This window comes from Hevea brasiliensis, chromosome 3 (assembly GCF_030052815.1).
Source record: "Hevea brasiliensis isolate MT/VB/25A 57/8 chromosome 3, ASM3005281v1, whole genome shotgun sequence".
Lineage (NCBI taxonomy): Eukaryota > Viridiplantae > Streptophyta > Magnoliopsida > Malpighiales > Euphorbiaceae > Hevea > Hevea brasiliensis.
In genome coordinates, this window is record NC_079495.1 from 86,090,649 (window position 1) to 86,162,737 (window position 72,089).

General features: G+C 35.4%; 1 protein-coding gene across 3 annotated transcripts; it reads left to right on the plus strand.

Moving 5' to 3' along the window:
* The first annotated feature begins 1,169 nt into the window (after window positions 1-1,169).
* On the plus strand, window positions 1,170-8,074 carry LOC110636582 (uncharacterized). 3 transcript variants are annotated; one of them, XM_021786356.2, is made up of 8 exons: window positions 1,170-1,442; window positions 1,528-1,621; window positions 1,750-1,869; window positions 1,965-2,013; window positions 2,175-2,274; window positions 2,400-2,461; window positions 2,632-2,690; window positions 7,184-7,496. In XM_021786356.2, exons 1-8 carry the CDS (start codon window positions 1,291-1,293, stop codon window positions 7,274-7,276), a joined length of 729 nt encoding a protein of 242 aa, XP_021642048.1. In that variant the 5' UTR covers window positions 1,170-1,290; the 3' UTR covers window positions 7,277-7,496. The 3 variants fall into 3 exon arrangements, with proteins under 3 accessions (XP_021642048.1, XP_021642047.1, XP_021642046.1); XM_021786355.2 differs by having other exon boundaries at window positions 7,057-7,199; XM_021786354.2 differs by lacking the exon at window positions 7,184-7,496 and adding an exon at window positions 7,649-8,074 and having other exon boundaries at window positions 1,172-1,442.
* The last annotated feature ends 64,015 nt before the right edge of the window (window positions 8,075-72,089 follow it).

Here is a 72,089-nt window from a genome sequence, read left to right on the forward strand (position 1 = left end):
GTCCTTTGACTCCAAATTGACGAGGATAGGGAGCAACAAGTTGGATTGTTGCGGGCACCCGATCCGAATGAATTTTAATAAAATGAATTTGGGTAGTATATAATTGGGTTTGAGACGGGTTCGAATTTGAAAAATTAATACCACGATGAGTTTAAGTTTTAAATTTTACATATTCATATCCGTTATCTGAATTACTTTATATAAATACTTAGTTAAATATAAAATATATATTTTTGATAATAATATTTATAAATTTTTATATATTTTATTTTAAATAAAATGAAATTTAAATATTTTTTAGAATTATTAAATTTTAAAAAATAAATTATTAATTAAATATTTTTTATTTAAATTATTAATTAAAATATATAAAATTAAATGAGTTAAATTTTTTTTATATAATAATAATTAAGTTTAGAATAAATTCAAATAATTGAATAAATTTTAATGAGGCAAATTGAGATAGTTTGAATATTGATAATATTCTTCGGGTAGGGTAATTTTTGGTGCCCTTCCATCCCCGGACAAGGTGCTTGTTTGTCAAGCTCGAATGGATGAACTAAACTTAAGTACTAATTTGCTCAATGATTTAAAAAGTACTTATTTAGTATTAATATTAAAATAATAATTGGAAAGATTATTTTTTAAAATATATTAATAACAATATTAAAAAATAATTTTAAATTAAATTTAATATATTTTAATAAAAAATATTAAAATAATAAATTAATTTTTTTAAACTTTTTTTAACAACATTCAGTAATGGTGCTATATATTATATTTAGTGTTTGAATAGATTTTAATAATTGTTTCAAAATTTATCTAATTATAATATATAATTTTTTAATTTTAAAATATAATATAAAATATCATTGATTTTCATATTTTATATAATAGAATCTCTTTAATATTAAATTATTAATTTTTTAATTAAATATTAATATAGATAATTTTAATATAGAGTTTAGCTAATATTTTTTTTTCTCTAAAATTATATACAAATTAAATTATTTTTCTCTCTAAAAATAAAATAAATTTGTATGTATAAAAAAATAATTTTATATTTTATAAAAAAAATATTAATAAAATATTATGTGAGAATATATTTACATAGTTTTTAACCGAAAAATCAACGGTTGATGGTGAAAAAAATTTTATATAAAATTTAAAAAATTTTTCTATAATGTTTTGGCCGTCCTAAACGCAGTGAAACAGGCACAAAGTCTTTTTGCATTGGCCTAATCAAAACGAGCGAGGGAACTCTGACGGAGACGACGAGAATTTGCAGCCATGGCAGAAGATCTGGTGCTGGATACGGCGATAAGAGACTGGGTACTGATCCCTCTATCCGTAGTTATGGTTCTTATCGGCGTACTCCGCTACTTCGTCTCCAAGCTCATGCGCTCGTATCAAGTTCCCGATGCCAAGATCGTCAAAGAAGGGTGAATCCTGAACCCTAAACCCTAATCTCTCGGTCTATTCATCTATACATTTATGTCTGCTTATTTATTTTTTCGTATATTTCAGCCAAGTAATTGTCAGGGCTCGGAATTTGCGCTCTGGCGCTAATTTTATACCTTCTAAGGCATTTCGTGCTCGTAGGGTTTATTTCAGCAACGAGGTTTGTCTTATTTTGCTTCATCAAGATAAAGCTGCTGAAGGGTTTTGTTTGTTTTTAAAGTATCCAAATTGGCAAATTTAGCAGCTAAAAATATTGAGTATGATGGTTTAATATTTGGATTTTGGTAGGAAAATGGATTGTTATTTGTTCCGAAAGGCCAGGCACAAAATGCACAAGCACAAATGTTCTCTGATCCAAATATGGCCATGGATATGATGAAGAAAAACCTTTCTATGATTATACCTCAGGTATTAATAATTATATAGCATAACATTGTTTTCTGGTCTAATTGTTGATATAGATTATTATAATTGTGAATTGTAATCGTTTTCCTGCTGGCTAGACTCTTACTTTTGCTTGGGTCAACTTTTTCTTCTCTGGATTTGTTGCAGGTATGTTTCTTTGTCATTGTGTTAATATCTGGATTAGCACCCATTCTCTATGCTAGCTTGTCAATCTTAATTACTCACCATGTTGGTCTTCCCACTTTGATGATGTTCTTCTTTTGCATCTTGTTGCAACCATTTTAATGATCTTCTTTTGTTCCTTCCAGCTAAGATACCCTTTCCTCTGACTCAGAGGTTCAGGTCAATGTTGCAAAATGGGATTGACTTGAGCACTGTTGATGTTAGTTATGTCAGTAGTCGCTCATGGTATTTCTCTACGTTTATAAGCAAGAATCTATATTTTGCAACAAATGGTCAAAAAAGTATTTTCCTCATATTTTTGGCCGTTAACTGAATTAACTCTTTCTGACTCTGCTAATTTCTTTTTCCAGGTATTTCCTTAATTTGTTTGGATTAAGGGGTTTATTTAGTCTCATTCTTGGTGAAGAAAATGGTTGGTATTGGTTAATAGACATTGTGCTTGCATTGTATGCTATGATTAAATTGCTGTTTTCCTAATTCCTGCTTGCAAAATCATTCTCACTAGGCCTGTTCTTTAGCGATTTTCTTGCCTTGGATTTTTTTTGAATTATGTTAGATATTAAATTATAATGTTTAATGCAGCTATGGATGACACACAACGCATGATGCAAATGAGTGGGTTCGGCTTCGATCCAACAAAGGTACAAAATTGAGTGCTTCCCTATTGAGTATTTTGGTCATGTTTAAATTGTCAAATTTGAATTAATCATATTTTTACATTCTTCTTTAAGATTTATTTATTTTATTTATTTTACTATTATTGTGTTTGCTTTAAATAGTTTTCTTGAACAAATAGTTATCATTTGAGGCGCATTGATTGTAATTGTTGTTTTCAAACTAATATTAAAGAAGCTGTCTGAATTGGCTTTCCTATATAAGCTTCTTCCACCATTTGGTCCTGGTTGTAACTGATACTGACTTCAATCAAAGCATGATTGGCTGCGTTGACTAATGGTCTAACTAGTTACCTAATATGTCAGACCTATAGGCAAGGTTTTATACCTGTGTTGGTCTTTGAATTACTATGAGGAGGGGGCCATGAGTTAGAGATTCAACTAGGATTGAACTAGGGTTGACTGAAATTGAATTAAATAAATAATAAATATTTTATAAAATGTATTATAGTTTGTGTAATTTATTAAAAATACAAGTAAATCAAATATTTTAAAATTAATGAACTTTTTAAGCAAGTCATTGGAATAAAGTGGAATTTCAATATAATAAAATATTGCATTTAATTGCTATCATATTCTGTATGGAGAAAGTCCATCTTACATTTAAAAAAAAAAATTCTATCCATAATATTAAAGAATAAATATCATCTGTTGTAAAAAAGAAACTTTCTTCCCAAATATATAATAAAATGTTTGATATCAATGCCAAAATTAAAATATCCATCGACAAGCATCTTACTTCATAATAAAATCTTTTATCTTTTCCTTAATTTTGATGGAGATTTTTTTTCTTAAAATTTCACTAATGTGCATTCACACTCAACAATTTTGTTGCAGAAAACAATTCCTTGAAAGTTGAAATGTCTATCATATGTCCAACATGTATAAAGTTGTGCTAGACTGTGTGTCCAAAATGTTCTTTTCTTTTTGTTGGACATGGTTTGGTGTGTATGATGTGTGTTGGAGGTGTGCCAAGCATGTGCATGTGTTTAGAATGTTGATTCCATTGCACACTTGTTGGTGCTTCATAGCCTTAGGGCAGCAGACCTAGGTTGTGAGAGCGGGAAAAACATAACCTCTACAACTAGAACATTATAGTTTTGTTACTAAGTAATTGATAACCTTGGAAAAGAAAAGAAGAAAAAGCCAACTTGATGAATTCATTAAATTAAATTGAATGTTTAGAGTGCTATCATTGATGTGTTGAATAGTTAATGCAGAACTTGTTGGATTTGAAGTGGGTAACAGTGCTTGCTGTCAGGAAGTTTTAGATGGGCAATGATATGGGCAAAAATAGCCTACCTATGAAAGAATGACACATGTAACCATGTAGCAACCTCTAAGGATGTCTCAATGTCCCACTCAAGTGTTCATAAGACTAACCGACATGTCTATTAAAGATAGGGAGTTGGAGATTGGAAGATGAATATAGAGGGAGCATACCCTAATGACCAATCCAACACTTAGGGAATTCTATACTAAACAAGTATGGTGTTGATGACCGATCTTGCATCCATCTTGTACTAGGATCAAGGTTGTGAAAAGTATAAGGCGTCCTCAAAGCGATATATCCCCATTGCTTAAAGTGCAAAGTGCAAAAAAGTGCTTGCTTCATTGAAGGAAGCACTAAATTATGAAAACAATTAACTAATAATATAATACTCAACTCAACTCAACTCAATTCAACTAAGCCTTTATCCCAAGAATTTGGGGTCGGCTATATGGATTCTCTTTCTCCATTCTAAACGATTTTGGGTTAATAATATAATATGCAAATAAAATACGATATATAAAATTTAAATTCTTAAGAAATTATCAAACATCTAGAAGTTTTTAATATTCAATTTTATAGTCTCAACTTAGAGATCTTCACTAGATTTCCCATCAAAGTTCTCAACACTTTCATAAAATAAGATCCATTTACATCAAAATTTTCATCCAAATCAGTCTAAACATCTTCCAATGTTGGTCTTGAAGTTGAGGCTCTTTGCCTTTTTTTTTTTTTGGTGCGCATTTCTGCTCTTTTTAGCACAAAAATCCCTTACTTCACTAAATGCACTTTGCTTAGCATATGTAAAACTGCTTTCTTATTTGTTGCTGCGCTTTGGCGCTTTTGAGTGCACCGACTAGGATACAATATTGACGAGTCATTAATGGAGGATTTGATGTTTAGTGTAAAGACGTGGTCCTAATAAATTCTTAATAAATAAAGTGTGCATAGTGCACGTGAGGGAGGACATCATTACTGCACCACTTGACATAAAACCACCTTACAATATTCTCAGTAGTGATAGGGGAATCAAATGACTCGGAGCGTGTTGCCTTCGTGGATCAAACATAAATAATAAGTAGCCTCATACAACATATGTGGTTGGTCAACAACTGCCATCAATTTGAAAGCTACATCTGCCCTAGTCACCAATAAAAGAATGATATACTCTAGTAAGGATATCTTAATCTTTCTAATCTCGAATCTCTCAATTGCTTACTTCCTATTCTGGTCCTTTGGAACCCTAGCTTTCTCACAAGTCACTGACTTAAGCATTTGAGGTTCATCAGCAGGGAACACTTTACCTCCCTGTAACCCTTTTCTGTGACCACACTGCAGGTACCACATGGCAAACATCTAGTGCTTTTTCAACCCTTGTTATTTGGCACCGTCTGTGGGAAACACTAATATGTTTTCCCTTCTTTCTGATAACCTGAAACTATTATTTTCCCAAAACAACTATGTTCAAACTCACTGAACGCCATGGAAAAGGTCATGCGACCCCCATCCATTATTCTCACTCTCTAAACACCTCAGAAGACTACAAAACAAGGAGACCATGCAGATCCTGATCGCTCCAATGAGCTCCAAAATATGGTTGTTTCAGCTGTTATAAATACATTTGCCTTCAAAAAGCAATACAAGATTAGATGCAACAGCAACTGGAGCCTTTGAAAGCACATATGGACAATCTACAATAAGATGCACATAACATCTTCACAGCAAGAACCCTCGTACTCAAGGGGGTGGACGAGACATCCCCAAAAAGAATGATTGCAAGATAAAAACTCAACTCAACTCAACTAAGCCTTTATCTCAAAAATTTGGGTCGGCTATATGGATTCTCTTTCTCCACTCCAAATGATTGCAAGATAACATTCCAGAAAACGGTGGAAGACTAGTTGCTCAATAGAGAGGCCCTGCACAGAGACCACTCCCCTTCTCATTCTCCGCAATTGAGATTACTTGCAGAAAGTCAAAGAGGGGCCCCAAAAACACCCGTCGCCCCAACTGGTGGAAATACTCTAAAGGGCGAGGAGTTTATGGGGAGCTGTTGGTAGCTAGGATAAAAGTGGTGAGGGAGATGTGGGTATTCAACAAGGATCTTTGGGAATTATTGGTTCGTCATTAATTTATTTGATAACTTGCTTTTAGGTTTAGATACTCTCTTTAATTAGGAGTTTTATTCTCAATTTTTGGTAACCATTTAGAAAAGGAAGTATAAAAGAATCAAATAAGAATTAAATTTACCACAATGTAGCAATAGGAAAATCATTTCTAATTTTATCTTGCATGTTGTGAAAGATATACAAAATTTATATTTGGCATTGGGGGGGCAGCCAATACATAATCTGAGAATTTTTTAGTATATCATATATCTAAAACTTAAAAAAAATTCTTTTTTTTATTGGGTGGTTTGTTGGGGGGGGGTGTGGGGCAGGAGGCGGCGCGTGGCAGTAACCTCCATTTTTGCTTGAAAAGCCCCAGCCCTGGTAAGGAGCATGAGACTGGGTATGAGGTATATCCAACTCTTGATGTTGCTTGCATGAATTCAAGCCCATTAGTTAATAGGTTACGGCATTCAAGAAGAATGCAACTAAAAGAAAAAAAGGAACATTTTCATTGAAACAATAAATGATCTAAGACATTCAAGATTGCGGTTAGTAAAATGGCAAATTCTTAATATGATATTCACCTCTCCCCTGTAATTAACTTTGACTGTCAGTTGCTTTGCTCTCATGTTCACATTTTTATTGAAACAATAAAGGACTAGTTAGTAAAATGGCAATTTCACAATGTGATATTCACTTCTGCTCTCTATCTAATTTTGCACTGTATTTGTTGCTCTGCTCGCATATACGCAAACACTTGTATACACACCCTGTATATCTCTGCTACTGAGTAATATAGTTCAACACCCACTTTTGGTTCCAACTAATGTCTATTGAATGAAATAATGAGGCATATTTCCTTGTCTAGCTGGTAAAGGGACTGATATTGGTATTGACATTATTTGACAATAATCCTTATGGATGAATAGCCATTGCACTTTATGCATAATAGGTCCCAGCACTTGAATTTTCTTCCTCACCCTCTCTATCTCGCTTGATGCTGCTTCAACCCTCAAGGCATTGCTGCATTGGCTGGCCGCCTCTGTGATGCATTGCTCATTCTCTTCTTTCCCATGCAGTACCTGTCATGCTACTTTAAAGTAGGTTCACAAGATCATGCAAAAGGTGGGGCTTTATCATCATGCCTAGAAAACCTTCTTAACTTGCCATAATGAGACCCAACTTTTACGGAAAGGATGTCATACTTTTCTTAGATTTAGACATGATTTATGCATAATTTGATGACAGATGTCTGCCTTGTCATGAATATTTCTGATGGGACTTCAAAGGATGCTGTCCCCCAAATATTTTGTATCTTAGCTATCGTCTTATGGAAAATTTGGACTGTTTTGTATTCAAGACCAAATCTAAGTATTTTTGTTCATGTGTGAATGACCTTGCCTCTTTATTAGCATAATATACACGGCTCAAAGATGAAAATTGCCCTGGAAGAATTTTACCCTATATAACATCCCTGATGCTTCTTGATTGAATGGTGATGCGTTTGTCTTTGATCCCTAATCCTGTTTATGGATTGTTGTCAGAGCTTGAGTGCTGAGAAAGACAGTCTAGACATAGTTCAGCATGAATGGGCCCTGCCCAAATTTGAGCAGCGTGCTGAAGCAGTATTGAGAAAACTTGTGAGTTGAGCATTGGCACATATAGCAAATTCACAATTAATGGAGCATTTACATGTTGGGGTTCCCAGTTCTTTCTTTACATTCTGAATCACAAGTCTGCAGCAGCTTAAGTCGACTACAGTTTTAACAATTACAAGAGCTGGTGAATTCATCGTTGTAGTATTGAGAATGAATTCATGTTAGCCGTGACCATTGAAGAAAATATTCGCATTGCTTGTTTTAACATTTTTTTTTCTTAAATTGAATTTAGGTTTTTTGTTTTGCTAAAATTAATTTGTATGTGAAAATAGTTTATGGGAAAATGACCTAATTTCTGTTTTTGGGTGGCAATACTGAAAATTAGTTGCAATATATATATGTATATATTTTGCACTTTAAAAAATCATGAGAACTTTTTTTTTTTAAAAGAATTTTTTTGTTTAGATATGCTATATATAAAGTATGAATAACGGAATGTTTTAATGGGGAAAGAAAGTAGATGATTGAAAGGAAAAATTACTGAAATCTCTTGATTTTCCTTTTTTTTTTGTTTTTTGGTGAATAAAATCTCTTGATATTTGATGTTTGGGTAAAGAGCAATTTTTTTTTGTTCCGAAAAGATGATTCATTCAAGCCTAAGAAGGCAACTGATGCTGATACAAATAAGACTTGGGCCATAGCATTAAACAAAAAATCCTCATCCCATAAGGTTTTCGAAGTTAACTTATGAGCACAATCATTGGTTGCTCGTTTAACAAACTGGAAAACACAGTATCAAAATCAGCTACAAGAGTTTTATTGTCTAGGATAACACCTTGGATCTCTTGTGGGCATTCTCCTCCATTAAGAGCATAAATGACAATCTTAGCATCTCCTTCAATAATGATGCGGCGGAATCCCTCGCGTCTAGCTAATAGAATTGATTGTCTACATGCTAGACTTTCCAAAATAAGACGGTTGCAACTAGCAGGGATTCTTTTACAGACCCAACCAGTAGGAAGACCTTTGTAATCACGAGTAATGGCTGCTATTGCATCAAGGTTACAATAAGTTCTCCTAGCTACATCGAAATTGAGCTTAAACCCTCCTGATGGAGGAGCTAACCACAGCTGATTCTGGATGACTGGGTGCCTATGAAGGTGTTGAGTTTCTTGGGAAAGGCTAAACTCCTCAAAATGTCGCCAAGCTGCTAAGATAACTTCTTGATGAGATAGTCCTTTGTTGCGGAAGATTTGAAGATTCTTGTTCTTCCATAAATGCCACATAAGAAAGACAAACTGAGGGATCAAAGTCTCATTTTGACTGTTTTAAGATAGGAAATTTAAAATTTCTATCCAACCATCATAGAATGACCCTGTAGTAAGGAAGAGCTCAACCCAAAAGGAGACAGTATCCATACTTCAACTGCTTTGGGACAGGAAAAGAAAATATGAATTACAGTTTCAATTTCACCACAAGCTAAGCATTCTTCTGGAGCATCCTTGAACCTATTTTTCATAAGTTCATTGCAAGGAAGTCTTTCTTTGAGCACTCTCCATAAAAATATAGCTAGTTTTGGAGGGAGAGAGAGTTTCCATAATTGTTTCCAAACCATATTGTTATTCCTTGTTGAAGATGGTCCTAGTCTCACAGCTCAATGACTATTTATATGCTTTGAGTGGAAGGCTAAATGATAGCCTGATTTCACAGAGTATTCCCCATTTCGAGTATGATGCCAAACTAGCTTGTCATCTCTTTGAATAAGGCTTAGAGGAATGGCTAGAATATTAGGAATCTCTTCTTCACTGAACACTTCCCTTAGCGCCTGAATGTTCCAAGAATGCCTTTCTCTATGAATAAGTTGAGATACCCAATGAATATTAGGATTAGCATCCACTTTAATTGAAGGGGGATAAGGAAAGGAGTTAGGAATCCACTTATCTTCCTTACAGATGATAGATTGACCATCTTGGACTTGCCATCTTAAGCCTTTATTCAAAATTTCTCCCCCCCACAGGAGGCTTTTCCAACCCCAAGAAGAGTTTCCTCCGTCAGCAGCTTTAAGGAATGATGAGAAAGGAAAATATTTGCCTTTCAAAACTTAGGCTAGAAGTGAGGAAGGATCTTTCATGATTCTCCATCCTTGCTTAACTGGTAGGGCTTGATTAAAAGATATTAAATCTCTGAAACCTAAGCCCCTTTGATGCTTAGCAAGACACATGTTGCTCCAAGACACCCAATGCTGCTTCTTTTCTTCTTCTTTCTGCCTCCACTAAAAATTGGCAATCATCCTATTAATATCTTTTCAAAGCCCATAAGGAAGTTTGAAGCTCGCCATAACATACACAGGAATAGTTGTTGCCACAGATTTTATGAGGACTTCCTTTCCCCCATAGGAAAGCAATTGTTCCTTCCAACTAGCTAATTTGTGTCTAACTTTATCTATAATAGCTTCAAAGGTTTGTCTTTTGGATTTAGATGGTAGACCCAAAAATTTATCCTGACCTCCCAAATTTTGAATTTACAATGTGCAAGCAATTGATTTCCTCACATCTGATGGGGTATTTTTACTAAAGAATAACGATGATTTAGCATAGTTAATAGACTGACCACTAGCTTAAGCATATGTCATCAGGATACCTTTAATATGGGCTCCCTCCATAGTAGTTGCCTTTGAAAAGATCATCAAATCATCAGCAAAAAAAAAGTGGGTTATAGTAGAAGCATGTCGAGCAATAGAGATACCTTAGAGATTTGAGTGAGCTAGCATGTGAGAGAGACCTTCAGCACATAATAAAAAGAGTTATGGAGATAGTGGATCTCCTTGTCTAAGTCCCCGAGATGGATGAATGAGACCAACTCTATGACCATTAATTTGAAGAGTGTGGGAGACAGAGGTGATACATTTCATAACCCAGGAGATCCATTGTTCATGAAATCCAAAACATTGCATCATATGTTTGAGGTAAGTCCATTCCACACTATCATAGGCCTTACTGACATCCAGCTTGAGAGCCATTCCATACTTCCTGCCCTTCTACCTAGTTTTCAAGTGATGCATGAGCTCATGACAAATAAGGATATTATCTGAGATTAGTCTACCCTTGGTGAAAGCATTTTGCTCACTGCTCATTATAGAAGGCATAATTGGTTGTAATCTAGAAGTTAGAATCTTAGCAATGATTTTATAAAACACAGAGCATAATCCAATGGGCCTCAAGTCTTTCATAGATTTTACCTGTTGAACCTTTGGGATGAGAGTGATAAGAGTGTGGTTGAAATTGCTCGGGATATCTCCCCTTAAGAAAAATTGTTCTATAGAAGCACATAACTCATCTCCAATAGTGTTCCAATATTTTTGGAAGAATAATCTAGTGAGACCATCCATACTAGAAGCTTTGGAAGGGTGAATGGAAAATACCGCCTTTTGAATTTCCTCCCTAAGGATGGGTTTTATCAAATCATTATTCATAGCTGAAGATATACGAGGAAGGAACCCTTCTATGATTTGATTAAAATTGGATGGCTGAGATGAAGAGTATATGGTTTGGAAATATTCCACCGCAATGTCTTGAATGTCTTCTAATTTGTGTTTCCAATTGCCCACTCTATCTTGCAACCCAGAAATAAAATTTCTTCATCTTCTTTGAACCACCTTCACATGAAAAAAGGCAGTGTTCAGGTCTCCTGTCTTCAACCACTCTTGCCTAGCCTTTTGAGCCCAAGGAATCTCCTTATTCCTTAACTCTTTGATTAGATCCTTTTCGAGACTCTGAATTGATTCACCATCCCAAACAAACATATTTTGTTTTACAATGTTTATTTGGTGCTGAAGATCCTATATTTGGCTTTGGGAATTGAAATTGCATTTTCTACTCCATTCCATTATAGCATTCCTGCACTTGTTGAATTTCAGATGGATGTTATGCAAATGATATCCCACAGTGCTATCTCTCCAGGCAGCCTCAATGACCTCCCCTGCTTGCAAGGAATTTGCCCATCAAGCATTAAAAAAGAAATACCTCTTTGGCTTAATCCTACTCATATCTAATGACAGTAATGCAGGATGATGAACTAATCCACGATCTTCTAAATGTCTCACTGTGCAATTAGGATATAATAATAGCCAAGAAGAACTTGCCAAGCCACGATCAGTTCTTTCTTAAACATTATATGGATTACTACGCCTGTTGTTCCATGTCATCATTGGATAAGTAAAACCCAAATCCACAGCACCCATTCCTTGGACAAAAGTCTTAAAAAGATCCATTTATCATGAGAGTTCAGGTCCCCTTCTTTTTTTCATACAAAAATAAGAAGGCGTTAAAATCTCCTAGCAGAAGAAAAGCACCAGATATATTCATTCTATAATTTAAAATAAAATCAAATTGGGTTCTCATCACATCAATGTCATTGCTAATATAGAGCAATAAGAGATTTCATTGAGTTTAAATTTTTAAATCATAGACCCTTACATGGATGAAGAAATTGTTAGACAAAATAAAATCAACATCATAGTAGTCCTTCCATCCCACACACAGACCACCCAACATACCTCTAGGAGTTACAAAGTACACATTAGCAAAACCACATTTCCTCATTTGTTTCCTCACAATAGAATCTTTATTCTTAGTTTCTATTAAGTAGACCAAACTAGGGGAATGGAATCTACAAATTTCTTTTAGTGTGTGAATTGTCAGGGGGTTCCCCTCATCTTAACAATTCCAACTAAGAATCTTCATTGATGGGAGTGGGCCCATTTATGGCTAGCCACTTCCACCATTTGTGATTCAACAACATTAGTACAGACCTTTTTTACAACTTGTTCAGGTGATTCCTCATCTTTGTCTTGTTTACTTGGCAAGCTGCTAGTATCTTCATGTTGAGGAAGGTTGACAGTCTCAGATTCAGTAGGGATTTCTTCAATGGTCATAGTGGAATTCTTAGTTCTCGCAAGTCATTTCCACTTCGTTTTAGTGTTGATTTTTGGAGCAGTTTGATTAGCATGAATAGAGTCTTATGGGGAAGATGCATTTTGTTGTATTGGCTGCTCAAAGTGGTTGGACTGAAAGATTTGAATAATTGAGCTACTAGCTAGACTTTGGTACCCAATGACATCTAATCTTCAAGGTATAAATCAGGTTAAGGGACAAAAACTTGTGGATCCATTAAAAAGTTGTCAGATTTTCTTCTACCCTAAATGGCAAATGGACATGGTTGAAATTCTTCATTGGGCTTATGAGAAGATCCATGGTGAGAAAGGAGATTTGGGTTTAGTTTAGTATTGGGCTCCATTTCGGCCCGTGATGGAATACTAGAGGGGTTTGCTTCTATTTGTAAATCATCTTGAACATTGGAATGAGGACAGTGGTGGTTATCTTTTTGTGTATCTGGTGGAGGATTAGGTGAGGTAAGGTCATTCAGGGCAATTAATGCTCCCTTTTGCACAAGTTTAGTGAGAAACAGAAAGTTTTGAAACAAGGCATGGGTATTGACATTTTGGATACTAATGCAGGATAGATAATCTTACAGCAATTGGGGTAATTGATTTTAGGGAAATAACTCCTCTACTTTCCTATCAAAGTTAGAGTCTGGTACATTGCTCAAGGTAATCTCTTAGATGAAGGCTTTTTGAATCGATGAGTCAAGAATTGGTGATTTTCCTTTTTGGTATTGTTCTTCATTGCTAAGAATTTGGGGGAAAACCAATGGTGGTTCTGAAAATTTTAGGTGAATTAGACAAATTGTAGTTTGTGGAGATAAAAAAGGTAGAGAACCAAATGGTTGACAAGGTAATAGTTATTGAGATGTCAGGTGGTACTGGTTGAAATGGTGAGTGCTAAGGTTTTGGTATTTGGTGCGAGGATTTCCAATTCCTCAACAGTGGTATTCAAGGAAAGAAAGGATGAAAGCAAGGATTTGGTAAAGGTTGGGGATTGATAAATAGGCACCTAACCCTGATTTGACAGGGTTTGAGAATAGAGATGAGAGGGTTCCATGGCAATGTAAGGTTGTTTAGTAGAAGCTTCAAAGGGTTTAGATGAAGACGTAGTTTTGGATATATTGTGGGAAGAACTTAAAGTATCAGAATTGATGGACCGACAGGGAGAGGTAGCTTTTAAACATGGTCCAAAAGCCCATTGTGGACCCTACGCTTCTGTCATTTGTGGTCTGTCTATTTTGCATGAACTACTGAAGTGTCCCAGTTTGCCACAATTGAAACACAAATCTGGCATTCGTTCATATTTGAAAGAGACCTAGTGGATGGATCCATCCCCCTTCTTACTATAGAATCCAGTAATAAATACTTTCTCAATACTCACTATAGCTCGGATTCGAAGCACATAAGACATTCCTTAAAGTCCTTCATGCAAAGCGTCTAATTCTATGAATTGACAAATAAAATTTCCAATTGTTTTGGCATTCTATTCTGTGAGTTGATTCGAAGGTAACCCTATAATACGTATCCAGAATGGTGACTCTGTGAATACAAGTTTTTCCAACGAAACTTCAGGTGGCCAATCCCTAACAATGAGCAAATTATTGTTAATTGACCAAGATTGATTTGCAAAAACCAACTGAACATCCATCTCATGATTGAAAGAGAAGACAAAGACATTGTTCCTTTTAGCAGTAATGAAGAAGTCCTCTCTTGTGCGCTAAGATTTGGTTAGAACTTCTTTGACTGTCGTAACACTATATTTCCTTCTAGCAATTAATTTCCCAATCAAGATTCTCTCTTACAATTTTTGTCCATGAGTATCATCTATTTCCAATTATAGGATTTGGTCTTGGCATTCAAGATTTTGGGCTAGGTTACTGAGTTCCATGATTTCATTGTCAAAGTTGGGTGTGGTTGGTGAAGGTAGTAAAGATTGAGATGAAACAGAGATATGAGAAGGTGTAGATTTGCAAGGAGTTGAAACTCTCTGGAAGGTTGAGATAAAAGCTATGAAGAGAGCACACTGTTAGAGGTTCACTCCAATCCCCAAGGACCAAAAAGATGAACCTTTGTTCAGAGAAAAGGGCTAACCCCTAGGTTCGATGCACCTTTAATTTTTTTTTCAAGGTAAAGTGCATTTAGGTATTGTTATCTTAGTGCTATTATTATCAAGAGTGAGAAATTTTTTATTGCAATACACTGTCAACGCTTAGGTGATAAAAAATCTAATGATGTCAATATTTATATTGACATGTTGGCATTAAACACTGCCACCTTAGACAAGAAATTTAAAAATGATACATGTCAATGTTTTTCAACATCGTTTGACATTTTATCTGCTAACGATGCATTTAGTACAAGGTTTAAAAATCGAGAGGACCAAAGGAAACAAGGAATGATTATTTAATTTGTAACTTCTAACAGTTAATTTTCACCCATCATCCTTGAACTTTGGGGTTTGTATTGGTCTCGTCTCTCAACTTTAATTTGTATTATAAAAGATATCTAACTTTAATTTTATATCAGTTAAAATCCTTCTACCAGATTCTTGATATATACATGCTATATTGGCTTTAACACAATAATAAAAAAAAAAAAATCTCTTTCACAATCTCTTTGTGCATTTCATATGATAAACCAAAATCAATAACAAATCAAAACATGTGTTTCAATCAAGCCCAATACACACAATAATGAAAATCAACATTTATAAGAAAAAAATTAAAACCATATGCAATATAAATCATCATTCATCATAATACCCAAATAAAATATCAATAATTTCTATATTTCAATTAAACTCAAAAGTTTCAATCAAACCTATATTCATCACAATGAGTGCATGAGAGAGAACTGCCACATAATTGCATGGGATTCATCAAACCCAAATTCATAATATTAAGATTCATAAAAAAAAAAATTATAAAAAAAAAAGCAAGAACTGAAGCATCTGGATTTGCCCAAATTCAATCCATTCGCTAAATAACTGCATATTCTCTCTCATTCTCTCTCACTAAAATCCTAAGAAACAATCATTGATTTTGGTTTTCACTTTCATTTTTCATCAACTTGTGTGAAAAGTGGAGAAAGAGAGAAATAGAACAAAGAAAAGAGAGAGACTTGCTTTGCTTTCATTTGAGGACTAGTGGTGAATATGATGAGGTGGCGGCCACTCATAAGTACGAGGTGAGGCTGGTGGTCCAGAGGATGGAAGGGTGGGATCTCGTGTAGAGGGTGGAAGGGACAAGGAAAAAATTTCAAACAAATTAATGGGGAAGATTCAATGGAAGGGTTTGAAATTTTCACCGAGTTCTTTGAGGAGGATGACAAAGAGGAATTTCACTTGCAATTTCAAAACCCTTATTACCATTCTCCTTCTCGTTTGCTTAGTTTCTCTGTAGAATGACCCATCTTTGTTGTATACCATTATCTGTCTTTCTATTCTCGACTCTTGACCACTGACTCTACCCAGAGTAATGATCAAGAGAATGACACTAGAGAAAACCCACCTCAATTTAATCTCTATTTCTTTCCTTTTTAATTATCTTTTGCAATAGCTATTCAGGTTGAACTTTAATATACAAAGGTGGCGCTTTGCTTGTTGAAATTTGATTTTTATATATTTGATTGGTGGGGAACTTTTAAAATCGCATTTGGCATCGTTTTATTATTTGGTGATTGTTGTTAAATGTTTAATAAAAGTTCCTCTTGCCCATGAGGTCTTGTTGCAGTTTGTTGATGACCTGGAACTCTATGCTTTTAAGACTACTCATTATTGATATGTCTATGTGAGACTGGATAAGCTGTCCAATGAGTAAGGTTTTCTTCACTAGTAAATTAGAAGGCATGGACAAATCTTTCTTCAATTTTTCTTTTTGCAGCAATGACTATCTAAATTGTGTTTCATCCTTAAGAGATCAACTTTACAATCTTCAATGTGGGTTTGCTTCTCCTTCTCTCTTTGTCATTTTTATTAAAGATATCCTTTCTTTCATTTTTCTTTAGGCGTTGGGAGACTTACAATTAGTGAATTTCATGGATGAATATTTTGGGTTGAGTTTACAGTATTAAAAATTCTTTCTTTTTTTTTTTTTGGTTCTTTTGGGTTGCCTGCTATCAAGGCAAAACTAGATTGTGATTAAAGAATATAAATGTGAGAAGATTATTGTTTATTTCTATAGTTATTTATTATTTTTTAATCAAGTTTATTTCTACAGTTATTCATTTTTATTTTTGTTTTTTTGCTAATTTTATTTTATATTCAATTTGAGTGGATGGTAGTCTTTCATTTACCTTTATGAGGGGGCAAGAGAGAGAGGGGAAGGAAACAGTAGAAATGAGAGATAAAGAGATCATGGAGAGAGAAAATTTTGATTTTTAATTATTAAAATGCCATGTGTCAAAGAGAATTTTTTTTTTTAATTGTGTTAAAGGCAACATGGCATATACAGGTCAGCTTTTGGCCGTATTTCCCAACAGAATCCACCCAGAAAGACTTTAAATGATATAAAATTAAAGTTAGATGACTTTTGTAATACAAATTGAAGTTGAGGGATGTACTAATACAATCCTTAAAATTTAAGGACAATGGGTGAAAATTAGCCAACTTTTAACCTCTAATTAATGTTGTTTAGATGCTATAAAAGAATATGTTAACTTTTAATATCCTTAACATTAAATGTTAACATTAAGGGATTAGGTTAACAAAAACTTAACAAATGGATTAACTCCATACTTCATTAAAGTTTTTTTTTAACCTCTTGTCAAATACCATTAAATGTTACATCATTAATTATTCTTTATCCCTTAACAATTACTCTTTAAAATTTACAAGAATAACATTTGTTAACAATGTAAAACCATAAGTCTTAGCTTACAACAAAAATTTTTCCAGTCTTTAATAATAAAAATGCTAAACCACGAAGCAATTAAGTGATAAGCGTATCATATCCCATGTAACTTCCTGCAACAAACTAGATATGTTGATAAGCTCATAAATTGATAAGACTCTTATCCTTATTGTAATACACTTTGTATATATCCTTTACGTGATTATTAATATAAATGCATGTGCTCTTTCACGGTATCAGAGCCATAGGCCACAAAACCTAGCCAACAACACACAAGCCTTAGTCTCTTCCTCATATTCTTCTCAAAATTCTGCTCTCACCCACCCGAATAATATCAACCAGTTTATTTCTGTCAAACTTACATCAAACAATTATCTTATATAGAATGCTCAATTTAAACCTCTACTATATAACTATAATTTCTTTGATCACATCTCTATTTCCTTTATCCCACCATCTAAAACATTAGAAAATGGTAATGCTAATCCACTTTATAACCATGGTTTTGTAAGGATCAGTTGGTCCTCAACTGGATTTTTAATTCTGTATCTGAAAGTATTTTGCCACAAGTAAACCTCTGGAGAAGCTTGGATGAAACTCAACAACATATTTGCTTCTGGCACGCAAACCCAGGTTCAATAAATTAGAAAATAATTGAAACATCTCTCTAAGGGCAATGAATTTATTGATGATTACATGTGCCGTGCTAAGTCACTCTTTGGCCACTTGGCCACTCTAAATTGTTTTGTGCCTGAGGACATGCTTATTAATGATATCTTGGATAGACTTGGCCCTATTTTTCGTCCATTTTCAAGGGCCATTAAAGCTCAAAATACTTCCATCACATTTGATGACCTCTATGCCTTGCTCTTCAGTGAAGAAACTCATCACAAAATGGAGTCTTTGTCTATTGATTTTGTTATTTCTCCCACTACCTAGTTAACTTTTAAATCTTCTAAAAATTCTTATTGTCACTTAGGATACGGCCGTGGTGGTCATGGCAGGAGGCATTCCTCTAATACTTCCTTGCCTCATTTTTTTATGAGTCATACAACTATTTGGTATAATTGTAATGGAAATGGTCATTTGGCTAGCCAATGTCCTACTCCTAAGAAGTTGCCTGCACCGAATACTGTAAGGGCTCAACGGAAGTGGTTTGAAGGTTGGATTTCAAAATTTTCTAAGGTCTCATGCAAACATACAATATGTTTTGTGATCCTAACCAACCTTATGCACCCAAGGCATGTTAAAACATACTTTTACCATGCATGATTCTTTCATTTGCCATCAAGAATTGTTGTTTAACCATTAAACAATTTAAATCTTAACTAAAAGAGAGTTTAGAGACCTGTAACCTCAAGGGGCATAGAATCACACTTCTTGCTCCCTTTGGAAGTCTCCTGGGCTCCAATTGTAGCTCCTCTAGCTTGTCCACCACAAGCTTCACCAAGCTCCACCTTTAGCACCCCTTGCCTCTCCTTTGTGATGTGCCAACCACTCTTGTAGGGGTTTTGCTTTGGTGGGGTTCAATTGGATGTATTTGAGAGACTAGAAACACTTTCTAGTATTTTGATTCAAGAAAGAAATAAGCTTTCTTTCAAGTATCAATGGAGGAATATGAGGAAGAGGGAGAGAGAGAGGTGTCGTCCAACAAGAAGAAGGAGAGAGATGATCAAATCAAAAATTAATTATTTTATCTTCTTTTCTCCTTTTATATGTCACATAAGACAAGAGACATCAAATGGTTGCCACATGTCAAGCTCTCATTTAATCTAGCTTTTATGTGTCTTAATCTCATTATGACACCTGTCAAGCCTAGATTAAATCATCAACAATTGATCTTCCATCAATGAAAGACAAGTGGCACACATCTATAGGTGTGACGTGTCACCATCTCATGGTGCCATGTGTCACCATATGAAATTACCATAATGCCCTTGTTATATTTTGAGTTCCCAACTCAAAATTGTAATTCTCTCCCTCAAATTAATTTATATCACATATAAATCAATTAATTAATTAATCTCCATTAATTAATTTCACAATTAAATTCATATTTAAACTCTTTAAATATAAATCCAATTTATATTATACATCCAATATCAAAGATTTAGTTTCAAGTCATGCTAGGGACTTTGCAATCTTATTGCAAATTAAATCTATTTAATTAATTAATTAAACTCTTTAATTAATTAATTAATTAAATCATAATTAACTTGGTGGTTAACTTGTGTAGGTGTGTGACTTACTAGGCCCATTACTAATTGGCAATGAGAAATGATATTAACCGTTAATATCATTGGAACTCTTCTAGACTGCAAATGATTTCTCCAAATCATTTTGGGCATCTCATAGACCATGGTTAATACCTAGCATAGCATGTCATAGCTACTCAATCAGTAATAAGGAATACCTTAAATATAAATCTTTAATCATATGTCACCATGCACTAAAATCCTTCCGTATTATGTCCCAATCCCATTAAGGATCATGGTAGAGTCAAACTCCTTATCATGGAATCTTATGCACTCATTTGAAATCTTATTCTTGACATATAAGACTTTACCATCAAGAAACACCTTTCCTAATAAAGTCATCTGTCCTGGCCAGAAACTTAATCTTGTTAAGAACAGCTAAAATCTGCATAGGACTTTTAACCCTATTTACTCAAGGCTATGAATCCCCTCTTAACTGAACACCTGTCCCAACATATGATCAATCTGAGCCAACACACACCGAAATATCCATACATAGTATAGATATGTAAGTGGCATCAAACTCAAACCACCCATATAAGAGACCGTATCATCTCAGGTCTGAGGATTATAGGCATTAGTATGACACAGATAACATTTTATTAACTCGAGTAAACGCCATGTTTATGTCATCTGTACATTATAAGTTTAACCTACTTATATCATAAGTGCCCACTGTGTTTATTCCGATATCTCATATCAAATGGTATGAGACTCACCATTCCATATACATCAGTATCTCATACTGATCAATGGAGATAAACAGAGCTAACAGCTCTTTGGATATAATGTTCCCACAAAAATATCCTTTAGCTGTGAACTCTGATTTATAGCAAATGTCCCCTATATTTTGTCACTCATATTCTTATCTCATAAGAATAGAATATATAACATATTGCTAATAGACAATTTCAAATAAATATGATGTTAAACATACACAACATTTAAATGAAATGTTTATTGCCATTAAAATATTTACAATGTCATTTATAAGTTACAAGATTAGTGCATGCTCTAAGGCACACACAACTAACAAATACACCATCAAATCATCCAAAGCTTGTGTCAAATTTGGCAACTAGCAGTAATGACCCACCGCAATAATGGACTATTGATTCTAGTGCTAATTATCACATGAATGTTGATCGTGGATGTAACACCCTCACCTTAGGTAGTCCATACATTCTACTGTTTCGATGACTAACGTCTGTTCGAACAGTCAGGATGTCTGAAACTACACTTAAACTAGGGTGAGGAGACATAAATTGATTGAATAAAGACCAAGTAAAATTAAGAAAAAATAAAAGAAATGAAATGCTAATGGGTTAAAGGAGTCGAGGTCCCGGCGATGGGTAACCCTAACGGGAAGCGACTGTGAAGATAGTTGCCAACCCCAAACTCGTGGGGAAACCCTGTAAGATAAATATTGGGACTTAATTGAAAGATTTATGAGGTTTAGATGACAATAAAAATGCCAAAAAAATATAAGAAAATTTATGCTGATTGGTAAAGACAATTATAACTCAATGAACACAACGAAGGGTATTTTAGTCATTTCACCCTCAGTGTTGAATCTTGACCTAAATGTCAATCAAAATGAGAGAGAATAAAACCTTAAAAATAAATTAAAATCATGAATTTGTATTATGGAAAAGAGAAAGGAAAGAAAAAGGAAATAAAATTTAATTATGACATAAGCATCACCACATGATAAGCTAAGCATGACTTAAGTATAATGATAAAATGACATCATTAAAAAATTTACTTTAATTACATTAGGATAAATATAAATACATAGGACAAATTACATTAATTAGAAGCTCATGTTCTTCCTCCCTTAACCACTATGGCTGAACCACTTGCTTAGTGGTCTTCCACCATTTTTAACCTTACTAGCTTAATTTCCCTCCCATTTTTACACCAAAACCCATACTTGTCTTCACAAAATCTTGATTCTACACCTTGGGGAAGAAGTTGGCAGAAAAAAAGAGTAAAAATAGTGAAGTTTCTCAAGTTAAAGATTGGTCACAAATGAGGTTAGTGCAATATACAAGCCTCATTTCTTCTTTAAGTATTGTTAGCATGTTAAACTAAGTTGAAATTCCATGAAATTAAAAGAACACCATGAATAAATGGAAACCCTAAATTTTGGCAGCCATGGGAAAGATGAGAGTTTGATGATTTTGGTTGAATTAATTTGTTTAATGATAGTGATTGATGAGTATACAAGTATTAGAAGTTTCATGTTATGAGTTTGTATGAGTTGAGAAATTGGAAGTTAGGGTTTTGACTTAAATTGGGGATTTTGTGTTGTGGCTTGAAATTGACATTGTTGAGACCATTTATTGACTATTTGAAGTGTAATGAATGTGATTGAAGTTTGATAGTTGGGTGGAATTAAGATTAGAAGTGTTTAATTTTTGTACAGGGAATTCTGGACCTTGAGTCCAGTATGGTTATGTGGCCATAAGTAGAGCCACATTGCTCCAATTGGTGTGAGGCCAATTGAAGATGAAATTTAGAACATAAAGCCACATTTTTCATGTTGAGACACTGCCCAGAAACTGAACCTAACATAACCTAAAATTGGCTTGAATCCGGGTAACTACCTGCTGGACCTGGAAAAATAATCATATGAATAGTAAATGTTCAAATGGGCGTAACTCACTCTAGGAAAGTCAAAATGACTTGATTCTTGAACCAATGGAAAGGTTAGACATAGGATTATATTTTTCATGAGGAACACATGACTCCAACCCAACCAATTTACTGGACTAAATTAGGTCAATAATTCTAACCAAAATCAAAACTGACCTGAAATTCTGGACTTGGACTTACCCGATCAGTTTTGGCAAAAATATCATAACTTCGTCCACAAAACTGAAAATGTAGTGATTCCAAAGCTAAAATCTCTATAAGACCAAGTATTACAATTTTGGTGTTTTGACCAAAATCCATAACCTAATGGAACTAATAGCCACTTGACCCCAGAATAGTATTTATATCATATCTCCCATTAGGAAACTCCAATTCAGATGAGCCAAAATGTTTTAGAAACTTAAGAAATAGGGCTCTAACTTTTATTTAGGAATTTTTCTCAAATTTTGAGTATAAGAATCCTAAAATAGGAAACAAAGACATTGACCTAAACCTGAAATCCTGAAGGCATAGGGTTCATGAGTCCAGGTCAGTTAATTGGCTATCACTCACTCTACATAACTTGAAAAAATGTGAGTCTTGAACCTGAGTGACCCTAAGACATAGGGTAACAACTCATATGAAGGACATTAGGCCTAAAAATGACTGTAACATACCCAAATGGCTAGACAAATTTTGACTCCAAAATCTGCCTGGTTCTAGAAACAGAAAAGGTCAATGAACCAGTCTTGGAAAATTGACTATAACTTGAGTTCTATAACTCCAAATTGGGTTATTCAAAAAGTGAAATCAAAGTTTAAACATAAAGGAACAACTTCCATGAAGGAAGTGTGGCCAAGCAGTAGCTACATCTTAAACAATTTGCTAGGTGAAATCAAGACACCATTTTTGGACCTAAAGAAAGTTTGAGGAAATAACTTGTTATATGGTATGGAATTAACCTAAATGATCTGGTAAACATACAAGTAACATGAATATATATGTGGGACCTATATTCCCATTACAAATGGAATGAATGGTACTAATGAATAGTACTAATGAATAGTAACCATGAATAGTGCATAAAACAATGTAATAGCACTAATTTACCCAAAGTATACCTAGACTTATGTATATAGCTTGAATCAATTGGTATACTAATTAGAGACTACAGATAGCAGTACTGCCCATATGAATAATTATTGATAAACAATATCTATCTAATATAGTTGTTCTACAGGTTTTATGCCTGCCCGTTGGCCATTGTGCCTAATATGATTTTTGGGTTTATGCCTGTCTGCTGGTCTTGTGCCTGACATAATAGATGTATACATGATAAACATACGGATATCTAACTAGTATACTCCTATGTATCCAATCTTTATAATCTATCATAGGTTACTTAGGCACTGATATGAATTTAATAAGACTGAATATGAGAAATGAGCTGAAAAGATTCTAATAAATTATTTGCTCCCAAAGTTTAACAAATATGTAAATGACTTAAATTTCATGAAATTATACATGGAGTAATTATTTTTAATTATTTAGTTATTTTTACTTTAATTTATGCACCACTAAGCAATTCGCTCAGCGCGTTAGTTTACCATGCGTAGGTACTGAATACAAACAGCAGTAGTAGTAGTGCCTAGATAGGATTTTGATTAGATATGCTATAGTGTGGGCGTCACCTCAGCAGTCTATTTTTGGTAGGGACCATATATGTTTAGATTTTGTACTTTGATTATTGTACATAAGTGAGTGAAGTAATTAAAATTTGAGATTGTAAATAATTTGTAAATTATTGTATATGAATTTTATATGAGTGAAATGAATATGAGAAATTTTTGTGAGCTAACAATGATATGATATGATGCACAAAAAAATGGTATGACATATGAAATTATTTTTAACAGATGAATAGTGAAACTCGCCAAACACTAATAAAATAAAAGAGACTCTGTCCAGGTCTCCACAAAAATAATTTGTGATAAAAAAAAAAATTTTCAACACATAGAATAATACTAATGAATGGAATTTAAATTTATAATGTACACAATAAGACAAGATAGGGTGCTCCAGCACCGAATGTGGCACACCTTGCTCGGCTACACTGTAGACAGGTAAGGGGCGTCACAGCGAAAACCTCACTCACCGTTTGCCTTATCATGGCATTGATGAAATTGTACTTTGAAATGGTAAATCACTTTTGATTTCTTCTGTTGGTTCTTCTCTTTTTAGTACTAATAATAGTTTCTTTCGATTTCATAATATTTTGTGCTCTCCTTTTATTAATTGCAATCTGCTCTATGTTTATGCGTTAACTAACCAAAATTCTATGTTTGTTGGATTTTTCTCTAATTCCTTTGTCATTAAGGATATCCGCATGAAATAGATACTGTACCAAAGCCAGAATAAAAATGGTCTCTACACCATGCCACTTTATTCCATTCTTACTACTCACCGTATTGCTAATGTTGCGGAATTTGGGACATGGCATATTTGTTTGGCGCATGCCAATCATCGTATTGTTAATCATGTTCTTTCCAAAAATAATTTAACTTTTCATAAAAATGAGTCTTTCAATTTTCCTTGTAATGATTGTGATATTAGCAAGTCTCGTAAGTTATCGTATGTGGATTCTTAGTCTCTTGTTACTAGACCCTTAGAATTAATTTGCTCTGATGTTTGGGGGCCTTTTCTTATTGCTTCTGTTAATGGTTGCCATTATTATGTTCTCTTTTATGATCATTTTACCAAATACTATTGGATCTTTTTCTTGAAACACAAATCGAAAGCACTTAAAGTTTTCAGTAAATTTCATCATATTATTGAAAAATATTTTGAGTTACCAATTAAAAGATTCCAAGCTGATTGGGGAGGTGAGTTTCAAGCCTTAACTAAGCACTTGAGAGATAATGGTATTACCGTTAGTAGTAGACCTTAGAGCATATCATTTTGTATGTATCTTGTACATAATTTATTAATAAAAAGGCAATTTTACTTTTCCGTTTACATAATATATTTATGTGTAATAGAAAAGGTCCATTGATATTTTGTTAGAAATTCTATTCTTAAGTTGTTAAGAATATGAGTGACAGTATTTCTAGCACAAAGTATCATAAATTGGTTCACAATCGAGGATACTTCATAAAAGACATGACTTATACAGAAAGATTGTAATCATGTTTGTTCCCAAGGTATTTATATAAGATATAAATAAGATGGAGTGGTGAGTCTCATGCTACATAACAAACATGATAGGCACTTATACATGATAAGTAGGCAGAACCAATGACACTTATGACAAGTACATGGAGTTTACTCTTATCAACGCATTATCATATATCATATCAGTTCATATAATCTTTAGACCTGAGATAACACAGTTATCTTGTATATAGGTGGTTTGAGTTTGATACTGCTTTCATACTTGTACTGTGTATGGATATATGGGCATGTGTTGGCTCCTACTAGTTATATATGGAGATAGGTGTTGATCAAGATGGAATCCGTTACCCTAAGTAAATAGGAATAAAATCCTATGTTCATTTAATTATTCTTGATATTTTAAGTTCCTAGCCAGGACAGACAGATTTAGTCAGAAAAGAGTTTCTGACAAGAAAATCTAATTAATCAAGAACTAGAATCAAAAGAGAACATAATGTTCATAGCAAATGGGGTTTGACATTAACCATGACTTTAGCTTTGGGATTTTGTAACAGAGAGATTCTAGTGTATGGTAATAAATGATTAAAGGTTCATTTAATGTATTCCTTATTACTAATTGGGTGGCCGTGACATACTATGCTAGGTGTCAACCATGGTTTATGAGATGCCTGAAATAATTTAGAGAAATCATTTACGGTAAGAAAGAGTTCTAATGATATTAAGAATTAATATTATTTCTCATTGCCAATAAGTAATGAGCCTAGTAAGTCACACATCTATACAAGCTAATCACCATTTAAAATGTGATTTAATTGATTAATTAAAGAGTTTAATTAATTAATTAAAGAGGTTTAGTTTGCAATGAGATTGCAAAGTCCCAAGAATGACTTGATATTAAATCTAGGTTATTGGATGTATAGTATAAATTAAATTTATATTTAATTTAATTAAATATGAATTGAATTATGAGAAATTAATTAATAGAGATTAATTAATTAATTAATTAATTTATATTTGATATAAATTGATTTAAATAGGAGAAATTATAATTTTGGGTTGAGAACTGAAATTAAAAAGTAAGAGCAAATTGGTCTTTTCACATGGTGACATGTGGCACCATGAGATGATGACACATGGCACCATATGATCTTGCCACTTGTCTTCCTATGATGGAAGACTACATGTCATGATTCAAATGGAGCTTGACACTTGGCTTCATAAGATTAAATCAAATAATAACAAGATGGGATCTTGTGATGACATGTGGCAAGGGAGTAAGTTAGGGTTTGACCTAAGTATATAAAGAAAAGTTATAAAGAAAAAATCACTCCTCTCTCTTTTCTCTTATGTTGGACAGAAACATGGTGTCTCCTTCTCCTCTTTGATTTCTCAATTGATTCAAGGGAAAAACTTTGATTTTCTCTTGAATTAAAATTATTAGAAAGTGTTTCTAATTCCCAATACATTCATACAACTTTCACAAAGCGTAAACCCCATCTCAAAATTGGTTGACAAGGCTTGAGAAGCCAATCTAGGGGCTGTTATTGCAAACTTTGGTGTGTGCTTGTGGTGAACAAACTAGGGAGACAACATTTGGAGTCCTAAGAACATCCTAAGAGGCTTCAATTGTGCATCAAGAGATTAGTACCTAAAAATTCCTCTTTTAGTTAGGGTTTAATTGAATTAAATGTTAATTCATAATCTTTAATGGCAAATGAAATTTTAATGCACACTAAAATATATTTTGGTATGCAATTGGGCATTGGAAATTGATTAGGATCATAAGACACTTGGTATGGTGCATATAACCTTAGAAATAATTTTTAAAATTCAAGGTTCTAATGCCCTTTATCCACGCTTCCACTCCTTTCAATTGGTATCAGAGCCACTATATTTGCCATTAAGATTGTTTATGAAGCTTAATTGTATGATTGGATCAAATTTGAATTGATTTGAAGCTGGTTTGGGTGCTCAAGAGGGGCGGCTTGGGTGAGATACACTCCCCAAGGGTGTGTTTAGATTTTTGGGCCCATTATGTAATTGTTGTGTATTTTAAAGCCCATAATTAAGCCCATACCTAATTAAATTGTTTAATTAGAAATTTTAATCACACAATTAATTTTTGAAAATTATTTTCAAGGTATTAAATTTGGAAAAAGATTTCTAAATTTAAAATTATTTGAATGAGATTCAATTTTTAATTTTGGTTGAATATATGATGTTCAATTAATTTTTAGTATGTATATTTTATTTAATTGTTAAATTTTAATATACATGATGGATGATCATAGACAATAAAAGACCAATGTGATTGGATTTATTTTTTTTTATTTTTCTTTGGGATATAAGATAATTAATTTTATTTTAGTGGCATGTATTATAAATGTTGTAATAATTTAGGTTATAATTTCATTTATTTGAGGACTTTAAAGTCCATATTCTTGTAAACTCACCTTGGTATGCGAAGGATTACAATGTAATTGGATTGCAAGAAGATCAAGGAGGTCAAGAGTATTGGTGGGACCAGTAGGAGGAAATCAAGATCAAGGGTTGATTATGTACTCCTTCAGCAACTCTTGCAAAATGAATGAATGAAATACACTTAGAAATGCCTTGATTCAATTCTTGGTGGCTCAGAATTGAATCCCTTAGAATGTCCATGATCATACCATATTATTTGTTTATCCATATATGCATGAGATGTATTTGAATGTATGCAAGTATATGATATATACATGCTAATTGGATAATTTGCAAAATGAGACCATAATAGTAATTAAGTCGACCACAAAATCTTCCAAACAAATGATTAAGTTGGAAATGGTATAATTAAAGTAATTATATCATGGCCCTCCATTGAGGCAATTATTTTAAGAAATTTTAAATGCTTGCATGTGATGCATTTATTTAAGAGATTTTCTTAAGAATAATTGTTAAGCATAAGATGTTGTAAATATGTAAATAGTTGGTGGCCAATAATGGGTGTGCCTGAGGACATTAAAATTATTTGCATGTTTACTAGCTCAATGGGATCAACTTAACTAATGCAAGATAATTCAATAATAGATGTGCCTGAGATTTTGAGCATTAGAAGCTAAATAAATGATTGAACCTCACATGAGATGTGATGGGCAAGGAGTTGCTCACTTATAGTTTATTGTAATTCCAATAATGGATGTGCCTGAGGATGATCAATAAGAGTATAAGAATTCAATCACTCACTAGAAATCTATCTAACTAGGATTTTCATTTCCTACTTTGGAAGTGTAGGATTCGCCAAGTTAGTGGGTGGGAGGACCAATTTGATAAAAAGACCATGATCATTTTGGTTAATTACTTGATACATTTACTAATTAATCTAGTTATTTTTTGTAGTTAATTTTTTTGATAATAATGAGCACACAACAACCACCACCATCCAATATCCTTGCAAGCATACTTGATCATAATAGATTGACAGGACCTAATCTTTCTGACTGGCTCAAAAATTTAAAACTTGTCCTGAACCTAGAACGTATTGGATATGTTTTAGACTCGAAGGTTTCTGGTCCCTTACCTCCAGAGGCCAAGCAAGAGGAACTAGACACTTTGGATAAGTGGAAGGAGCATGATATGAGAGCCAAATATTACATGCTTGCTTCTATGACTAATGAGTTACAAAAGCAGCATGAAAATATGCAGAATGCAAGTGAGATCCTCCTTCACCTGCAAGAGTTGTATGGTGAGCTCAACAGGAATGCTAGGTATGAGATATCTAGACAGCTATTCCGCATGAGAATGTCTGAGGAACAGAATGTAGGAGATCATGTCTATAAGATGATTCGACTAATTGAGTAGCTGGAACATCTTGATTTTCACATGGATTTCCAACTGCAGATGGATCTGATCCTTCAGTCCCTGCCTGAGTCATTTGAGAATTTTGTGACAAATTTCCATATGACAAAGCAAGAGTGTACTTTGGCTGGGTTGCTTAACATACTGGTTATTGCCCAAAAAAATATGTCGGGCAATAAAGGAAAAGTGGTGGCTTTGATTGCATCTTTTTCTTCTGCTGGAAAGTCCAAAAAGAAGAAGGATAATAAGAATAAGAAACCTCAAATTCCTGGACCTTCCAAGAAGATAGCCAAACAGAAGGGCAAGACCGAAGCTGACAAAGGTAAGGGAAAGTGTTTCCACTGCCAGAAGGATGGGCACTGAAAAAGGAACTGCCCAGAGTATCTTGCTTCTCTGAAAGACAAGAAGGATAGACCTTCAGAAGGTATGTCTGTGTCTTATTATTTAGATTCTGATGATACTCATAGTTCATCTACAGCTTGGGTTTTAGATACTGGTGCTAGTTCTCACATTACTTTTGATATACAGGAACTAATAAGTAGTAGCAGCTTGCAGACATAAGATATTAGACTCTGGGTTGGCAATGGCTCAACTGTTGAAGCTTTAGCCATAGGATCTAAATCTTTATACATGAATGGACATGTTTTGTATTTAAATAATGTTTTGTATATACCTGATGCTTTTAAGAACATCATTTCTATATCTAGTTTGACTAGAAATGGCTATGAATTTCAGTTCACAAATGATGTTTGCAATATTTATTTTGAAAATAAATATGTTAGCTCGGGTTATATGCATGATGGACTTTATTATTTAGATAATAATGTTAAATACAAATTTAATGCAAGCAATCTAAATGAATGCAATGCCATAATGAAAATCAACTCAAGTTCAAATTATATTCGGCACGTAAGATTAGGTCATGTTGCAGAAGATAGGATTGCAAAGCTGGAGAAAATGGGGATTTTATCCTCATTGGGTTCTGAACCTACTCCAACTTGTGAATCCTGCCTTCAAGGCAAAATGACTAGATCACCTTTTGTTAGACAAGGGTTAAGAGCTAAAATTATTTTGGAATTGATACATAGTGATGTATATGGTCCATTTAAGGAAATGGCTAGATGCGGTTTTCATTACTTTATTACCTTTACTGATGATAAATCAAGGTTTGGGTATTTGTATTTGATGAAATACAAACATGAATCCTTTGAAAAGTTCAAAGAATTTAAATGTGAAGTAGAAAATCAAATAGAAAAAAGTATTAAAACTCTTCGATCAGATCGTGGAGGTGAATACTTAAGTACTGAATTTGATGAATACTTGAAAGAGCATGGCATTGTCTCCCAACTGACTCCTCTAAGAACGCCACAACTGAATGGTGTATTTGAAAGGAGAAATCATACCCTATTAGATATGGTATGCAGTATGATGAGCTATACTGATATGCCAATCTCCCTTTGGGGATTTGCATTAGAATCAGTTTTGCATATTCTGAATAGGATTCCATCAAAATCAGTCTCTTCCACACCATATGAGATATGGAATGGAAGAAAACCGAGTCTTAAGCATGTTAAGATTTGGGGTTATCCAGCTTATATTAAAAAGCTGAACACTGATAAATTGAAAACCAGATCAGAAAAAGGTCAATTTGTTAGATATCCAAAAGAAATTGTGGATATTATTTTTATTTGCCTACATTACAAAAGGTTGTGGTAAGTAGAGATGCCATATTTCTTGAACAACAGTTTATTCAAGAAGGTCGTAAAGGAAGGAAAATAGAGTTAGAATTGGAGATTTCTGACCAACCAACAAATCAAATGGATATAGATCCATCTAGTCAACCTACACCTATTAATTAAAATCTACAGTAATTCCTCGCAGATCGACTAGGATATCTCACCCACCAGTGTTATTTAGTCATGAAGATGAACAAGAGTTATTTACTCATGAAGAAATAGATCATGGAGATGATCCTCTTACCTATGAAGAGGTTATATCAGATATAGATTCTTCAAAATGGATTGAAGATGAAATCCAAAATTGATTCCATGCATAAGAACCAAGTTTGGGACCTTGTTGACCCACTTGAAGGTATTGTACCTATAGGGAATAAATAGGTTTTCAAGAAGAAAATTGGTTCTGATGGAAAGGTAGATACCTATAAAGCAAGGCTAGTAGAGAAAGGGTTTCACCAAAGGCAAGGAATAGACTATGAGGAGACTTTCTCGACTGTTGCCATGCTTAAATCAATTAGGATTCTATTAGCAATAGCTACATACTATGATTATGAGATTTGGCAGATGGATGTCAAAATAGCTTTTCTCAATGGATACATTGATGAAAACATTTTCATGGAACAACCTAGGGGTTTTGAATCCCAAGATAGTTCTAAGATGTGCAAGCTAAAGCGATCCATTTATGAGTTAAAAAAAGCTTCGAGGAGTTGGAATATTCATTTTGATGAAGTCATTAAATCATTTGGTTTTATCAAAAATATGGATAAGCCATGTGTATATAAGAAGGTTAGTGAGAATGCTATCACTTTCCTTGTTTTATATGTAGATGACATTTTATTGATAGGTAATGACATAGGTATGTTGACAACTGTCAAGGTATGATTGTCAAATACATTCTCCATGAAAGACTTAGGGGAGACAACCTATATTCTTGGAATTCGCATTTATAAAGATAGAGCGAAAAGAATAATTGGTTTATCCCAAAGTCTATACTTGGAAAAGGTGTTAAAGAAGTTTAACATGCTTGATTCTAAGAGAGGATTGTTACTAGTAAGACATGGTATCCACCTTTCTAAAGAGATGTCTCCAAAGACACCAGAAGAAAGAGATAAAATGGCCAGGATTCCATATGCTTAAGCTATTGGAAGTTTAATGTATGCCATGATGTGTACTAGGCTGGATATCGCGTATTCTGTTAGTTTGACTAGCAGGTTTCAATCCAATCCAGGTTTGGAACACTAGATAGCTGTTAAGAACATCCTTAAGTACTTGAGAAGAACTAAGGATTTATTCTTGATTTGTGGAGGTGGTGACTTACAATTGGATGGTTATACTGATTCTGATTTTCAATCAGATATCGACGATAGAAAGTCTACCTCAGGGTATGTGTTCATTTGTAATGGAGGTACAGTTAATTGGAAGAGTTCCAAACAGAGTACAACTGCTGATTCCACTACAAAGCCGAGTACATTGCTGCATCAGATGCTGCAAAAGAAGTTGTTTGGATAAAGAAGTTTGTGACATAACTTGCAGTAGTTTCTTCCATTGAGTCAGCAGTTCCTCTCTACTGTGACAACAATGGAGCGGTCATACAGGCTAAGGAACCCCGATCTCACCAGAAATCCAAATACATAGAAAGGCACTACCACATTATCAGAGAGATAGTTGGGCGAGGCGATGTAGCCATGCAGAAAATAGCATCAGCCGAAAATCCAGCTGATCCATTCACAAAGCTTATGTCACAAACTCAATTAGACTGACATCTTGAGAAGATGAGTCTAAGATATTATAATGAATGGCTTTAGTGCTAGTGGGAGATTGTTAGTAGTATGCCCTAGAGTATATCATTTTATATGTATCTTGTACATATTTTATTAATAAAAATGCAATTTCACTTTTCCATTTACATAATATATTTATGTGTAATAGAAAAGGTCCATTGATATTTTGTTAGAAATTCTATTCTTAAGTTGTTAAGAATATAAGTGACAGTATTTCTAGCACAAAGTATCATAAATTAGTTCACAATCGAGGATACTTCACAAAGGACATGACTTATCCAGAAAGATTTTAATCATGTTTGTTCCCAAGGTATTTATATGAGATATAAATAAGATGGAGTGGTAAGTCTCATACCACATAACAAACATGATAGGCACTTATACATGATAAGTAGGCCGAACCAGTGACACTTATGACAAGCACATGGAGTTTACTCTTATCAATGCATTGTCATATATCATATCAGTGTATGTAATCTTTAGACCTGAGATAATACAATTATCTTGTATATAGGTGGTTTGAGCTTGATACTACTTTCATACTTATACTGTGTATGGGTATATGGGCATGTGTTGGCTCCTACTAGTTATATATGGAGATAGGTGTTGATCAAGATGGAATCCGTTGCCCTAAGTAAATAGGGATTGTTATGGAAAGTCAATCATTATATTATTTCTGTGTATTCTGTATTCCTATTTAGGATTTCTTATTTAGGATTTCTTCCTAATTAGTATAACACAATTATAGGAATCAATTGTATATAAATACCCATGTACAGATTAATTGAAATCAATGAGAATCATCTCTTTCTACATCTCTTTCTACATGGTATCAGAGCAGGCCATCTAGGGTGACTATTTGTTCTCATCACCCAGCTCAGGAGAGACCTTGGCCGCCGACCGGCCGTTTTGATTCCGATCAATATTGCCAGCGTCGCCTCAATCCCCTCACTCCACCACTGTGTGCTGTTGCCTGATCCAGCACACCATTAAAGGACTTCTGAGGTTTGGCTCTAAGATCCTATTTCGGTATTTACTTGATTTGTGATTTTGGATTATTTTGTTGCTGTCAGCACTTTGGATTAGCGTTTCGGTTAGTTTTCTTTGTCTCAACAAATGGCAGACAATAAGAATGTTATTTCTGATGTGATTCCGATGATGACTAAGATCACGGAACACAAACTTAATGGTTCAAATTACCTGGAGTGGAGTAAGACTGTTAGGGTCTATTTGCGTAGCATTGATAAGGATGATCACCTTACTAAAGATCCACTCATCGATGATACACAACAAACTTGGCTAAGGGAGGACGCTCGGTTGTTTTTGCAAATGAACTCAATTCACAAAGTGAGGTAATTAGTTTAATTAATCACCGTGAATTTGTTAAAGAATTGATGGATTACTTAGATTTTCTCAGATTCTCGTAAAGGGAATATCTCCGTATTTATGATGTTTGTAAGGCATTCTACCGTCTTGAGAAAGAGAATAAGTCTCTCATGGCTTATTTTATGGATTTTAAACGGGTATATGAGGAACTTAATATATTGTTGCCTTTTAGTTCGATGTGAAAGTTCAAAGAGCCCAACGGGAGCAATCGTTGTTATGAGTTTTCTTGCAGCCTTCCTTGAGTATGAGATCGCTAAATCTCGATTCTTTCCGATTCGAGATTTTCTCTTTGTATGAAACATTCACACAAGTCCTTCGTACAGAGAGTACCCAATCTTCACAGCCTGCCATTAGTGCTCTCATTAGCCGAAATCCAAATGAACAACATGGTAATAGAAGAGGAAGTAGAGGAGGAATTACAGCAAATGTATAATCAGCGTAATGGAGAGGCTAGTTCTAATCAGACTCAAGAGGAGTCATTTGTTATTATTGTCATGAGCACAGCCATACAAAATATAATTGTCCGCAACTTCAGAGGAAAAATCAGCGATCACAGATGGCAAATATGGCAGCAGAGGATTCTACGGTATCTTCCTCTGAGAAAACTATTTTGGTATCTGCAGAGGATTTTGCACAGTTTTCCCAATATCAGGCATCTCTAAATCATGTACCGCGGTTGCTTGTTTGCTCCAGTACCGTAACACCTCTTGAAGCTCATTGTAGATTGGGTCATCCTTCTTTGTCTACCATGAAGAAGTTGTGTCCTCGATTTGATCTTTATCGATTTAGAATGTGAGTCGTGTCAGTTTGCAAAACATCATCGTTTGCCTTCTGTGTCTAGAGTCAATAAACGGGCTTCATCCCCTTTTGAGTTAGTTCATTCTGATGTTTGGGGTCCTTGTTCTGTTACTTCTAAAATTGGATTTCGTTATTTTGTTACTTTTATTGATGATTACTCTCGTGTTACCTGGTTATATTTAATGAAGAATTGTTCTGAGTTGTTTTCTATCTTTTGTGCCTTTTGTAATGAAATCAAAACTCAATTTAATATTTCTGTACGCATATTAAGAAGTGACAATGCTAAAGAATATTTTTCAGCACAATTTCAATCTTACATGACACAAAATGGCATTCTTCATCAGTCTTCCTGTGTGGATACCCCATCCCAAAATGGCATTCTTCATCAGTCTCACACACCTGAACAAAATGGCTATGCTGAAAGAAAGCACAAACATATCGTAGAAATTGGTTGGGTCTTGTTACACAATGCTAACATAGCCAACAAATACTGGACTTATGCCGTTGAAACTACATATATACCATCAATCGCTTACCATTGACTCAAACACAACCTGCTACTCCTTATGAATTGCTTTTTAAAATTAAGCCAAATTATACTGAATTACGTGTTTTAGTTCCCTTTGTTATCCTTGGCTCACCCCTTATACTAAGAATAAATTAGTTCCTTATTCCACACCATGTATCTTTTTGGGTTATATCTTCCCTTTTTGTTCTCTCTGTTTCTTTGAATTATGGTCTTGATGCCATTTTTTGTCATCCAAATTGAGATATACTCTAATAATAACTTGCAAAAAAAAAAATAAAAAATAAAGGAATAAAATGGGAAAATAAATAATAGAATAGAGCGAATTAATCTCATTATTAATTTTAACATTGAGATAACAAGTTATGTAATACTTATGATTTTTCATTTTATATAATTTTGATTTTATAGGATTTATGAAAGTTTTAGATTTTTGAAATTTATTAAATCATAGTTCAATTTCATTTTTAAATTTGGTTGACAACTAATTAAATATTAAGGTAAACTACAATTTACTCTGAGTTTGACAAAACCTATAATTTAATTCCTATGTTTTCAAAAGCAAGTAATTTTGTTCTTGAAATTTGAAAAAACCTATAATTTAATCCATACTATTAGAATTCTACTACATTACTGTTAATTTTAATAAAAATGACTAAAATGCTCTTATCTTTATTTTTAATCAGAAAACAATTATCACTAAGGTTTTATTTTCTTAATAGTTTGTCCTTGAGAATTTGTTTTATTAATAATTTAGTTCCTATATTTTTAAAATATGGGCACTATTAAATTAAAAAATTTTAAATTTAAATTATTAAAATATGGATTAATTACTTTAAGGCCTTAAAAATTTTTGTTAATTACAAAATCAACCATATATTTTACAAATTGATCCTTAAATATTATAACTATTTATAAATAAGCCTTTCTAATTTTGTAAAATTCTATTTATGCCATTATTTTAATATTATATATATATATATTTCAATTTATAATATATTATATTATATTATTATATATAAAAAATGATGAATATGGACGCAAATTGTTATTAAAATAAAATGTAACGCCCGTGCTCCAACCACTAGAGGAATTATCCGCTGCGCCCACCCCATCCTGAGCCTCACGGTTTTGTTCTATAGGTGGAATGGAGAACTCCCCAGGAGGCCACCCATCCTAGAATTTCTCCCAAGCGAGCACGCTTAACACCAGAGTTCTTCCAACTCTCCAGGCCATTCCATCAAAAGGCGCCTCTAGTGATTAGTTTCCCCTATTTCAATGTATAATTCGATTCATTCCTGTGCCGCGCATTTCACTACCCTAGGTAGCCTCGATATCCTACAAGCTTACCAGGAGTTTACTCTCTTATGCCACTCCCCGTACTCTTCAAACCGCTTTTCCGGGTTGGGTCGTCACAGGCTCACCTGTGTGGTTCAAGGAATCAGATGGAAGCTATTGGGCCTGTGACAACCCAACCCAGAAAAGTTGTCCGATGAGGGCGGGGAGTGGCATAAGAGAGTAAACTCCTGGTAAGCTTCTAGGATATCGAGGCTACCTAGGGTAGTGGAATGCGCGGCATAGGAATGAATTGAATTATACATTAAAATAGGGGAAACTAATCACTAGAAGCGCCTTTTGATGGAATGGCCTGGAGAGTTGAAAGAACTCCGGTGTTAAGCATGCTCACTTGAGAGAAATCTGAGGATGGGCGACCTCCTGGAAAGTTCTCCATTCCACCTATGGGACAAAACCATGAGGCTCAGGATGGGATGGGCCAAAGTAGACAATTCCTTTACTGGTTGAAGCACGAGCATTATAGATGGCATCAGAGCAAAGTCGGAACGGCAATACGTAATGCCTATGATTCCTGGGAACTCTTATGCGTGAACTGTGGCAAAACATGGCTCTCCACCCAGGGGCTTACAGGGACGGCCATACATAATGCCTATAAGTGCTCTGATAAGTATCCTTTTTTGCCACTAAAGACAGTGAAAGGTGGTATCAGAGCCAGACCCCCTTTAGTAGATGTAACGTCCTGTTCTAACCACTAGAGGAATTATCCGCTTTGGCCCACCCCATCCTGAGCCTCACGGTTTTGTCCCATAGGTAGAATAGAAAACTTCCTAAGAGGCCACCCATCCTAGGATTTCTCTCAAGCGAGCACGCTTAACCCCGGAGTTCTTCCAACTCTCCAGCCTATTCTACCAAAAGGCACCTCTAGTGATTAGTTTCCCCCATTTCAATATATGATTCAGTTCATTTATGTCTCCCATTTGGATAAGGGCACCAGCGAGCCTTGCCCTCTCAGAGGACCATTCTAGTCGAGATCTTCCCTTTTCGCACGGGATATTACAATCCCACCAACTTCCTACTGATTTGTCCTTGAACCACACATCTACTAGAGGGGGTCTGGCTCTAATACTATCTGTAACACCCTATTCCAACCACTAGAGGAATTGTCCACTTTCGCCCAACCTATCCTGAGCCTCACAGTTTTGTCCCATAGGTAGAATAGAGAACTTCCCAGGAGGTCACCCATCCTAGGATTTCTTTCAAGCGAGCACGCTTCACGCTGGAGTTCTTCCAACTCTCTAGGTCATTCCACCAAAAGGCACCTCTAGTGATTAGTTTCCCCCATTTCAATGTATGATTTGGTTCATTCATGTCCCCCATTTGAACAAGGGCACCAGCGAGCCTTACCCTCCCAGAGGACTGCTCCAGTCAAGACCTTCCCTTTCTGCACAGGATGTTACACAAAACTTTAAGGACTAAATTATTTTTAGATTAAAAATAGAGTTAAAAGCATTTTGGTATTTTTGCTAAATTTAATGGGGAATTAACTGTAATTCTAATGATCTAGACTAACTTCGGGTTTATTAAAATGTCAAGGACAAAATTGTTTAGTTTTACAATTGCATGGACTAATTTGTATGTTTAACCAAATCTCAGGGACTAAATTGCTTGATTTTGAAAATACAAGGACTAAGTTATAAATTTTATCAAATCTTAAGTACTAAATTATAGTTTTCCCTAAATATTTTTTTATAAAGCTTTCATACTTTATGTATTGTCCATATATCTCTAAGGTAAAGGAAAGAGAATGATAATAGGAAGAAGGAAGGAGGTTGTGACTAGAGCTCCAATTGACCACCATTAAACCATCGGCGAGCCCCTTAGGAATCAACTGTAGTAGTAACAAATATAGGGAAGAGAAATAGAGGTGTTTCTAGTAAAGCTCCTCGTTGTTTAGACAAACCTAGCATGCTAATGTACTCCTTAGGCTGTGGCTTTGATTCCCAACCAGCTCAATGATGAATGGTGGCAAAGAGAGGCTATCGAAAAAAGGGCAACCACAAGTTTCTAACACTCAATCTAAAGGAATAGTACAGCCAACAGGTGCTTATAACTCAATAGATAACTCCTCACCTTATAGTGCTCGTAGCAATGGTGGTGTTTGACTTTCCAGCAATGACAACCCCTAATAATAGTGGTGGTGCATCAAATATCAGCTCTAACACATTGTTTCGACATCTTGACGCTTACATTATATTTGGGAGAAGTGTAAGGTAGGATTGTAGAATTTTCAGTTTAAACCTGTAACATCCCGAAAATTTCAAGCTCTGAATAATACTAATTTTGGTATGTGAATAGTACTATTCAAAGCTAGCTCAAGGACTAAAAATAAGATGAAAATTAATTGAGATATGCAGAATAAAAATAGAAGTGACCATTGGATTATGGACTTAATCGGTATTATTAAAAAAGATATACTATAACCCGATGAAGGACATTTTGGTCAATTCACCTGAAAAGTTGACTTTTGACTAAAATGTCAATTAAGGTAAGTGAGAATAATACTTTGAAAAGGAATTTAATTAAGTGAAAGGTGTATGAAAATTTATAAGAGACATAGAAAGAATTATTAAATTTTAAATAATAATAATAATAATTAAAATTATATATATATATATATATATATATATATTGGGATATTTATATACAAGACAAATGCATTAAAAAAAAAAACATTTCATCATCTTCTTCCCTTGGTTGTCGTCCCTCCCTTTCTCTCTCTACCTCTATTTTTTATCAAACCAAGCTTCCCAAACCCTATAATTTCTCCACAAATTTCATTGAAAATCACAAGAAAACTTTGAATTAGACCTTGAATTGAAAAAAGGAAATAAGAAAATCAAGGGAAATTGGAAGATTGGAAAGATGGGAAATTGGAAGATTGGAAAGATAGGAAATTGACCAATTAAGGTAAGTGGAGATTCTTGTTAAACTAGTTATGAATTTATAGATTTTAAGTTTGATTCTTGAAATTTTGATTGAAATTGATGAAAATCATGCATGAAGAGGAGAAATTTGGTCATGATGATAAGAGTTAGGGTTTATGAGTTTTGATATGATTAATTTGATTCCTAGGCTTGAATGAGGTAGTAAGCATGATCAGGAACTTGAAATTTGATTGAAATTGAGAGATAGCAATTAGGGTTTGCATGTAATTAGATTTCTTGTGGTATGGAGCTTAATTAGTGTTAATATGGCTATATTATGACTATTTGAGGTGCCTTTGTTGAGAAACAACCATGATTTAGTGGAGAAATTAAGTGAATTGAAGTGATGCCCTAAGTGCTAAATCTGGACAGCTTGAGTCCAGTGGGGTTATTTGCTCATAACGTGAGCTACATAACTCCAATTGACATGAAATCAACGGAAAATGAAAACTAAGACAAAACACTAAAACTTTCGTGTGGAACACTTGACCTGAAAATGGCTGGAAGATACCTCAATTAGGGCTAGAATCCGGCAATGCAAAACTAGATTATGGAAAATTGACCAAATGAATAGTACGTACTTAATTGAGAATAAATCACTCTATAAAACTCCAAATTGAGTGATTCTTAAACCTGTGTAATTTTGAGACATAGGAGAACAATTTATATAGAGATTGTGAAGCTAAATTATGACTAGAACCTATTCAAATTAGCTAGACAATGTGAATCCAAAAATCTGATTGCATTCTAGAATAGCCCTGAAAACCTGAGAAATTACCACCTGAATAGTTTTGGTAAAATGACCATAACTGAAGTTACATAAATGCAAATTAGATGATTCCAAAGCTAAAATAACCATAAGACATAGTGTAACACCCTCCCTGTAGCAACTCCGTACATTCTATTAGATGACCGATTATCGATGCGGGCTAGAACGTCCGGAAAAATATTTAAACTAAAGTGAGAAACCATAATTAATTCAAATATTAACAAGAAAAATTTAGGAAAAATTTTAAAAATAAAATACAACCAAGTTAAATGAGCCGGTGCCCTAGCGATGGGTAACCTAGTGGGAAGTTACGATTCTCGCAACTAGAAGCCCTAGACCCGGGGAAAAATTTATAAAATAATTTTTGAGACTCCAGAGAAGGGTCATTGAGGTTTCTATGGCATTAGAATGCCAAGGAAATGCTTAGAAAAATTTTTCAATCGGTACAGACAATTTTGGTCTGTTAAGCCAAACGGAGGGCATTTTGGTCATTTCGCCTTCACAGGTGATTTTTGGCCGACTTGTCCAGTTAAGTAAATAATTATTATGATACAAAATATGAATAAATATTGCTAAAAATTAAATTAAAAATGAGTAGAGAAGAGAAGAAAAGAAAATAAAAGAAAATACCAATTATGACATCATATGATGTCATTAAACACTTACCCACCAATCATATTTAATCAACACTTAAATTAACTAATAAAAAGTGGATAAGAATACAGCAAAAACTCAAAAACTCAGCAGCCATCACCTTCACAAAAAATTCAGCCGTCTCCCTCAAACTCAATACCCATTCCACCATTGAAAGCTTACTAAAGCTTTATAACTCACCAAATCTCACCCCAAAACCCTAAACACCCTTCACAAAAATTAACCCCCACATCAAGAGCAAGGTTTTGATTATCATAAAGTGAAGAAATTCCAAGGTTTATACAAGCCAATAAAGAGACCAAAGAGGTTAGTGCATATTAATTACTTAATCTTGTTTATTTCTTAAAACTTAGTTTGAATATGAACAAATAATTAAGAAATTGAGATAAATCATGTGTGAAATTGAGAATGAAATTTTGGCCAGCATTATGGGAGTGGTAGTTGATGGTTTTGATGGATTTAAAATGGCTTAGAAATGGTGTTGATGTGTAGACATAAATTTGAAATGGATTAGTATGCCTAATTGACATGTGTTGTGTGAACCTTGAATTTGAGCTAGGGTTTGGACACAAAAACTTAGATCTTGTTCATGTGTTAGTGAATAAAAGTTTAAATGGTCAATTAGTGACCATGTGGCTGTGTATGATGAAGAATTGAAGTGATTTGTAGCTTGGGATTTGAGTTTGGCTAAGCTGCCTTGTGTGACCTGCAGGTCTGGATGTGAGTCCAGCTTGTTTGGGTAGCTATAACTTGGGTTGTGTAGGTTCAATTGGTGCAAGGCCAATTGGACATGAAACTAGACACATAATGGCACAACTTTGGTATAGAAATCTTGCCTAGAAAACCAAACCAAATTAGCCTAAAAATTGTCCTAATCTGGGTAACTTGCATTCTGCCTGGACAAAATGATTAAATGAACAGTATTTATTCATTTGGTCATAACTCAGTGTAGAAAGGTCCAATTGACCTGAAATTTTACCAGCAGAAAGCTGAGAGATAGACCTACAACTTTCATGAGGAACAAAAATCCAAATTCTGACCATGACCTAGTTAAATTGCCAACCAAACTTAGGTTACCAAATCTGGCAGAACCAGTTTTGCCCAGAATTTTGGATTCTGTCCGATCCAGCCAGTTATGGTTTTTAGGCCATAACTTGAGCTACAAAACTCCAAATGGGGTGATTCAAAAGAGGAAATATAACTAGACAAAATAAGGAACAACTTTCATGAAGATAATTTTGCCAAATTCCTACTGTAAAAATGACCAATGGAACAGTAAACACAAGGCTTGAAATCTGAAAATTTTGAACAACTAGTACTAAGCTTAGAAATGGTATTGGCAACTAATACCAACAATTTTAGAATGCAAAATGTGGTATGTTGGGAGTATTAAAACTAATGTACCTATGGTCTATGCAAAATTCAACATTTTAGTTGACTAATGAAATGAATAGTAACACATAAACTTAAATTTCAAGAATTGTAAAGTTTAAAAGTGTAACATGCTCTAGTACACCTAGCAAGATTGGTTTGGATAGGTTGACATGACAATAGGGTTTAGTTAGTAGTACTGCACATGGCATTGTGCCATTCTATGATATGGCTTTTAGCCATTCTAACATTGTGTTGAGATGTGGCCTTGTGCCTAATGTTATTACAGCTTATTAGCTGTTCTGTTGCACACCGGGAGACACACATGTGACCGATGGTGTGACGGCCCGAGGTACTTGATACCCAGTGCCAGTTTACTCGTTTATCTAGTCTAGTCATCCAGTATAGGTTACTTGGGCAACCAAAAATAAAAGTTGATAAATTTAATGAAATAATGAATATAATAAGTACCAAATAAATAAGACTATCAATAATTATAAAAAATTTGTCTACATGAGACATCAATACACTCACTGCATATTTATTTTTTTTATTAGTTCTTTTTATTTTATTATTGGCACCACTAAGCATTATTGCTTAGCGTGTCGCTTTTTGCCATACGTAGGTTCTAGAGAGATAGACAGAGAGCCCAACAGACTACAAACTGGGTGAGGTCACAGATCTGCCTAGCGTCAGAGTCACCTCTCATCTACAGTGCATCAGTGGTAGGACCTTTAGGTCCCTTTTGAAATTATGTTTTTGCATTTTGTAATAGGTAGTAGTTTGTGATTTGTAAATTATGAACTCATGTAAATAGTAAATTTATGTAATCATATATTAATGTACATATTTTGAAGAATTTTGTTAATTAATATAATTTGAGAATATCTTCATGAAATTTTAGTTTATTTTGAATTTGAATGAAATTGTGGATTAATGTTGAGAACTTGAAATGATTGCTAATGTTGAGACCATGTTGATGGTTATTGGAGTTTGAGAATGATTGGAAATGATTATTGGAAGTGTTTTTCATAGGTTTCAAAGAACTGTTTTCTCCATTTTTAGCCGATACTCTGCCGGATTTTCTATAAAATTTTTGAAACCTCAAATAAATTATAATTTCAATAAATGACTTAAATAAATTATATTTCATAAATTATACTTCATAACTATGAAAAAAATAAATTAGGAAGAATAAAAAAATGATTGAATTAAAATAGGGTGTTCCGGTACACTGTGTGGTATATCTTGCTCATTCTGCTTGTAGGCAGTAAGGGGTGTCACATTTAGTGGTATCAGAGCACGGTTTAGGCGTTTCTAGGCCTAGATCGAGTCCATACCATGCATTGCATTTATAAGAGTCGAGATGACTTTAATGCAGATCTGTTTGTCTTTGTTATTGTGAATAGGATATGGACCCTACATCACAGAGGGCAGTTGAGAAGGAAGTAGAGAGTCATGCTTCACCTGCGGCAGCTGAGACTGGGGGTAGGGGAGAACCTACTCTGCTAGATCAAGCAGAGCTTGCTCAGCCTCCACAGGCCATGTTCCAGCAAATGGTTGAATTCTTCAGACAAATGGCTGGGGTAATGCCACCACCACCACCACCACCTCCACAGCAGAAATCACACCTGGAAAGACTGAGATAATTTGGAGCAGTGGATTTCTTTGGCAAGAGAGAAGATGATTTTGTTGTAGCCGAAAATTGGTTGAACAGAACAGGAAGGGTTTTAAAACAACTCCACTGCACTCTAGAGCAAAATCTAGAAGCTGTTGTATCTTTGTTGCAAGATGATGCCTACCAATGGGGGAGTGTTTAGGGGACCAACCCCAGCATCTTCTGCATGTCTGCATTGCCTGAAGTGACATAAGGGGGAGTGTTAGAGAGTGACTGGTGCTTGCTTAAGGTGTGGGTCGACAGAGCATCAGTTGAGGAACTGTCCACGCAGAACTACTACAGCTGCTCTAACACAAGCAGACAGACCTGCTCCTACACCACAAAGGGGTAGGAAATCTGGCAAATCTAAGGAAGTGGGACCATCACAGAGACCTGCATCTGAGCTAGTAGAGAGGCCTGAGAGCAGACCACCTGCCAGAGCCTATGCCATGAGAGCTCAGGAGGAGCAAGATGCCTCGGACGTTATTACGGGTACGTTCTCCCTCTACAATACATCTGTGCATGCATTGGTGGATCCAGGATCCACTCATTCATACATCTGCATCAACTTACCCATAGAAAGGGGGATATTGGTAGGGGAGAGTGACCAAGACATTCTGGTCACTAATCCATTGGGCCGCAGTGTAATGGTGAATAAAGTGTACAAAGGTTGCCCATTAAGGATTCAGGGGTATGAATTCTTGGCAGACCTGATTGAGTTACCTTTCCATGAGTTTGACGCGATTTTGGGAATGGACTGGTTGTCATGTCATCAGGCAATGGTTGATTGTAATGAGATCACAGTTGTGGGGGAAAGGACAGATTTCTTGTCCAATGTCATCTCAGCCACAGTTGTAAGAAAACTGATGAGAAAAGGCTGTGAAGCCTACCTAGCACATGTGGTGGATACTAGGCAGGCTAAGCCAGATCTGTGTGACATACCCACAATAAGAGACTTCCCATACATGTTCCTTGAAGAATCGCCTGGCTTGCCACCAGAAAGGGAAGTTGAATTTGCTATTGAGATACTGCCGGGTATAGCACCAATCTCTATTACTCCTTATAGGATGGCACCCACAAAATTGAAAGAACTGAAAATCTAGTTACAGGATGTCACACCCTACTCCCCCGTAAGATGTAACATGATCCCGTAGTACACCTAATGAATTCCCGTACTTCGTCTACCAATAACCCATTAGATATACTACAAGGGATTTTAAAAATAATTTTTGTGAAATTTAAATCATGGACTAAAATCTGGTATTATAAAATTTTTTCAAAATTTTGGCAAAGTGCCGGCTGTATTTTGAGAAAACAGTTCTTCAATCCTGCAAAAGAAAATGCTCCCAATATGTTTTCTCAAATACAACTTCAATAACTTCATTTGAACCCATAATTCAAATCTCAATAATCAAATCAATCTACTAATAAAAGAAACATTTCATTGATTACAAGACTCAAAATTAATATTACAAAACTATTCAGATAAATGAAATTCCATATTTACATTTACAATAATTTACATTTAATTACTTATCAAAATATTTTACAAGAGTTTTTATACAACTGCTCAAATAATTTACATCCATATTATTACATGCATACATCAAAACCTATGTACATGGGTGTACCTATAATATACCTGGAGCTGATCTGAAAGTGTCTTCAAAGAAACTTACTCACTACTCTATGCTCTTCTTACCTGCGACAGCATACAAAGCTATCGCTGAGTGATGAACTCAGTGGTGCACAACTATAATTTAAAACATAGTATAATTTACATTGACAAAATTTACAGTAAATAATTTAGAAATCTGAATACTCATCAAATTCCAAAACTCAAAATATTCATTGCCAATAATGTTAATCATTTGTATAAAATGACTTCGATCATGAAATTCAATTTATCAAATCATAACTAACCATTTAGGTAATTCCAACAAAATCAATTATACATAAATCATAATTGAAATCACAATTCTTTACCATTCAAAAGCCATTATGTATCTCAAAAACCATGCTGTATCTCAAAAATCATTCTTTATCTCACTAACTATGCAAGACTAATCCGAAAGGGCCATATTCGATGTGATTCTAACTCCCTATAGTCGGGGAGGTCGAATCAGATTCTAACTCCCTATGGTCGGGGAGGTCGAATCATCGTGCACAGTACCATCACAATAATGAATCTTTCGCAAGGGCCATAACGATAAGAAAACTTAGATCTAACCTCAAATCAGAGGAAAATCTAAGCCTGTGCACGTGCCATGGTAATCAAAACACAACTAACTCCATTGTCTTCTCAACAAATGAGAGAGACAGGTAATAACCTAGTCAAGCATCTATAATGAGATATAAAACAATATCACAATCCTTTTAATGAGCATAAATCACAATATAATTCGATTCAAATTCAATTCCAATATCCAATAATTTTTATGCTCATCACAATTCAAATCATAAATTTGCATTTTCCATGAAAATTACCATCACAATTCAAAATATGTTCTATCACAATTTTCCAAAACATAATTTATTCAATCCATAACAATGCTTAATACTTGTGGAAATACCATTTCACAAAGCTAAATTCATACATATTATAACAATTTTCAATAATCATTGAATTAAATCCAATGCTTGTTAAACATAATACATAAGAAAAGTATGTCATTTAATCATATGAAATATTCAAAACAAAATCAATAAAAAACTAGTTGTGCACAAACCTCTGATAATTGTCTCCTGGTCTTGACTCAGTATTTCCTTCCCTTTTCCTGAGTCTTTGCTAACTGAGAAACACAATTTGAAGTGTTTCAGTACTAAATTAAACTGTCTCTAACGATAATGCTTGATAAGTAATTCACTGAATGCTATTATTTGCTTAATCAACCTAATATATCGACCCTCGATGCATTCTAGGTAAATTAGGTTTTAATGTTACTAACATGTCACATTCGATAGTCTTTTAGGGTTGGTACATGTTACCAAATTCATTTCCATGTATCTTGCATTTTCTTGCAATTTGCTGGATTCCGGGATACTAGTTTGACCTAGCCGGATGACCTAGTTCCTTCGGTTTTCGGGTTTCGGTCAAAACTACAAACTTGTAGATCTATGTCTTATGGAACGCGGGGAAAAATTTCAGGTCATTCTGAGCTATGTAGACCAAGTTATGTTCATTTTACTATTACTGGTCAAATTGCACTAAAATTGGTCATTTTAGGTCATTTTAGGTCAATTTTGGTTCGGCTAGTTTTTGGACCCAAACTTGTGCAAGCTGTTTGACTTACTTATGTTCATTTCTGGGCTTTGGTGTCTTCATAAGACTTGTAGATATGGGTCTTAACTATTTATGGTCAAAATTTCAGGTCAATTGGACCTGTTTTGAGTGAGTTATAGCCTAAACACTAACTGCTGCCCAATTGGTAAATTTTCAGGCCTTTATTGCACTTAATCCGGATTTGGTCATTTTTCAAGCTACCTTGTAAGCAGAATTTTGGCAAGCTTCCTCCATGAAAGTTGGCACATTTTGTGCCTAGTTTCACCTCCAATTGGTCTCATACCAATTAGACCCACACACTCAAAGTTCTAGGCCTAAACTCAAACTGCCTTATTGCATTTCTTTCATACACATCAAGGATCACTCCTAACACTTACCAAACTCAACATTCAAGTCAATTCTGGTTGTACCATAACCTAAACATAATTTACAACATATTATAGGTCATTTTGGTAGCTTACAATTACATTCAACAAACACCATAAAGTGCAGAATTTGTCTAACTCAATTTACAACAATTCAATCACCAATTCATGCTCATTTACATGTCCAACTTCACACCATCATACATGCACTCAAACTGCCATAACCCCTATCACAAATTAACATTAATATTCCATAATCCAAGCATGAAATAACATCCTTATGGTTCACTAAACCAGGCTGCCATTTCATGCATTACATTCCCATAATTTCCAAGCATTCAAATTTCAATACACATTCACATGTACTAAGTATACATCACCCAAATGATTTCCTACACACATAAACATTTAATCAATGCTTTAATCCACCATTTACAAGCAAAAATAAACTGTCTTCAAGGTTTTTCCATGGCTGCCAAAAGTGCACATCCCCATTCAACATCAAACTCCAAAATTCCTTCCACAATTCAACTACCCATAACACCCACACAAATTTTAATGAAGCAAGGATGAAGGAAATGGACATATACCTCAAGTGGAGCTTGTCAAACCTCTTCAAATCTCTCCCTTTTTGCTCCCAAAATACTTCCCAAGGTGTGTACTTAAACTTTAATGAAGAAGACTTGAAGAAATTGTGGCTAAATCTTGAGTGGATGAAGCTCCACACATGGATGGCAATGGAGGTTTTGGGAGGGATTCCAATTTGGCTGGTTCTTATCTTTGAGGATGAAGATGGTAGTTTCAGTCCACTAATGCTTAATATGGGTACCTTAAGAGGTCACTAGTGGAGCACTAACTTGGTTAAATAAGTCATTAATCTTAATTTCCTTAATTTTGCTCATTTGCCACTAGTCTTTTACTATTTACATAATGTATCTCAATTTAATTTTTTATGTCATTTCTAAAGTGTAATATCATTTATTTTTAATGGACATTGAGGTCAAAAGACAACTCTAGGTGTCAAATGACCAAAATGCCCCACTTCGGGTTATATTCCTGATTTTTCAGTAACACTGATTTTTGTCTGTTTCCCGATTTTTCGTTTTTCTTTGTACTAATTTATTAATTTTTTTTTGATATTTCTAATGGTATTTGTACTTCAATAGGTGTCTATTTAAGTCTTAAAAATATTTTTCCAGGGTCCCCCGCGGTCTAGGGCTAGTCAACGGTCCACGCCGCGACTTTCTGATGCGGTCACCCATCGCTAGGGTTCTCGGCTCGCTTAACTTGGTTACATTTCTTTGCTATTATTTTTTCTTTGTTTTTATTGTATTTTCTTTTCTTGTATTTCATTATTTTATGTCTCCTCACTTATATCGAAGTGTAGTTCTAGGCATCCTAGCTGTCCGGACAACACTGGTCATCAGAACAGTAGAACGCACTACCGAACATAGCGGTGTTACAATTCTCCCCTCCTTAAAATAAATTTCGTCTCGAAATTTAACCTGGCATTAATCTCTGAATAGCTGTGGGTGCTGTCTCCTCATACCCTCTTCACGTTCCCAGGTAGCTTCCTGGCCTGAACGATGGTTCCACAGCACTTTAACTAGGTGTATCTGTTTATTCCTCAGCTACTTCACCTCATAAGCCAGAATTTCTATGGGTTCTTCCACATATGAGAGTTTTGGATTTTACCTCAATCTATTCAACTAATAGTACATGAGATGGGTCTGATCTGTACCTCCTTAACATGGACACATGGAAGACACTGTGTATCCTTGCTAACTCCGGAGGTAATGCTAACCGATATGCCAAAGGACCCACTCTTTCCAGAACCTCATATGTTCCGATGAAACGAGGACTTAGTTTCCCCTTTCTACCAAATCTCATAATCCTCTTCCAAGGAGAAACTTTGAGGAATACCTTATCACCCACTACATATTCAATATCTCTTCTCTTCAGACCAACATAGGACTTCTGACAGTCTGATGTAGCCTTGAGTCTATCTCTGTTTAATCTGATCTTTTCATCTGTCTGCTGAACAATTTCTGGCTTAATCATCTTCCTTTCACCTACTTCATTCCAACATAGGGGAGTTCTGCATTTTCTGCCATACAAAGCTTTATATGGAGGCATCCCAATGCTTGATTGGTAGCTGTTATTATAAGCAAACTCAATCAAAGGCAAGTGTGTATCCCAACTACCTTCAAACTCAATCACACAAGCCCGTAGCATATCCTCCAATATCTGAATAACCCTTTCAGGTTGGCCATCTGTCTGTGGGTGGAATGCTGTGCTGAAGTTCAATCTAGTTCTTAGGGCTCTCTGAAGACTACCCCAGAATCTAGAAGTGAACCTAGGATCTCTGCCGATACAATCGACATCGCACTCCATGCAATTTTACAATTTCATATATGTACAATCTGGCCAATCTTTCCAGGCTATAGTCCATCCGGACTGGCAAAAAGTGAGCAGACTTGGTTAGTCTATCAACTATGACCTATACTGCATCTTAACTATTCTGTGTCCTCGGAAGTTTCATCACAAAATCTAGAGTTATCCGTTCTCTTACTATGTTTCATAGGGTGCCACTTGTATGCTAGCTTCACACTTATTAATGTATACAAATTCTGTTAGTGGGATGTATCTGTTCCATCTCCCTCGGATTCAAGGACAGAAGTTCTCAGTATATTCTCGAGGGTTTATTACATTTTACAGGTTATTATTATCATTTCATTTCATTATTTATAGAAACTCAACAAGTTTCAAAATTAACCTGAATCACTTGTTTCGACTGTCCATCCGTCTGAGGATGATAAGTTGTACTGATATCTCTAAGCTTATAGTAATTACTGTGGTATAGGTAATTCACATTAATATAACTGAGTCACTGACTCTAGCTACCTTATAAGTGTAGTCGTTTGATAGGCTAGTTCTGAAGTTTTAAATTTCTGACTAAAATTTTCACATTTATTTCGAGTAATAGTACTCTATTCGGGTGCAACTGTATCAATTTATAGATTACTTACAAATATTCTTAATTTATTATACCACGAGGAAGCACGTAGCTCTACACAATAATCCCGTGTCGGTACTATAATCTGCAGCTTACCATACAAACATCGAGAACATTATATAGTCACTACGTTATAACCTCATGGACTAGGTTTTCTAACATCTTATCTTTCTCGAATCCACTAATATCCTAAACCGATTCTGATTACAATATCCATTAATAATTACGAACAGTAACATCTTTGCCCTCATCTAGAGCAATTCTATTACTGTAACTTACTTTTAGGTCCTCTTGCCTTACATTAAGTAGGCTCGCCAATTAGCTTTATAATTTATGGTATGTTAGAAAATACTTTTAGCTAACAATTCTTCCAAAATTAATGTCAATCATACTTGTTATTGTAGTTTTGATCCTAAAAGAATAGTCATTAACGCATTAAAATTTATTCCCCTATGAAGGAATAGCAACAAAACATAGAATTCTAACACTAACATATAAATAAGTAGTGCTGGGATCAAATAATAACTCATTGTTTCTTTCAAAAATTAAGAACTTACCAGTAGCTACATCCGAAGTTTTTGCTCTTTCCCCTTGGCACATAGTGGATGCTCTGATTGGTGCGCTACTATATTCGGGTTGATTCACTGTGTTATAGTGGTGAGGAGTACCAACTCTATTTCTATCTTGACTCTGACTGACGGTCTGTGAACTCCGAAAAGTAGATCGAGGTGCTCTAGTATAATCTTTAACAAACTGTCCAAGTTTTCCACAATTGTAGTAAGCTCCAGAGGCCCTTCGACAAATACCTCCACGTAGCTTACTACAAACATGGTAGAAACGGGCAGAATAGGAACTTCTGGTTGTTCGACGACTAGATCTTGGTGTTCTCTGCCCTGATGATCTGCCTCTATCGTATCCCTGAGCTCGGGATTCCTCAAATTCTTTTCTCTTCCTCAAATAATTGCTCGAGCTCTGACCCATAGATTTCTCCCTCTTCTCTATTTCACACTGCCCTTGTGGGGTTGGGTCAGATTGGGCTTGGGCCGTGATTATCACCATTTGTTAGAAAAAGTGGCCATTTATCGGGCCATTTGTGCGATAATTTGTATCTGTAAAACTGCACTGCCTTCGACACTTTGTGGAGCTGGAGCCTCAACTTGTACTTCTGTCATCATGGACTGTTCTATTGTCTCATTCTTCTCTTCCATATCTTTTCATAGGATTTTCTATTCCTGTACAACCAACATAAGGAGACTCCTCTCCGTTAGTTCATATTTATGATGTAAATATACTATATGTAACAAACATTTGAGCAGTTGTAGTTACCGATAAAAAGATTTCAAATTCACAGTTCAAAATTTACCTTAAAACCATTGCTCTGATACCACAAAACATGTCACACCCTACTCCCCCGTAAGATGTAACATGATCCCGTAGTACACCTAATGAATTCCCGCACTTCGTCTACCGATAACCCATTAGATATACTACAAGGGATTTTAAAAACAATTTTTGTGAAATTTAAATCATCGACTAAAATCTGGTGTTATAAAATTTTTTCAAAATTTCGGCAAAGTGCCGGCTGTATTTTGAGAAAACAGTTCTTCAATCCTGCAAAAGAAAATGCTCCCAATATGTTTTCTCAAATACAACTTCAATAACTTCATTTGAACCCATAATTCAAATCTCAATAATCAAATCAATCTACTCATAAAAGAAACATTTCATTAATTACAAGACTCAAAATTAATATTACAAAACTGTTCAGATAAATGAAATTCCAAATTTACATTTACAATAATTTATATTTAATTACATATCAAAATATTTTACAAGAGTTTTTATACAACTGCTCAAATAATTTACATACATAATATTACATGCATACATCAAAACCTATGTACATGGGTGTACCTATAATATACCTGGAGCTGATCTGAAAGTGTCTTCAAAGAAACTTACTCACTGCTTTATGCTCTTCTTACCTGCGACAGCATACAAAGCTATCGCTGAGTGATGAACTCAGTGGTGCACAACTATAATTTAAAACATAGTATAATTTACATTGACAAAATTTACAGTAAATAATTTGGAAATCTGAATACTCATCAAATTCCAAAACTCAAAATATTCATTACCAATAATGTTAATCATTTGTATAAAATGACTTCGATCATGAAATTCAATTTATCAAATCATAACTAACCATTTAGGTAATTCCAACAAAATCAATTATACATAAATCATAATTGAAATCACAATTCTTTACCATTCAAAAGCCATTCTGTATCTCAAAAACCATGCTGTATCTCAAAAATTATTCTTTATCTCACTAACTATGCAAGACTAATCCGAAAGGGCCATATTCGATGTGATTCTAACTCCCTATGGTCGGGGAGGTCGAATCAGATTCTAACTCCCTATGGTCGGGGAGGTTGAATCATCATGCACAGTACCATCACAATAATGAATCTTCCGCAAGGGCCATAACGATAAGAAAACTTAGATCTAACCTCAAATCAGAGGAAAATCTAAGCCTGTGCACGTGCCATGGTAATCAAAACACAACTAACTCCATTGTCTTCTCAACAAATGAGAGAGACGGGTAATAACTTAGTCAAGCATCTATAGTGAGATATAAAACAATATCACAATCCTTTTAGTGAGCATAAATCACAATATAATTCGATTCAAATTCAATTCCAATATCCAATAATTTTTATGCTCATCACAATTCAAATCATAAATTTGCATTTTCCATGAAAATTACCATCACAATTCAAAACATGTTCTATCACAATTTTCCAAAATATAATTTATTCAATCCATAACAATGCTTAATACTTGTGGAAATACCATTTCACAAAGCTAAATTCATACATATTATAACAATTTTCAATAATCATTGAATTAAATCCAATGCTTGTTAAACATAATACATAAGAAAAGTATGTCATTTAATCATATGAAATATTCAAAACAAAATCAGTAAAAAACTAGTTGTGCACAAACTCTGATAACTGTCTCCTGGTCTTGACTCAGTGTTTCCTTCCCTTTTCCTGAGTCTTTGCTAACTGAGAAACACAATTTGAAGTGTTTCAGTACTAAATTAAACTGTCTCTAACGATAATGCTTGATAAGTAATTCACTGAATGCTATTATTTGATTAATCAACCTAATATATCGACCCTCGATGTATTCTAGGTAAATTAGGTTTTAATGTTATTAACATGTCACATTCGATAGTCTTTTAGGGTTGGTACATGTTACCAAATTCATTTCCATGTATCTTGCATTTTCTTGCAATTTGTTGGATTCCGGGATACTAGTTTGACCTAGCCGGATGACCTAGTTCCCTCGATTTTCGGGTTGTGTTCAAAACTACAAACTTGTAGATCTATGTCTTATGGAAAGCGGGGCAAAATTTCAGGTCATTCTGAGTTATGTAGACCAAGTTATGGTCATTTTACTATTGCTGGTCAAATTGCACTAAAATTGGTCATTTTATGTCATTTTAGGTCAATTTTAGTTCGGCCAGTTTTTGGACCCAAACTTGTGCAAGCTGTTTAACTTTCTTATGGTCATTTCTGGGCTTTGGTGTCTTCATAAGACTTGTAGATATGGGTCTTAACTATTTATGGTCAAAATTTCAGGTCAATTGGACCTGTTTTGAGTGAGTTATGGCCTAAACACTAACTGCTGCCCAATTGGTAAATTTTCAGGCCTTTATTGCACTTAATCCGGATTTGGTCATTTTTCAAGCTACCTCGTAAGAAGAATTTTGGCAAGCTTCCTTCATGAAAGTTGGCACATTTTGTGCCTAGTTTCACCTCCAATTGGTCTCATACCAATTGGACCCACACACTCAAAGTTCTAGGCCTAAAACTCAAACTGCCTTATTACATTTCTTTCATACACATCAAGGATCACTCCTAACACTTACCAAACTCAACATTCAAGTCAATTCTGGTTGTACCATAACCTAAACATAATTTACAACATATTATAGGTCATTTTGGCAGCTTACAATTACATTCAACAAACACCATAAAGTGCAGAATTTGTCCAACTCAATTTACAATAATTCAATCACCAATTCATGCTCATTTATATGTCCAACTTCACACCATCATACATGCACTCAAACTGCCATAACCCCTATCACAAATTAACATTAATATTCCATAATCCAAGCATGAAATAACATCCTTATGGTTCACTAAACCAGGCTGCCATTTCATGCATTACATTCCCATAATTTCCAAGCATTCAAATTTCAATACACATTCACATGTACTAAGTATACATCACCCAAATGATTTCCTACACACATAAAGATTTAATCAATGCTTTAATCCACCATTTACAAGCAAAAATAAACTGTCTTCAAGGTGTTTCCATGGCTGCCAAAAGTGCACATCCCCATTCAACATCAAACTCCAAAATTCCTTCCACAATTCAACTACCCATAACACCCACACAAACTTTAATGAAGCAAGGATGAAGGAAATGGACATATACCTCAAGTGGAACTTGTCAAACCTCTTCAAATCTCTCCCTTTTTGCTTCCAAAATACTGCCCAAGGTGTGTACTTAAACTTTAATGAAGAAGACTTGAAGAAATTGTGGCTAAATCTTGAGTGGATGAAGCTCCACACATGGATGGCAATGGAGGTTTTGGGAGGGATTCCAATTTGGCTGGTTCTTATCTTTGAGGTTGAAGATGGTAGTTTCAGTCCACTAATGCTTAATATGGGTCCCTTAAGAGGTCACTAGTGGAGCACTAACTTGGTTAAATAAGTCATTAATCTTAATTTCCTTAATTTCGCTCATTTGCCACTAATCTTTTACTATTTTCATAATGTATCTCAATTTAATTTTTCATGCCATTTCTAAAGTGTAATATCATTTATTTTTAATGGACATTCAGGTCAAAAGATAACTCTAGGTGTCAAATGACCAAAATGCCCCACTTTGGGTTATATTCTTGATTTTTCAGTAACACTGATTTTTGTCTGTTTCCCAATTTTTCGTTTTTCTTTGTACTAATTTATTAATTTTTCTTTGATATTTCTAATGGTATTTGTACTTCAATAGGTGTCTATTTAAGTCCTAAAAATATTTTTCCAGGGTCCCCCGCGGTCTAGAGCTAGTTAACGGTCCACGCCGCGACTTTCTGATGCGGTCACCCATCGCTAGGGTTCTCGGCTCGCTTAACTTGGTTACATTTCTTTGCTATTATTTTTCCTTTTTTTTATTGTATTTTCTTTTCTTGTATTTCATTATTTTATGTCTCCTCACTCATATCGAAGTGTAGTTCTAGGCATCCTAGCTGTCCGGACAACACTGGTCACCGGAACAGTAGAATAAACTACCGAACATAGGGGTGTTACACAGGAGTTACTGGATAAGGGGTTCATACGCCCCAGTGTGTCACCATGGGGAGCTCCAGTGTTGTTTGTAAAGAAGAAAGATGGGACTTTGAGGTTATGCATCGATTATCGGCAGTTGAATAAAGTAACTGTGAAGAATAAATATCCATTGCCTAGAATTGATGATCTGTTTGATCAGTTGAAGGGAGCAGGAGTATTTTCTAAAATTGATCTCAGATCAGGGTATCATCAGTTGAGGGTGAAGGATGCAGATGTGCCAAAGACTACATTCAGAACCCGATATGGGCATTATGAGTTCCTAGTGATGCCCTTTGGCCTAACAAATGCACCAGCAGCATTCATGGACCTTATGAACCGTATCTTTCATCCATACCTAGATCGGTTCATAGTGATCTTTATTGATGACATTTTGGTGTATTCCAAGACCAGGGAAGAACATGATGAGCATTTAAGGATTGTTTTGCAAACCCTGAGAAAAAAGAAGCTGTATGCTAAGTTGTCCAAGTGTGACTTCTGGTTGAATGAGATTACATTCCTTGGACACATAGTGTCAGCTGATGGGATTAGAGTGGATCCTAAGAAAATAGAAGCAGTGATGAAATGGAAGCCTCCCAGGAATAAAATTGAGGTCAAAAGTTTCTTGGGGCTAGCTGGGTATTACAGAAGATTTGTGACACCCCTTACCCATCTACAGTGTAGTTGAGCAAGTTATGCCACTCAGTGTGCCGGAGCACCAATTTATGTTTCTTTTACAATTTATCCCTTTTTTTATTCATTTATTTTCAATTTTGATAAATCTGAATTTTTCCACAAATTTTATAGAAAATTCGGCAGAGTGCCGGCTGTAAATTGGAAAAACAGTTCTTCTGAACCTGTTTAAAAACACTTCCAAAATAATTTCCAAATCCAAACTCCATTAGACACATTTCAAGTAAATCTCAAAATCTCAATCTCAAATTCAAAATCCTATTTTCAAAACTTTTCTGTTCACTTCATCACTTGAAGCATATTCATAAATAATTCTCAACATTTTAGTTATCAACATACATTATGCAGAAAATTTCAATAATATGAAATTTCATATATTTACATTAATACATAATTACAGGAATTTATAGTTACAATCTAAACTAATACAAAATGAAAAATAAAAAAGGCTCCCAAAATCCTATGTCCTACCATATGCACTGCAGGTGTGAGGTGACTCGGGACTCCGAATGCAAATCTGAAGACTCACCCGTTCTGATGTCTGCTAGGCTCCCCAGCTAGGTCTCCAGTACCTGCGCGTGGCAAAAGCAACGCGCTAAGCAATTCTGCTTAGTGGTAACAATATAAAATAATATAAAATAACATAAAATAAAACGAATATGCAGAATGTGTGTGTTTACATTTTTGGTAGACTTAACTTCTGATATTATTTGCATTATTATTCGATTAAAATTTAGTAAGGTTTATTATCATTGCCCGAGTAACCCATACTAGTTGACTAGACTGGATAAACGGGTAAATTGGCACTGGATACTAAGTACCTCGGACCATTATACCATCGGTCATATTGTGTCTCCCGGTGTACAACAGAACAGCTAATAAGCTGTAATAATGATCAGGGTTAAAACCCAAGTATATCAACTCAAATAACATAGCCAAAGGCTATTATTTCACAGAATGGCATGGAAAAGCCATGAAACACAGAATGGCATAAAGCCATATCCAGTACTGCTAACAGAACCCTATTGGCATGCCAAGCTATCCAAACCAATCTTGTTAGGTATACTAGGGCATTTTACACTTTTGAGTTTTACAATTTTTGAATTTCAAGTTTTTGTGTTACTATTGACTTCATTAGTCAACCAAAATATTGACTTTTGCATAGACAATAGGTACATTGGTTTTCATACTCCCAACATACCACATTTTGCATTCAAAATTTGTTGGTATTGGTTGCTAATACCATTTCTAAGCTTAATGTTAATTAAGCAAAATTTTCAGTTTTCATGCTTCCTATTTACTGTTCCATTAGTCATTTTTGTAGTAGGAATTTGGCAAAATGATCAACATGAAAGTTATTTCCTATTTTGTCTAGTTGAATTTCCTTTTTTGAATCACTCCATTTGGAGTTTTGTAGCTCAAGTTATGGTCTAAAAACCATAACTGGCCGGATTGAAATTTTTCTGAATTGATCATATCTACAGTGCAGTGAACAGTGATTGCAACTCACTTGTTGGATAGGTTCTGGTCATAATTAAGGTTAGGTTGCTTCATGAAAGTTTTTGGTATATATCTTAACTTGTTGCTGGTAAAATTTCAGGTCAATTGGACCTTTCTACATTGAGTTATGGCCAAATGAACAATCACTGTTCATTTGGTCATTCTGCAAAAACAGACTGCAGGTCACCCAGATTAGGGCAAGCTTTTGGTCTACTTGGTTTCGTTTTATGGGCATGGTTTCTTCACCAAAGTTGTGCCATTATGTGTCTAGTTTCATGTCCAATTGGCCTTGCACCAATTGAACCTCTACAATTCAAGTTATGGCTGCCCAAACCTGCTGGGCTCAAGTCCAATTCTGCAGGTCACTCCATTCTGCAGGTCACTTTCATGGCAGCCACACCAAACCCAATCCCATCACTCAACACACTTCATTTTTAATTTAAACAGAACTAAATGATCACTAATTGACCATTAAAACCTATTTTCATCATCACATGGTCAAAATCCCATTTTTCCACCCCAAACCCTAACTCACACAGTACCCTTCATGCATTTTCATTGCATTTATTCAATCCACTTAGTAAATGCATATTATGGACATATTATGGGCAACCATGATAGTCTTTTAATTTCATTAAACTCAACAGAATCAAACCCTAACCATGGATATCAAATGGTATTCAACAATTTTTTTTCTTTGTAATTTACACTCATTCAAAGTCCTTATCATGAATTTAAAGTAAAATTCATGGTTAGGTCACTAACCTCAAAGGAGTGAGATTTTCCCACTTGCTAAAACTCTTGTTTTCCCCTTCTTTTTGCTCCCAAAAGGATTACCAAGGTGTAGGAGTAAGTTTTTGTTTTGAGAAATTTAATTTTTAATGGATGAAAACCCAAGAAATCAAGCTTGGGTAAAGCTTGGCTATGGAGGGCTATGGTGGGAGAGGTGACGCCAAGAAGAAGAAGTAGAGTGTTCTGATTTTTCTTCTTCACTTTCGACCCATTTAGTCTCTTTTATATAGCTTGATGACATGTGTCAACACTTGATTGGGTTGGAGACTTTTAATGACATCCTTATGATGTCATAATTTCAATTTCTTTCATTTTTCTATCCTTTTCTTGTCCAATTAATTTCAATTAAATTTTTAACAACATTTAATCATATTTTATGTTATATAAATTATTTATTTAACTGGAAAAGTTGGCCCAAAAATCATCTCTGAAGACGAAATGACCAAAATGCCCTCTGTTTGGCTTAACGGGCCAAAATTGTCTTTACCGATTGAAAAATTTTTCTAAGTATTTTCTTGGCATTCTAATGCCATAAGAACTTCAATGACCCTTCTCTAGAGTCCCAAAAATTATTTTATAATTTTTTCTAAATTTTTTTCTTATTAATATTTGAGTTAATTTTTGGTTCCTTACTTTAGTTTAAATATTTTTCCGAACGTTCTAGCTGTCCGGACCGACACTGGTCACCGAATAAAGAGACTGCATTTGACTAGCTAAAATGAGGATGTTACAACTCTTCCCCTCTAAGAAAAATTTCATCCTCGAAATTTACCTGATGCAAACAGTTGAGGGAACTATTGCCTCATTATCTTTTCACTTTCTCAAGTTGCCTCTTCAGTGTTGTGGTGCCTCCAAAGTACTTTCACTAGTGGAATTTGTTTATTTCTCAGTTCCTTCACTTCTCGAGCTAGGATTTGTATAGGTTCTTCTGTGTATGTCAAGTTAGATTGGATTTCAATCTCTTCCATGGAAATGACATGTGAAGCGTCTAAGCGATATCTGGGGGTAAAGCTAGCCGATAGGCCACTGGTCTCACACGTTCATTGACTTCATATGGGCCAATGAACCTAGGGCTTAACTTACCCTTTCTCTCAAAAATCAGTACTTTCTTCCACGGTGAGACTTTGAGAAACACTTTATCGCCAACTGCACACTCTATCTCTTTTCTCTTCAAGTCGGCATAAGATTTCCATCTATCTGAGGTAACCTTCAAGTTAGCTTTGATTATCTTCACTTTCTCCTCAGTCTGTTTCACCAGGTCTGGTCCTACCAGCTTATCTTTGCCCAACTCAGTCCAATACACTGGGGTTTTACATTTCCTCCCATACAGTGCTTCATACGGAGCCATTTGGATACTAGCTTGGCAGCTATTGTTATATGCGAATTCTGCCAGTGGGAGGTATCTATCCCAACTCTCCTCAAACTCAATGATACAACTCCTCAGTATATCCTCCAGGATCTATCACATAATTCACATTGTTACTATCATTTCAATTTATTAATTGTGAAAATTCAATTAGTTCTTAGGTTTACCTGGATTACCCGTTCTGACTGTCCATCCATCTGAGGATGAAAAGCGGTGCTAAAACGGAGTTGTGTGACCAACGCTTCTTGCAACTTTTTTCCAGAATCTCGATGTAAACCTTGGGTCTCGGTCAGATATGATGGAAAGTGGGATTTCATGCAGTCTAACTATCTCACTGATATACAATTCTGCTAACTTCTCCAGTGAGTAGTCAGTCCTAACTAGCGGAAAATGTGCTGACTTCGTCAATCTATCCACTATCACCCACACTGCATCATGCTTCCTTTGGGTGAGAGGTAGACCACTAACAAAATCCATAGTGACCCGGTCCCATTTCCATTCAGGTATGCTTATAGGTCAGAGCAATCTGATGGAACTTGATGTTCTGCTTTAACTTGCTGACATGTCAAACACTTAGTCACATAGTCAGCTATATCCCTCTTCATACCAGGCCACCAATAATGAGGCCTCAAATCATTATACATTTTCGTGCTTCCCGAGTGCATAGCATAAACACCAGTGTGTGCTTCTTTCAGAATACTAGTCTTCAGTTCCCCAACATTTGGTACACTCACTCTTCCTCTATAGTACACACACCTATCTGCTTTCACCTCATAATTAGTTTCCTTCCCCTCAGGAATTTTTCCCACAATGGCCATTAGTTTTTCATCTACCCTCTGCCCATCTTGTATCTGCTGTAGTAGGGTTGGCCTCACTTGTAACTCAGCCAAAATAGCTCCATCTTGAGCTAAGGACAGACAGGCATTTAGTGATCTTAAAGCTGTGATGGACTTCCTGCTCAAAGCATCAGCAACTACATTTGCCTTCCCAGGATGATAATCTATCACACAATCATAGTCCTTGAGGAACTCAATCCATCACCTCTGTCTAAGATTGAGCTCCTTCTGGGTTGGCAAATATTTTAGACTCTTATAGTCTGTATAGATGTAGCATTTTTCATCATATAAATAATGCCTCCATATCTTCAGTGTGAAGATAATTGCTGCTAACTCCAAGTCATGAGTAGGGTAGTTCTATTCATGTGGCCTTAACTGCCTAGAAGCATAGGCGACCACTTTCCCCTCTTGCATCAATACACACCCTAGACCATTATGTGAGGCACCACTGTAGACCACAAAGTCTTTTCCCGACACTGGCTGTGTTAACACTGGTGCTTCTATCAACATAGCCTTCAGCCTCTTAAAACTGGCTTGGCACTTGTCATTCCAGCTAAATTTCACAGTCTTGTGCAATAACTCGGTCATTGGAGCAGCTATAAGAGAGAACACCTTCACAAATCTTCTATAATACCCAGCTAGCCCCAAGAAACTTCTGACCTCAGTTGTATTTCTAGGAGGCTTCCATTCCATCACTGCTTCTATCTTTTTGTGATCTACTCTAATCCCCTCAGCTGATACTATGTGTCCAAGGAAAGAGATTTCACTCATCCAAAAGTCACACTTGGATAGCTTAGTATACAGCTTCTTTTCTCGCAGGGTTTGCAGAACAATCCTCAAATGTTCATTATGTTCTTCCCTGGTCTTGGAATACACCAGAATATCATCAATGAAGACCACTACAAACCGATCTAAGTATGGATGGAAGATAAGATTCATAAGGTCCATAAATGCTGCTGGTGCATTTCTCAAACCAAACGGCATCACTAAAAATTCATAGTGCCCATAACGGGTTCTGAATGCAGTTTTTGACACATCTGCATCCTTTACCCTCAACTGATGATGCCCTAATCTGAGATCAATTTTTGAAAATATACCAGCTCCTTTCAACTGATCAAACAGATCATCGATTCTGGGCAATGGATATTTGTTCTTCACAGTTACTTTGTTCAACTGCTGGTAATCAATATACAATCTCAAGGTTCCATCCTTCTTATTCACAAATAGCACCGGAGCTTCCCATAGTGACACACTGGGCATATGAACCCCTTATCAAGCAACTCTTGCAACTGAGTTTTCAACTCCCTCAATTCAGTGGGTGCCATCCTATAAGGAGCAATAGAAATGGGTGCTATACCCGACATTACCTCAATAGCAAACTCGACTTCCCTTTTTGATGGTAAACCAGGCAACTCTTCAGGAAATACATCTGGAAAGTCTCTTACTGTAGGTATATTACACAGGTTTGGCTTAGCTTGCCTAGTATCAACCACGTGTGCTAGGTAAGCTTCACAGCCTTTTCTCATCAATCTTCTTGCAACTGTGGCTGAGATAACATTAGACAGGAAATCTGTCCTTTCACCCACAACAGTAATCTCATTACCCTCAGAAGTTTTCAGAGAAATCCTCTTCAATTTGCAATCAACTATTGCCTGATGATGTGACAAACAGTCCATACCCAAAATCATGTCAAACTCGTGGAAGGGCAACTCAATTAGGTCTGCCAAGAATTCATACCCTTGAATCCTCAACGGGCAACCTTTATACACCAAATTCACTACCACACTGTGGCCTAGTGGATTTGTGACCAGAATGTCTTGATCACTCTCCTCTACTGGAACTCCCCTCTCTATGGGTAGTTTGATGCAAATGTAGGAATGAGTGGATCCTGGATCCACCAATGCATGCTCAGAAGTGTTGTAGAGGAAAATGTACTCGATGACATCCGGCATCTTGCTCCTCCCGAGCTCGATGGCATAGGCTCGCGGTATTCTAGTGTCCGCCTCTCGGTGACTCGGATGCGAGCCTCGGTGATGGACCGCTTGCCTCAGTTTACTGTGCTTCCTACCCCTTTGTGGTGCAGGAGCAGGTCTGTCAGTTTGTGTTGGAGCAACAGTAGTAGTCCTCTTCGGACAATTCTTGATCTGATGTTCTGTCGATCCACACCTTAAGCATGCACTAGTCATTCGCCAACATTCCCCCTTATGCCACTTTTGACAATACTAACAAACAGAAGATGCAGGGGTTGGTCCCCTAAACACCGTCCCTAGAGAGCGACCCATTGATGGTGTGGACTGGCCTCTTCTAGGTGTGAACTATGGTCTGGGCCCCTGAGACTGGCCCTGACCCTGTGGTGGTCCTGAGCTCTGAGCAGGAGGACCCTTACTCTTCTTGCTGGGAGCAAAAAATGTACTGGACTGACCCGGACCCCTCTTCTGCTGTCTTTCCCTTATATTTTGATCATTGATTCTGACCCTTTCCACTTTTGATGCTGCATCTACCAGTTTAGAAAAATTCGTAATCTCCAGTGCTGTGATCAAGACTTTGATGTTGTCATTGAGCCCTTCTTCAAACCGTCTACACCTCTCTGCCTCTGTAGGGACTATCACCCTCCCATACCGACTCAGTAGACAAACTCACGCTCATACTCAGCCACTGACAACTGTCTTTGTCTCAAACTGATAAATTCGCTTCTTTGCTCTTCTAAACAAACTTTGCTAATATATTTCTACCTGAACTCTGTGAGGAAGAATTCCCAAGTGATCCGTTCATATTGCACCTTACTGGTTACTGTGTCCCACCACTGATATGCATCATCCTGAAGTACGGACACAACACCCACCAGGTTCTACTCGAGGGTGCAATTTAGCTGTTTCAGCACTCTAATAGTTCTATCCAACCAGTTTTCTGCGGCCATAGGATCATCTTTCCTCTTCCCAAAGAAGTCCACAGCCCCATGCTTCCTCAATTTCTCCAAATGAGACTTCTGTGGTGCTGGTGGAGGTTGTGGCTATGGTTGTGGTGGTGGAATTGCCCCCATCATTTGCCGGTAGAATTCAGTCATTTGCTGAAATAATGCAAACTGAGGTTGGACAGGTGCCTCAGCTGCTGGTAGAGTAGATTCTACCCTACCCCCAGATTCAGCCCTTGGTGGAGCACGACTCTCCACCTCTTCCTCTACTGCTCTTTGCGAAGCAGGATCCATATCCTATTCAAAATAAGAAAACAAACAGATCTGCATTAGTGTCAACTCAATACTTACAAATGCAATGCAATGGTATGTACTCTATCTAGGCCCAGAAATGCCTAAACCGATACTCTAATACCACTAAATGTGACACCCCTTATCCGTCTACAGTGTAGCCGAGCAAGTTATGCTACTCAGTGTGCCGGAGCACCAATTTATGTTTCTTTTACAATTTACCCCTTTTTTATTCATTTATTTTCAATTTTCATAAATCTGAATTTTTCCGCAAATTTTATAGAAAATCCGACAGATTGCCGGCTATAAATTGGAAAAACAGTTCTTCTGAACCTGTTTAAAAACACTTCAAAAATAATTTCCAAATCCAAACTCCATTATACACATTTCAAGTAAATCTCAAAATCTCAATCTCAAATTCAAAATACTATTTTCAAAACTTTTCTGTTCACTTCATCACTTGAAGCATATTCATAAATAATTCTCAATATTTCAGTTATCAACATACATTATGCAGAAAATTTCAATAATATGAAATTTCATATATTTACATTAATACATAATTACAGGAATTTATAGTTACAATCCAAACTAATACAAAATGCAAAATACAAAAGGCTCCAAAAATCCTATGTCCTACCATATGCACTGCAGGTGTGAGGTGACTCGGGACTCCGGATGCAAATCTGAAGACTCACCCGGTCTGATGTCTGCTGGGCTCCCCAGCTAGGTCTCCAGTACCTGCGCGTGGCAAAAGCGACGCGCTAAGCAATTCTGCTTAGTGGTGACAATATAAAATAATATAAAATAACATAAAATAAAACGAATATGCAGAATGTGTGTGTTTACATTTTTGGTAGACTTAACTTCTGATATTATTTGCATTATTATTCGATTAAAATTTAGTAAGGTTTATTATCATTGCCTGAGTAACCCATACTAGTTGACTGGACTGGATAAACGGGTAAACTGGCACTGGGTACCTCGGACCATCACACCATCGGTCACATTGTGTCTCCCGTGTAAATGTAACAACTAATAAGTCAGAATAATGATCAGGGTTAAAACCCAAGTATATCAACTCAAATAACATAGCCAAAGGCTATTATTTCATAGAATGGCATGGAAAAGCCATGAAACACAGAATGGCATGAAGCCATATGCAGTACTGCTAACAGAACCCTATTGGCATGCTAAGCTATCCAAACCAATCTTATTAGGTATACTAGGGCATTTTACACTTTTGAGTTTTACAATTTTCGAATTTCAAGTTTTGGTGTTACTATTCACTTCATTAGTCAACCAAAATATTAACTTTTGCATAGACAATAGGTATATTGGTTTTAATACTCCCAACATACCACATTTTGCATTCAAAATTTGTTGGTATCGGTTGCCAATATCATTTCTAAGCTTAATGTTAATTAAGCAAAATTTTCAGTTTTTATGCTTCCTCTTTACTGTTCCATTAGTCATTTTTGTAGTGGGAATTTGGCAAAATGATCAACATGAAAGTTGTTCCTTATTTTGTCTAGTTGAATTTCCTTTTTGAATCACTCCATTTGGAGTTTTGTAGCTCAAGTTATGGTCTAAAAACCATAACTGGCCGGATTGAAATTTTTCTAAACTGATCATATCTACAGTGCAGTGAACAATGAATGCAACTCACTTTTTGGATAGGTTCTGGTCATAATTGTTAGGTTGCTTCATGAAAGTTGTTGGTCTATATCTTATCTTGTTGTTGGTAAAATTTTAGGTCAATTGGACCTTTCTACATTGAGTTATGGCCACATGAACAATCACTGTTTATTTGGTCATTCTGCAAAATGCATCGCAGTCACCGGATTAAGGCAAGCTTTTGGTCCACTTGATTTGGTTTTATGGGCATAGTTTCTTTACCAAAGTTGTGCCATTATGTGTCTAGTTTCATGTCCAATTGCCCTTGCACCAATTGAACCTCTGCAATTCAAGTTATGGCTGCCTAAACCTACTAGACTCAAATCCAATTATGCAGGTCACTCCATTTTGCAGGTCACTTTCATGGCAGCCACACCAAACCCAATCCCATCACTCAACACACTTCATTTTTAATTTAAACAGAACTAAATGGTCACTAATTGACCATTAAAACCTATTTTCATCATCACATGGTCAAAATCCCATTTTTTCACCCCAAACCCTAACTCACACATTACCCTTCATGCATTTTCATTGCATTTCTTCAATCCACTTAGTAAATACATATTATGGGCAGCCATGATAATCTTTTAATTTCATTAAACTCAACACAATCAAACCCTAACCATCGCTACTAAAAATCTAGGGTTTACATACCAATGGTATTCAACAATTTTTTTTTCTTTGTAATTTACACTCATTCAAAGTCCTTATCATGAATTTAAAGTAAAATTCATGGTTAGGTCACTAACCTCAAAGTAGTGAGATTTTTCCACTTGCTAAAACTCTTGTTTTCCTCTTCTTTTTGCTCCCAATAGGATCACCAAGGTATAAGAGCAAGTTTTTGTGTTGAGAAATTTAAGTTTTAATGGATGAAAACCCAAGAAATCAAGCTTGGGTAAAGCTTGGCTATGGAGGGCTATGGTGGTAGAGGTGACGCCAAGAAGAAGAAGTAGAGTGTTCTGATTTTTCTTCTTCACTTTCTGCCCATTTAGTCTCTTTTATATACCTTGGTGACATGTGTCAACACTTGATTGGGTTGGAGACTTTTAATGACATCTTATGATGTCATAATTTCAATTTCTTTTATTTTTCCATCCTTTTCTTATCCAATTAATTTCAATTAAATTTTTAACAACATTTAATGTAACAGTGACATTTAATCATATTTTATATTATATAAATTATTTATTTAACTGGACAAGTTGGCTCAAAAATCATCTCTGAAGACGAAATGACCAAAATGCCCTCCATTTGGCTTAACGGGCCAAAATTGTCTTTACCGATTGAAAATTTTTTCTAAGTATTTTCTTGGCATTCTAATGCCATAAGAACCTCAATGACCCTTCTCTAGAGTCCCAAAAATTATTTTATAATTTTTTCTAAATTTTTTTCTTATTAATATTTGAGTTAATTTTTGGTTCCTTACTTTAATTTAAATATTTTTCTGAACGTTCTAGTTGTCCGGAGCAACACTGGTCACCGAAACAGTAGACTATACGGACTAGCTAAAATGAGGATGTTACAAGATTTGTGAAGGGATTTTCCTTAATAGCTGCTCCAATGACCAAGTTGTTACACAAGAATGTCATATTTGACTGGAATGATAAGTGTCAGACCAATTTTGAGAAGTTGAAGGCTATGTTGACAGAGGCACCAGTGTTAACACAGCCAGTGTCGGGAAAGGACTTTGCGGTCTACAATAATGCCTCGCATAATGGGTTAGGGTGTGTATTGATGCAAGAGGGGAAGGTGGCCGCTTATGCTTCCAGGCAGCTAAGGCCACATGAACAGAATTACCCTACCCATGATCTAGAACTTACAACAATTATCTTCGCATTGAAGATATGGAGGCACTATTTGTATAGTGAAAAGTGTTACATTTACACAGACCATAAAAGTCTAAAATACTTGCCATCCCAGAAGGAGCTCAACCTTAGACAAAGGCGATGGATTGAGTTCCTGAAGGACTATGATTGTGTGATTGACTACCATCCTGGGAAGGCAAATGTAGTTGCTAATGCTTTGAGCAGAAAATCCATCACAGCTTTGAGATCATTGAATGGCCGTCTATCTTTGGTTCGAGATGGAGCTATTTTGGCTGAGTTGCAAGTGAGGCCAAACCTGTTACAGCAGATTTTAAACGGGCAGAAGGTAGATAAGAAGCTAAAGGCTATTATGAGAAAAATCCTAGAAGGGAAAGAAACTGACTATGAAGTGAAAACAGATGAGTGTCTGTATTACAAAGAAAGACTGTGTGTACTAGATGATGGGGACTTGAAGGCTAGTATTCTAAAAGAGGCACACACCAGTGTGTATGCTATGCACCAAGGAAGTACAAAAATGTATCATGATCTGAAGCTTCAGTATTGGTGGCCTGGTATGAAGAATGACATACCTGACTATGTGACTAAATGCTTGACATGTCAGTAAGTCAAGGCAAAACATCAAGTTCCATCAGGTTTGCTACAGCCTATACGCATATCTGAATGGAAATGGGATCGAGTCACCATGGATTTTATAAGTGGTCTACCTCTCACCCAGAAGAAGCATGATGCAGTATGGGTGATAGTAGATAGATTGACGAAGTCAGCACACTTTTTGCCAGTTAGGACTGACTACTCACTGGAGAAGTTAGCAGAATTGTATATCAGTGAGATAGTTAGACTGCATGGAATTTCACTTTCCATCATATCTGATCGAGACCCAAGGTTTACATCGAGATTTTAGAAGAAATTACATGAATCCTTTGGTACACAACTCCACTTCAGCACAGCTTTCCATCCTCAGATGGATGGGCAATCAAAAAGAGCAATCCAGGTAGACAATTGAAACCAATTGAACTAATACAAATATTGAAATGAAATGATAATAATAACGTGAAATATATGTCAGGTCCTTGAGGATATGCTGAGGAGTTGTGTCATTGAGTTTGAGGGAAGTTGGGATAGATATCTCCCACTGGCAGAATTTGCATACAACAATAGCTACCAAGCTAGCATCCAAATGGCCCCGTATGAAGTACTGTATGGGAAGAAATATAGAACTCCAGTGTGCTGGACTAAATTGGGAGAAGATAAACTAGTAGGGCCAAACCTGGTGAAACAGACTGAGGAGAAAGTAAAACTAATCAAAGCCAATTTGAAGGTTGCCTCAGACAGACAAAAATCTTATGCAGACCTGAAGAGGAAAGAAATAGAATATGCGGTTGGCGACAAAGTATTCCTCAAGATGTCACCGTGGAAGAAGGTACTAAGGTTTGGAAGAAAAAGTAAGTTAAGCCCTAGGTTCATTGGCCCATATGAAGTCATTGAACTTATGGGTCCAGTGGCCTACAGGCTAGCTTTACCACCAGAGCTGGATAAGATCCATAATGTTTTCCACGTATCTATGCCAAGAAGATACCGCTCAGATCCTTCACATGTCATCTCCATGGAAGAAATTGAAGTACAACCGGATTTGACATATGAAGAAGAACCCATATGGATCCTAGCTTGGGAAGTGAGAGAGTTGAGGAATAAGCAGATTCCACTGGTGAAAGCGATGAGGCGATGAGGCAACTGTTTGCATCAGGTAAATTTCAAGGACGAAATTTAAATTAGAGGGGAAGAGTTGTAACACCCTCCCTGTAGCAACTCCGTACATTCTACTGTTCCGGTGACCATTGTCGGTCCGGATAGCTAGAACGTCCGGAAAAATATTTAAACTAAAGTGAGGAACCATAATTACCTCAAATATTAACAAGAAAAATTTAGAAAAAATTTTAGAAATAAAATACAACCAAGTTAAATGAGCCGGTGCCCTAGCGATGGGTAACCTAGTAGGAAGTTGCGGTTCTCGCAACTAGGAGCCCTAGACCAGAGAGAAAATTCATAAAATAATTTTTGAGACTCCAGAAAAGGGTTATTGAGGTTTCTATGGCATTAGAATGCCAAGGAAATGCTTAGAAAAATTTTTCAATCAGTACAAACAATTTTAGTCTATTAAGCCAAACGGAGGGCATTTTGGTCATTTTGCCTTCACAAGTGATTTTTGGCTGACTTGTCCAGTTAAGTAAATAATTATTATGATACAAAATATGAATAAATATTGCTAAAAATTAGATTGAAAATAAGTAAAGAAGAGAAGAGAAGAAAAGAAAATAAAAGAAAATGTCAATTATGACATCATATGATGTCATTAAACACTTACCCACCAATCATATTTAATCAACACTTAAATTAACTAATAAAAAGTGGATAAGAATACAGCAAAAACTCAAAAATTCAGCAGCCATCACCTTCACAAAAAATTCAGCCGTCGCCCTCAAACTCAGTACCCATTCCACCATTGAAAGCTTACCAAAGTTTCATAACTCATCAAATCTCACCCCAAAACCCTAAACTCCCTTCACAAAAATTAACCCCCACATCAATAGCAAGGTTTTGATTATCATAAAGTGAAGAAATTCTAAGGTTTATGCAAGCCAATAAAGAGACCAAAGAGGTTAGTGCATGTTAATTACTTAATCTTGTTTATTTCTTAAAATTTAATTTGAATATGAACAAATAATTAAGAAATTGAAATAAATCCTATGTGAAATTGATAATGGAATTTTGGGCAGCTTTATAGGAGTGGTAGTTGATGGTTTTGATGGATTTAAAATGGCTTAGAAATGTTGTTGATGTGTAGACATAAATTTGAAATAGATTAGTATGCCTAATTGACATGTGTTGTGTGAACCTTGAATTTGAGCTAGGGTTTCGACACAAAAACTTGGATCTTGCTCATGTGTTGGTGAATGAAAGTTTAAATGGTCAATTAGTGACCATTTGGCTATGTATGATAAAGAATTGAAGTGAGTTGTAGCTTGGGATTTGAGTTTGGCTAAGCTGCCTAGTGTGACCTGCAGGTCTAGATGTGAGTCCAGCCTGTTTGGGCAGCTATAACTTGGGTTGTGTATGCAAGGCTAATTGCACATGAAACTAGACACATAATGGCACAACTATGGTATAGAAACCTTGCCCAGAAAACCAAACCAAATTAGCTTAAAAATTGCCCTAATCCGGGTGACCTGCATTCTGCCTAGGCAAAATGACCAAATGAACAGTATTTAATCATTTGGTCATAACTCAGTGTAGAAAAGTCCAATTGGTCTGAAATTTTACCAGTAGAAAGCTGAGACATAGACCTATAACTTTCATGAAGAACAAAAATCTAAATTCAGATCATAACCTAGTTAAATTACCAACCAAACTTATATTACCAAATCTAGCAGAACCAATTTTGCCCAGAATATTGCATTCTGTCCAATCTGGCTAGTTATGATTTTTAGGCCATAACTTGAGCTACAAAACTCCAAATGAAGTGATTCAAAAAAGGAAATGTAACTAGACAAAATAAGGAACAACTTTTATTAAGACAATTTTGCCAAATTCCTAATGTAAAAGTGACCAATGGAACAGTAAACACAAGGCTTGAAATCTGAAAATTTTGAACAACTAGCACTAAGCTTAGAAATGATATTGGCAACCAATACCAACAATTTTAGAATGCAAAATGTGGTATGTTGGGAGTATTAGAACCAATGTACCCATGGTCTATGCAAAAGTCAACATTTTAG

Coding starts and splice junctions, on each gene's coding strand:
- LOC110636582 (XM_021786354.2), top strand. CDS start 1,291: ATGGCAGAAGATCTGGTGCTGGATACGGCGATAAGAGACTGGGTACTG. Junction 2,275..2,399: donor TATGTCAGTAGTCGCTCATG/GTATTTCTCTAC, acceptor TTCTTTTTCCAG/GTATTTCCTTAATTTGTTTG. Junction 2,691..7,648: donor TCGGCTTCGATCCAACAAAG/GTACAAAATTGA, acceptor GATTGTTGTCAG/AGCTTGAGTGCTGAGAAAGA.